This window comes from Indicator indicator, chromosome 11 (genome assembly GCF_027791375.1).
Source record: "Indicator indicator isolate 239-I01 chromosome 11, UM_Iind_1.1, whole genome shotgun sequence".
In the NCBI taxonomy this organism is placed as follows: domain Eukaryota; kingdom Metazoa; phylum Chordata; class Aves; order Piciformes; family Indicatoridae; genus Indicator; species Indicator indicator.
In genome coordinates this window covers 23,688,393-23,760,481 of record NC_072020.1, presented here as the reverse complement: position 1 = coordinate 23,760,481, position 72,089 = coordinate 23,688,393, and the positions used below count along the sequence as shown (strand labels likewise).

The following is a 72,089-nucleotide window of genomic DNA, read 5'->3' as shown; positions in this document are numbered from 1 at the left end:
ATTATGCTCTCATTACACTAAACACAAAGAAGGACTCTGAAGATCTGGCCCTACCTAGCATCTGACAAGACCTAGATATCAGAATATATCTGTGATATTGAGAGTCTGACACAGGTAGTGACTTCAAAGTACAGTCATTCTGGGTGTAGGACCTCAAGAAAAATGTGTCATACAAAAAACCTTAAAAGAAAGACCCATATGAGAAAACCCTTTCTGGCAAAGATCATGTTGGTATTTCTGGTAAATCAGACTGTTAAAAAAAAAAAAAGGCAGTAAAATCTTAATGAATGCTTCTGCCTTTGGCATAAGGCCAATGAAAGTTGCTGTGCCACTGCTTTTCAGAGAAAGTGAAGTTAATATTCACCTCATGGGTGTGGGATAATTATTATGCGCTTCTTTGAAGCAAAACTTTTTCAAAGGCAATTTAAAGCATCAGGTAAATTGCATGTGCTTTAAAAATAAAATTCCTCTTTTATTGACAATACACACATTTGGCCAGGAGGAAATATATAAAAGGAACAGGAAGAAGGGACAGGAATGTTTTCTAAAAATTAGGACTCTAAAATGCCTTTTTTTTTTTTTTTTTTGGTGACTCTTATACATCTATTCCAGTAAGCTGATTTCAGTGGGAATTTGGTTCCTATGACTACATGTGTGTATGCATATGTGTGTTTATGTACAGATAAAACTGCCTGATTCCCCTACGAGTCCAGACCTTGGGGAGTGTTAGTTCTCAGCTTCATTCCCTTCACAGGGACCTCTCTGCTCATATTTTATTTTATTTTCTGTAGTAGTAAAATCTTCTCTTGGATAGGTAGTCTAAAGGATGTAATCACAACAGCTAATATGAGGGCTTACACTGAGCATATGTCCCAGGCAAGCCCCTCCTCACAGCTCTCTTGAGTTTTTGAGTCACAGACCAAACAGTTTGTAAAACTGTGCAGAACTGTCCACAGAATTTTTGGCCCGGTTAGCAAGCTTGTCTTTGGACCATTACCTCAGCTGCAAACAGAAAAAACTCTTCAGAATGAGAAACAGAAGATAAGAGGGGAGCAGTTATGGCAGAGTTTCTACTGGACAAGTGGATGCATCCCCTATGAAAAATATCCAGCACTGTTCCAGCTAGCTGATGCTACCCAGATACATGTACAGCATATGCCTCTGGGATCACAATCAGATTTTAAAGTCTTTCCTTAAAAAATATCCCTTCAAAAATGCTCTTCCTCTCTCACCAGGCCATCTGGAGGAAGAAGAATTAACATAGAAAACTTGAGCTGAGCGCCAGCAGCTCCAGCAGAGCTGAAGTGCTGTGCTCGCTGTTTCTGGCTTTTGTGCCTGCCAAAGGCAGGCAGGACCGATCACTGTAACACCCAGTGGTGCTGGCGAGCAGCCTGCACCCTGTCACTGTGAAAGCTTTCTGGTGGACTTTCTTATCCCCTGTCACAGAGAGGGGAACAGGCAAGATGCCACCACCAGCAGCAAATGGATGATTCTCAAGGTCTTTTGCTCACAGAACACTTACAAGCAGGATGCAACCTAGCTGAACGTGTTGGATAATCGATTAGAATGGTTTTACACTAAAGGCCAAGCACCAGAGGCCAGAACTGATGTGCTATCATGAGGTCACATTTGGACAAAAGCACTGCATTTTCTTTAGTGAGATAAGACTGGCAGATTTTTGTGCACAGAAGTCACTTCTGCGTTCCAGATGCTTTTGTAATATGATTAGATTTTTTCAGTTTTAGAAAGATTTATCAGTACAACATTAACCAGTTATGGGCACAAAAGGACTACGACCTGGTGACAGATTAGAAAGGTAAGAAGTTATTAAACACAGTTTTTTCCCTCCTAATTTCCAGGACTGTGAGAAGGTGGATAATTCAAAGGGTTTGTCTGTTAACATGCTAAACAAATCTATGTGCTGATCATGTCAGAATGTAAAGGGGATGTAACTCTGTACTGATTTTTTCTCCTCCTAAGTGTTCCTCACCAAGGTGAGGATGCCCCAGTGGGGCAGTGATTCATATGCCTGGCACAGGTATCAATCTGTTCTGGCCCACCAGCTGCTGCTGTACAAGGTTGTGAGATTGCTCATGCAGATGCTTTGTGTAGCCTATAGCTAAAATGGCACTAGTTGCCTGTGTTTAGGTCCCTGACTATCTTCCACTGTGACATTCACTGCTGTGGATAGGAATTTGAACTTGCAAGTTCAGCATTTCCAGATTTATTTGTGCAGCCACTAGCTACATACACCCCGAGTAATTAAATGGCTGACGTGATCTTAGACCTTAGTCATGCTCTTGATATTCTGTAAAATACACAAGAAAGGAAGCTCTAGCATTACATTTGGTAACAGATCCTTTCCTTTGCAGCAGAGAAGTATTTCAAATAGTCTTCATTCCACAGAGTTAAGCGGGAAATGGATGATGACATTATTGCTGAGAGAGAAGGAAAAGATGCATACCAGTAAGACTGGGTCAGTAAACTGCTAACACAGCAGAGGTTTCAATGTCTCAGTGAAGGGCAGGGATTACATTCTTTGAAACTACACAGATGCTGAGGAAGGGCTGAGTGGCTGAGGTGAAAAACAGAATGAAGGAAAACCACAAAATCTTATTTCTCCAGCTGCAGAAAAGATAATCTTCAAAAGGTGTATTGAAAATAAAGTTCAAAATTCTCTCTGTTGCCTCAATCTCTTCCAATAGTATAGGCAGGAAAAATACCTAACAAGCAAGGAGTTCTAGGACTGAAACATGGAAAGAGCCCTGAGTGTTCGAAAGTCATGTTTTCTATCTTCTCTGCTTTGGTGCCAAACGATTGTAGCATAGATCAGAAAACTAAAGTTAAATCTCACCTCCCTCGAGTTAGTGTTTTCCAAGCTTGATCCATACTAATTTTTAAAATGGGCTTTCCTCTGTTTTGCATGAAAGGATAGGAGACCAAGAGATGGAAGTCAGAGCCAGAGACTGCCAGAGCTGTTTTGGGTGCATGCAGACTACAGTTGTTTTCACAAATGTGGTCTGTATTTTTCTAGATGGATAAGCAGAAGCGATCTCTTTCCCGAGGCTTATAGTTTTTAAGTAAGGTAGGCCACTTCTAAACTCACTTGTCAGCTTTAAACAAGCTGATTTCCTTACTTTGTAGACTGAACTAAATCCACTGTGACTGGGCCTCCAGGTGAGGGAGAACAGCCAGGGTACAGACACCAGCAGGATTGGAGGGGAAGGTAGAGGACCAGTGGGTAATTCTATACCTATCTTTTGGTTTTCCCAATGGCCTAAAGGTCTCCACAAAACATTGCTAGAAATATTTAGAAGTAGCAAATAAAGGACTTACTTACATGTAATTTTTATGAAGAATTACAGATAACTTATGCTGCAGTTTGTCAAATTCCATGACCTAGAACAATATAACGAGGAAGGAAGATATATGTTCAGCTGCTATGAGAGCATCTTGATGATAGCCTGCTGCAGGCTGAGCTATGACACACAAAGGCTGCCAGATAGGGAGGAAATACACTCCCTTCCCAATGTTTCTGGATGGATTTTTGAAATGTTTGGGTGAGCCAGTTCCAAATGTTTGGTATGATTTTCAAAAATATATGAAACCAAAAAGAAAAAAATCTGGCAGGCAACTATGAGCCGTTTAAAAAACGCACAGGCAAGCATCCATTCCTGGTCTGTGCACACATGTTTTTCCCATAGAATGGAAGGCCCCAGTCATGGACCAAGCAGATTAATGAATAAAAGATGGGAAAAATCCATTAAGTTATATAGATTGTTCCCAGAGTATAACCTAGCTCAGTCTAGGTCTGAGAGCCCTATGCCATGGCACCTCCAGCTAAGTCTCCAGAGGACCATCACTGGGTCTCCTATTATTCCCCCAACCTTCCTTAATATTTTGGTCTTTCTTTCACAATTTTATCCAACAGCTCCCTGAGGCATCGTCTTCTGTCAGAACAGTTATCCCTTTCCTTTTTATCTTTATTGCTTGGGAAATGCAGACTGTCACCTCTTTTCAAGAATCAAGAATCAAGAAGGTTGGAAGAGACCTCAAAGATCATCGAGTCCAACCTGTCACCCTAAACCTCATGACTATCTAAACCATGGCACCAAGTGCCACGTCCAATCCCCTCTTGAACACCTCCAGGGATGGTGACTCCACCACCTCCCTGGGCAGCACATTCCAATGGCCAACCACTCTCTCTGGGAAGAACTTTATCCTCACCTCCAGCCTAAACCTCCCCTGGTGCAGCTTGAGACTGTGTCCTCTTGTTCTGGTGCTGGTTGCCTGGGAGAAGAGACCAAACCCCTCCTGGCTACAACCTCCCTTCAGGTAGTTGTAGACAGCAATGAGGTCTCCCCTGAGCCTTCTCTTCTCCAGGCTAAACAGTCCCAGCTCCCTCAGCCTCTCCTCATAGGGCTTGTGCTCAAGGCCTCTCACCAGCCTCGTTGCCCTTCTCTGGACATGCTCCAGCAATTCAACATCTTTCCTAAACTGAGGGGCCCAGAACTGGACACAGGACTCAAGGTGTGGCCTAACCAGTGCTGTGTACAGGGGTACAATGACCTCCCTGCTCCTGCTGGCCAAACTATGCCTGATGCAGGCCAGGATGCCATTGGCTCTCTTGGCCACCTGGGCACACTGCTGGCTCATGTTCAGGTGCCTGTCAACCAGTACCCCCAGGTCCCTTTCCACCTGGCTGCTCTCCAGCCACTCTGACCCCAGCCTGTAGCTCTGCATGGGGTTGTTGTGGCCAAAGTGCAGCACCTGGCACTTGGATTTGTTGAATGCCATCCTGTTGGACTCTGCCCATCTGTCCAGCCTGTCAAGGTCCCTCTGCAGAGCCCTTCTACCTTCTAACAGATCAACACCTGCTCCCAGCTTGGTGTCATCTGCAAATTTACTGATGATGGACTCAATCCCCTCATCCAGATCATCAATAAAGATATTGAACAGGATGGGGCCCAGCACTGATCCCTGGGGGACACCACTAGTGACAGGCTGAAGTACAACGAAAACAAAGAATTCTTAGTGATGGAGAGACACTGGATAGGATATTTGACGTGAGTTTGCAAAACAATTTTCAGCAAAACCCCAGCAATCCAAATCTGGCATGCACTAGGAATTTCCACATATAAAAAAAAAGTGGCAAGATATTTTCCCATGTCTCTATGTCACTAATATGATGGACAATTGATGCAACTAATGTCTATTTATCCAGCACATAACAGACTGTACTCAGTTTCAGAAAAACACCTAGAACTCCTCCAAATCCCAGCTTGCTAAAATGAAAGCATTTTGGAAACACAATGATAAAAATGGGCTTGTGTACCACAGGAAAAGATTAAGGATTTTTTTCTTAAGAACTTGCTTTCTTTTCAAGACAAAATAGTAGCTGGTCACCCACCACTTCTGCTGGATTGGTCTATTTCTCTTACCTTGTCTCTTCAAACCAACTGATTCATTGCGTGTTGTATGGAAAGGCTAGTCCTGAATAAACACTGCTCAACTACAAAATGACCAAGGGTAGTAGTCAAGAAGTATTTTGCTATGTGGCTCTTTGGGAGGCAGAATCTCAAGATACCTACACAAAGAGACTAGCAGGAAGAAATAGAGATCAGGAAAAGATAGGATGACTGAATGGAAATATTTCTCCCCAGGACAGCTTGCACAGGCTGGACTCTGCAGTGAACAGGATTTACCATGGATTTACCATGGATACCCAGAATCAGACAAGAGGAAGCTATTATACATCAATGAGGAATTCTGTTCTGCTGGTGAAAGGAGAGAGGTGGTGTAAAAGGTCTTTGCATCATTCTGTTATTCACTAGTAGGATTTGTATTTACTGATGCAATTGATTAATCAGGTGATGTACTTATATTAAAGGCTTTGCTATGAAATAGCAATTCTGAAAGTTCCTGACTGATAAACAGAAATCAAACAGCCTGATCACAAGCTACAGAAAGCCCACAGACATAGCTTGCTTATGCAGCTCCCCAGGAAACACTCCAGCAGAAGGATGACAAGACTTTACATGAGCAGGGTAATGAGCACCGTATAGCTGCAATTCACAACACTTGACTATTTTTAGCTTTTAGTGTCCCTAAAAAGCAGGCTTTGAGATCTTAAGAATCAGAAAAATCAGAGCAGGATATAATTTATTCTCCAATGTCAAAAATGTTAGCTGAAAGATCTCTTTAATGGGATCTTAATGGTATTCATCTGATATGAATGACTTTATTTAGGCAGAGTAACAACAAAAAAATATTTTAAAAGCCACAGAACCTGCACTGTGGTTACAAATTAGCATGATCCCAGGAGCAGATAAGTAGCTGATTTGCTCCCAGATGTGCAGGATCTCAAAATACATTCACAGTGGGTGAGACTTTTTAAATCTTCAGCCAAGAGTCACTATTTTTTTCTCCTTCTGCTACTAGGCAAAATGTGGCTGGACATTTTACGGTGTGTCATAAATTAAAGAGCACCAAAGGGACCTTTCCTCTTTATTATAGCAATCTACACCAAACCACAGTCTGATTTTATATTGTAAACAAAACAACATATCTGGCTTCTAATTCCAGCAAGATGAGCAGCTAGTTGTTAATGTGGCTCTGAAAAAGCATTTCACGCATAATTTAAGAGGCTGAGTGTAGATAATTGTATCTGAAATTATACTACAAAAAATATAGCATGGTAAATGAAAGGTCAAATGCTGGCTCTTGAGGGACAGAAGGAGGTCCTTCATCACTTGCTGTATGCTATTTTTAAAGCAGTGTTTCTCAAATTTTGGGTTAAACCCAGGAAGTTAGAAAAAGCTTGAAAGAGGTAATGGGTGGAAGAAGTATGTACAAGTTCTATTCCTCCAGTGTGGGGAGTGACATGGGAATGTGAGTGGGCTGTAATACCTGGCTGGGTATGTTTATCTTAGCCAGGGAATTGTTACCTACCTTTCATTGCTGGCAGATTCCTCCTGGGCAGGAGAATTGAGTCAGGGCTGCGTGAAGGCCCACAGGCCAAAAAAAAAAAAAAGTTGAGAAAGACAGCTTTGAGGGAAGACATGACTCAGAAGGGACTGGCAAAGAGAGTGCAGAACTAATTGCCTTGAGTCGGTGCTGGGCGAGGTCCCTGTTCCCAGCATGCAGAGGAGGAACAGTGATGACAAGGGACAGACCCAAGACAGGTATTCTACTTGTCAGCTCTGCTGCAAGACTGGAGGCCTAGGCCTAGAAAAAAAAAAAGTCAATCATTCTCTCCACTAGGGGTGAATACACATATCACAGGCAACTTAGCAGCTGTTCAAATTGGGTTGTGTTACCAAACAGGTTTTATCAGCTGAGGGCTGCTACTTAAACTGATATTGCAAAGTGGACAAGAGTTGACCCAGCAGTTGCCACATCAGAGAAAAAGAGACTCTAAAATAGTTTGGTATTTGCTTTAGGAATCAGGTGTTATAAATCATCCTGTTTAGCCAACTTGTTGGAATTTTCTTCCCATCCTGCCTTTAAATAACTGCTATGTGATCTGTCTTTGCAAGAAGAGAAGTTACTCATTTTCAGCATCAAGTAATTCAGATCAGCTATTCCAAGTTCTCGGGTGGGAGCTCAGCTGGTGTGTTTGTTTTGATGGTCTACATTTGAATGCAGTCCTTTTGCTGCCCGTCAAGCCCTGGCCAAAGGTTTGTACTAGAACCATGAGGCTGTTGCACAAAAGGCAGTCACCAGTTTTTCCACAGTTGCCTCAGACAAGTCTGGTCTAGGAGCTTACAGTCAGCTCTGGGTCCTGTAAGTACTTGGCAATATGTGTCTCTCCACACTGCCTACAAAGGAGTTAAAAGCCTCAGCAGCAGTTCTGAGCCATTTATCCCTTTAATGTCCTGCTAGGGACTTCAGCTACTTTGCAGTATTGTGACAGGAGCGTAGCTACCTTGCTCTGAGGAAATGGGAAACTGCTGCAGCCACAAAGCAACTGTTCTTGCTACACGGACTCCCACAGCATATCTAAACTCCTTGTCTGCCTTCGCCATCTGGGAGCTACTTGCCAAAATGATTTGAAGAGATTTTCATACTATACTTTGGCCCTTTCTGCAGAATCTACACAGCTGTATTTATTAGAAGCCACAGAAGCTACAAAAACATTGATAGCATCTAACTGAAAAGCTTCACTTGGCTTTATTTTGCTAGCATTTATCGGAGCAGGTTCTATGCAAGGTTTATATGACTCCTGAGAGTAGGTAGGCAAGTGTGTCCATTAACACACAAATACATCTTCTATAAATAAATAAATGCAATGAAAATGTTCCAGTGGAGCATCCACTTGGATCTGAGTCTTTTGGCATGTTTCACTTTCCAAATGTCCAAATTTTATCACTAGAGAACAAATGGCATGCTGATTTCAAAGCACCTTGAACTTCTGTAAGTCTTGAAGTCACAGCTGAATCAGAAAATCTGTGTCTTTCTCACCTGGAGGAACAATCATTTAAATGGTGGGTCTAGATGTCTATAAAACAAGGGAATGGAACAAACTTGATGAATGTGACTCCACACTGTATTTGAAGGGAAAAATTTAGAAGCATGTTAATGAAGTTTATCTAAATTATTTTAACTGATCGTTTCCATATTTCTGATGCTTGAAAATAATATTCTAGGCCTTAAGTTTCTGCCATTGTTTTGCCTAGCAACACAGAAGTTGAAGCAAATGTTAGCAAAACTTCTCTTTGTCTGAGTATTTCCTTGTATGTATTTTATTAAGAACTATTGAGAGAGTGAAAGCAGACTTGGGACATAACTAAGTGCACAAAAGTTTGTGCTGATTGTAAATCACAAAATCACAAAATATTAGGGGCTGGAAGGGACCTTGATCATCTAGTCAAACGTCCCTGCCAGAGCAGGATCACCTAGAGCAGGTCACACAGGAACACATCCAGGTGGGTTTTGAACACCTTCAGACAGGTAGACTCCACAACCCCCCTGGGCAGCTTGTTCCAGTGTTCTGTCCCCCTGACAGTGAAAAATTTTTTCCTCATGTTTCCATGGAACTTCCTATGCCTCAACTTCCACCCATTGCCCCTTGCCCTGTCATTGGGCATCACTGAGAAGAGCCTGACTCCATCCTCTTGGCACTCACCCTCGACATATTTATAAACATGAATGAAGTCACCCCTTAGTCTCCTCTCCTCCCAGCTACAGAGACCCAGCTGCCTTCTCCTCATAAGGGAGAAGTCTAGGTCTGAAGTTTAAAGCAGATCCTTCTTTATACTGAATGAGGTGTCACAGGCTCACATTAGCTTTCCACAGTTTGATTAGATGTCAGTGTGATTAAAACATAAACACATGCCTTCGTGATTACAAGCTACTCTGAGTGTGCATGTTACACAGCAATGCTACCATCAGCCTCTAGGGACTCACAAATGCTGTGCCCCCTTGTTCAGTAGTTTTAGAGACTTCTGCAATCAAAGGCCTGCTCTATTTTTTATACTGACCGGCAGTACTGTGAAGCCCTGGTCAGCTGTTCGCATTATACTTAAACCTCTACTGGTCGAAAGTCATTCTCCTGGCTTATAACTTGAAGAGCAATTTGCAGCTTCTGTATAAACAGGCCTCTGAGACCATGACAATTATAATATTGACAAGAACTCAAAAAACCCCCACCCATGCACTTTAAAACAATGGCAGCATGTACAGCAAAAACCCAAGGGAATAACCTTGCCGATAAGACCACCTATAGCATATTTCATCTACAGAGATCCTTCATCTACTACAGCTGAAAATCCAAGTATAAAGGTCAGGCTGGGGTTTTTTTGTTTTGTTTAGAGGTTTTTACATTTAAATCTCCACCCAAAACTTATGACACTTTTCCCCTCAAGAGAATGAAAAAGATGCTGGTGAAGAGCAGAATGAGTGTCCTAATTGTTGGGCCTCAGTGCCTGGGCACCTACCGTCTCCTATTGAAGAATCCAGTTGTCCCAAGTGCATGTCCTAGATCCTAGACTAATGGATATATCCCTTGCTCAGTTATGTATGAAACAAATTGTTCCACTTAGAGCAAATAAGAGGAAAGTATGTTCCATTTTAGAATATCTTATAAGCCACTTTAGAGACTTTGATTGCATTGACATCCTAAGAAGGTAGAGGATAGAGCTAGCTTGTGTCTTTTGCTTGCATCTATGCAGCATCTACACAGAAATCTGTTCCTGCCTCAGCACTACTCAGCTGTGAATCCATTGTCACTTAGCAATGAATATAGAAGCCTTCCAACTGCTAATTGTGGCTTACTATTTACAAAGTTTATTTATAAACTCATTTTCATGCATGTATAAAATACTAATTCCAGGGACAAATACACATTTGTTCACCACTCTAAATTATATACATTGTATTTTCATCTAATATTCAGAGAAGTGCAAAGTCCACAGTGACGTCAATAACAACAGTTTTGTAAACTATCCAAGGACGAGCTCTCAGAAGGTATTAGTAACTGCACGACAACCTTTTTTTCTTTGTATACTGCTGAAATCAAACACTTTTGCAGTAAAAGAACATACATTTCAGCTACATTCAAGTGATTATTTTATTACCATATGTCTTACAAACTTTACTGGAGATGAGCAAGAACTCTACAAAACCATACCTCAATGCAAGAGGTGTACTGCATGGTATGTGCAGGCATAGCAAGGGAGAGCTAAGAACCGGAAAGAAAAACGAGCTAAGAAAACTTATACAAAAATGGACAGTAATACTGACTAACACTGGGTTATAATCTTATAACAGACCTGAAGGGCTAACAGAGATCCAGTTCAGAAACATCTGTGCACTGTAGGTACAGTTTGGTGCAGATCAAGAGTGCACTAATACAGTCAACGTTGTACGCATAAGGTAATGCACAAAATACGCTGATATGCATATAAACAACTAACTTGTCTACAGTAAGTAGGGCAGCACAGCTGTTGTACTGCATCCTTGGCACTTAGTGATAGGACAACATGTATTTGGTTCAACTAAATTCAGAAACAGGATATACACTGGTTTGTAAGATGCAAAACACACATTATCCCTTTGAACCTTCCGGGTTGACAGCATTTTTCGAATTTTCAAGTTCAAATGCAAGCATGATACACTAGCTAGATATGGAAGACGTTTCAGATATTGGCTTGAAACAAGACCCTCAATAAGGATTGACAGACTCAGAAATTAATTCAAATTATATTAATTACATCTGTAAATGACGCCTTATGCCGAAAACAAAATCTGAAACGTTTCTTTTTTTTTTTTTTGTGTTAAATAAAAAAGCAAGCTTGTAATACACCCACAATGTCTTGATGGGCTTTTCCTGAATTGTAATTGCTTCCTTAATATCCCTTTCTTATATGGTAATTTCACTTAAGAGATCTGCTGAAGCTATTAATCCGAAAAGTTGTAACTGAATTAGAGGTTTGGCCTCGTATATCATATCATCACATCACACAGAATGGAAGAAAATATGCTCTTCAAAGAAAGTATGTTTCATCTGCAAAAGGATTCCAATTTTAAGTGACTGTCTTTTTACTAAATAATATTAACAACCAGCTGGAGGGAGCCAATTTACTTTTTCCTATTTTAAGTGAACTGGCTAACTTGCCGTGTTACATCGTATATAACAAATGCACTAAAATTGTTCTTAACATATAATGCTGTAACACTTTAAAATTAATTGGTTTAAAATATTTTACAAAGACATTTTATTCTATATGAACTATACAACACACGAGAGTAGGAAATATTTGGAACATATACACATTTCTGTATTTTTCACATAGATTATTATTTTGCACCAAACATTGGTGTCTGCAATTCTAACAATCCTCTCAGATAAAAACAAAACAAAACCCCAGAATATTTTCATTGATGTGTTTGTTGGATTGGTTGGTTTGTTTTGTTTTTTCTTGGGATTTTTTTTCCTGAAAAGAAAACCTACTACATTGGGAATTTCTCTAATGACTTTTTTCATTTCCCAATTTCATGTTTTGCACAAAGCTTTTCAAATGGATCAACACACATGGAAAGAATAACGCCTCTTTACTTCGCAGTGCAACTTGCTAGGGATAAAGTTTAAACCAAAACTGACCCCTTCCCCTCTACAAATATTGAAAACTGCAGCCAAAGTAAATGTCAATCCCAACTGCTGTTTAGACTCCTTTCCCCTTTATTTAAAATTCAATTCTTTTTAATATCCATTTTAATGAAAATATTTGCATAGAGCAGCCTTGTATTACTTCTAAAGAACATTAGGAGCGTTTTAACACAAGATAAGGCACATGTTTTTCAGCATTAATAATCTAAAACTAATCCTGAGGATCTGCTCCTCCCTCTCAGCAAACTCTGCTTTTTTAATATACCCTGTATTACCTGAAGAAAGCAGAAAAGCAGTACAGAATGAACCAAAACTCTTTAGCTGAACTAAATTCAGAATATTAGTAACTCCTGATAATAGTGTAAGAAATCCACAGATAAAGAATTAAGTCATTCTCTGAAAAAAAAATCTTTAGGGGGGAAAGAAAAGAAAAAAAAAAGAAAAAAATACAGCCAGTAGCACTGTAGATGTTAGATAAAAGTTCACATAATATGGATGACCTTTATAGTGAGTTAAGCTCCCACCAGAAACAAGGTAGCTAAATTGTGAGGCACTTAAGGTTGACAAGAAAAGGAGGAATGCAAGGGGTCTGTTTCATAGAAAACCTGAAGTTGCATATCATATCCTTGTATTAAGCCTTCTATTAAAGTGCTAGAAATGGAGACTTAAAACAAAAAAGATTTAAATATAAAATAAGTGATTAAAGAGCTTACTATGCATTAAAATTAAGTGCTTTAGATTCTCATGAATTCAGAGCCAGAGCTTTTTAATAGTTCTTAAAAAATAAAGTCTGGAAATAATCCACATGTGAAAATCATCTTCCTTGTGCCATTGATGCTATTTGTAAAGTGCCCAATTATTTTCTAAACAACAAAACCATTTGCCTTATCTTATGTTGTGTAGCATGATGCAGTCTTTAGTATGTATGTAATCCATACTGCAATGACACAGTCTGATGGAAAACAGCACATGCATACTTTTAGTCAGAAGCTTTGATTCCACCTGTCACACTAAAAAAGCCAGGTCCTGGATTACATATCCACCAGCATATAGTGCAACCAACCTCCTAGTCTCAACGTGTAATTTAGCTGTTCAAGTCCAACGCTCAAAGATAGATTTGTCAAGCTTTTCCTCCAAGCAGCCCGACGCCCAGACAAAATCACAGATGGAGCTCTAGATCTGAATCACATAAATCCACTAGATGCCAAATCTGAGAAGGATCTGGGTTCTGTCGGATGATGAAGAGGCTGAAGATGTGTGGCAGTCTGTGCATTACTGATCACATCTAACTGAGAGGGATATGCTTCATTTACATTTCCTCCATTGAAACCGTTTTGGAACTGGCAGGAAAAAAGATAATATAAATGGTGAGTATAGAAAACCAATTCATTTGTAAGTTTCTGAGAATGCTCCTAAAGACACAGATTGGATGAAACCTTAAAATACAATGCATACTTTCTTTATTTATGCTTATATATTCATATTTATATCCCATATTTATTTATTTTTAAATATTGAATTATGATAATTAAATTTGCATTAAAGCAGGGTCTGAATCATCATTTGTAGAAAGTACAGTCTGACTGAGCACTCCAAATTCCCACTGCCAGCTGTTACATCTTAAAAGCAACCTATTTACATATTTTCATGTCTGAGATAGGATCCAGACTACAGTTCTTCCGGGAACACAGATGTAGTCCTATCAGCAAGCTGAAGTGTACTGCAGTCAACCCACAGGCTGAGCTGTCGCAGGGTGGGCTTCTTTTGACAAACAGTCTTCACATTGACAATGCCATGAATGGCTTTCATCAGTCTTGACATAATTGTTCATAGGATTATTTTAATCATCTGATATAATGCTTCCTGTCATGCTATGGAAAAGTCACTTATCTGCAGAATGCTCCATTCAGTCATGCAAAGAAAATACAGCAAAGTATTTGAAACATTTCCATCATGTCTTTGGGAGTAGCTTACATCCTAAGTACTCCCTTCATTCAAGGGTTATCCTTAAGAGCATACATCCCACATTCATTCATCTATCAAAACATGCTGCATTTTGCAAACTTTTTTTTTCCTCCTATGTAAACACTGAAATTTGACTAACTGTGCACATATCTAAGTTATTTACAAGACTACAGCCATACAAATTACATTTTTAATTAAAGTTGCCATACTTTTAAAGACAGCTACAATAACATAAGCTAGGATTACTTCTGAAAGAAGATTATTTCAATATTCTTCATTAACAAGATGAGCACACTCATTAAAATTTCTAAGAAAGTTCTTAATAGATAGTCTAGTACTTAGCAAGGTTTCTCCTGCTCAACAAAGGAATACTGACCTTAAACAAGCTATCAAATTTCTAAGGCCTGAAAGTGTTTTTAAAAGACTGCATTGGCTGTGATCCTTCCACAATTATAAATTAGACAGAAGGTCAAGGCAGATGACCACAATCGACCCTGCTGGCTTTCTAATCCCCTGGTCTTTTCATGCAGAAATCGATAGGAGTTAGAAGGCTGAGGAAAGGATAGCAGCCATGGCTTGTGTAGTAACGTCTGTCCTCTCTGCAGACTCCAGCAGACTCCAGCAGCTGATAGGGGCATCAGTGTGCTAAATCCAGCCACAAAGACTGCCCTACTTTGGTTTGGCTCCGTGAACATAGGCTCAGACATATATATCCTATCTGCTTAGTCATATCTTTCCTGGTTACCAATTAGTAAGGAAATCAAACCCTGAGTTTATTATCGTAAGCAGAGAGACATTCTCCCTATTTACAGCAAGGAAATGTCTATCAGTTGTCATCATGGCTTTGGCATAGGTGATAGTGTACAAGCTTACTTCAAGTGCAACAGCTGTGCTTCTAACTTACTAGTTCCTACAGGTTCACGTTTTGAAGTTCTTGACTTCTCTGATACAAGACTAAATACTAAATAAAGACTAAACCTTTCATATAAGCATATATACATGTCAGGTTGCCTTTCTCTGGAGTAATGACATTTGTAAGTAAAAATTGTTTCTGCATTAAAACACTTCTCAACATAACAACTTGGGTTAACAGAGAGCCTTACTTTGCTCTCAATCAATAATTGGCAGGTGTCACTAGAGGTCAAAACTAAACACAATCTGATACAAGAGATGTTGGCTCTTTTTTCATGTGAAGAGTACACAGCAGCATGGGCTGCAAAAGTCAATGCTATTTGGTTTTAGGAATATGTAGGCACTTCCCACCTGCCACTGCACCCGGTTGGCAACCTGTAGGGTTGGAAACATAATCCTTCCTTATCTCATCAAGAAGTGTGCTCCTCTTTTAAGCTCATTTGGACAAATGTTCAGCAGTTCTCTTCAGAGGTAAACAGGCACCAGCGTGCACAAGGGTAACATCAGTTCTGCACCAGGCTTCTACTGATGCAATGCTATCCACATGCACACAGCACTGATGTGCTATAGCAAGAGGGGCTGGACTTTCCTCTGAACAACTTAAGGCTAATTTTTCACAAAGTGGCCTTTGTTCATTTTCTTTGACAAACAAGCAAAAGGCAGCACTACCACAGCAGCACAGCATTTCCATAAATATGAAGCAATAAACATTCATTTATTGCATTCAGAGATGCACCCTTTGTTGTTAATCATAGTTTAATGCTGCTTTACAGACAGATGACAAAAAGAGTAAGCAGAAGAATAACAAAAAAAGGGTGTAACAAAAATGATTAAGGCAGCATAGCAACACAATAATCCACAAAATAAATGTAATTGAAATCAACCATTAAAAAGAAATAAACGGAATGGAGTCTCCTTCTCTGGAGACATTCAAAATCCACTTGGACACATTCCTCTGTGACCTACTCTAGGTGATCTTGCTCTGCCAGGGGGGTTGGACTAGGTGATCGTTTGAGCTCCCTTCCAACACCTAACATTCTGTGATTCTGTATGAATTGCTTACACACCGACTGTTCAGGTACCGATGTACCACACCAGTATACCTTTGTGAAAAGCAAATTCTATACTATTATAGGGATGAACTTGGATGACCCTGGAACTGCTCTGCAACCCTATTATTAAGCACTATGAAGGACAAATAACACTGACCACAGCCAGACAACATAGAGACAAACACTGTGCAAGCTTGTACACCGTGGTTTGCCAGGCACTTCGTGCTATTTCAGCCCTCGGGCACTCTGGCAGAAGCTATTCATCTTGCTAAACTGCCCTAGATTTTAGCTAAATTTCTGCAATTCTGCAATTCTATTTTTTCCACTAGTGAAGCAGTTTTAGAAAGGATATATTTTGCACTTATATTAAGCATGCCAAAAATCTGGGTATGCTCTCCTTGCATTCCTCACCTCTGCCTTGAGTAGGTTAAATGTCAATTAATAGTTTTATTCCGTAAATGCTGATGCATGCAGGATCAGTACTTTAGTACATTAACTCATTGAGGTTAAATAAATAAATAAATGTGGCTCTGTACTTGAGCAGCATTAGCAGAAAGAAATGCTACAATTTACAGTACTTCAACAAAGTCTATTCAGAATCAGGAACCACCTTAGTAATTGATTTAAAAAAAAAATTTCTATTTTAATTTTACCTATGAAGAACTGTGCTTAACACTGTAGTCTGTGCTACGTTCAGGCTCCCCTCTTTTATGGCTTTTACTGGGTATTCTGCTTTGCACAAAATGAAAAATGTCCACCTTATCTACTATGAGTATCCTCTTTTTCCTGCTCTTTTGTCTTCAGCAGACCACTTAGCAACTTGAGGAACAAGCTGACTTTCACTTACAGCAAAATAATAGTTTTTGCAGTATTATGTCTGTAGAAATGCAATAGTTTATCATGCTTCATGCTATTTATGTGATGTTAGAATGTGATACTTTAAATAATCCTAAAATCAAAGAATCTGGGCAGCTAGGGGACGCTAACATTTTAAAAACAAGATTTTCTTTTTGGATCTTTGCAATGTATTTCATGAAAACAAATGTGCCAGACAACATTACTGACATCGTTTCATGCCTCAGAAAAAGATATCTAAGGAAATCCCAAGCTTTTGACCAGTCTGCTTTTTCTTTGCTCCCACGGGAAAAATGACTGGTAGGTATAACAGAACAAGTTCACTCAGTTTTGCTACCAGGCTGTGGATGTATGTACATAAAAACTTGACCAAATGCAACTCTATTCAATCTAGCATGGACTCTCACACACTGCTGACCCATCTGTTTCAAACTCAGTGACTCAGTTATGACCATCTCTGCATTCCAGTAGCCACCCTTACCAGTTAAGAACACAATTCCAAATGCAAGCAGCGCAGCAACGCTGTTTACCTTACCTTGCTGGACAATGTCTGTTGACTTGCCATCATAGGATCATACTGCATTTGATCCAAACAGCTGGGCTGTGCTTCTTGTGTGCACTGGTACATGGAAACAGCACCTGCATAGCATGTTTGAGGAGTCAGCGTGATTGACTCAGAGTTCATCCCACACTCACGATTGTCAGGGACTTGCTGCAAACAACTGAGAAAATCCTCCAAGCTGGAAGAATTAGAATAACTCGATCTGTCAAAACCTGCTACAGGGAAATCCATTTGAGCAAAATTAGAGAGCTGTGGCACCATTGCTGTGGGTTGCTTGTAAGGTGTAAATTCCTGCCTACATGAGTAAGGGGAAGTATTGACTTCTGCTTTGTAAGAGAACTCAGATGGAGTGGCATGCATACCAGGGAATACATATTGCTGGGGTTGCTGCTGAGAGCAGCCAAGAGGCATGGTGGTGTCAGAGCTCCAGTTTGTGAACATCCCATTGACTTGCATATGTTTCATCTTTTGACAGAGCTGCTGCTGTTGCTGCTGCTGCTGCTCCATGAGCTGTTTCTGGTGCTGATGAAGTTGATGTGGGTCTAACTCTTGCTGTAACAAGCAACTTTCATTCTGAACCAAGGGTTGCTGCTGGTTACAGCCTGAATATAAGAAGTCTGACTTATTTAAGGAATCCTGAACATAAGTCAGGATTTCATCTGTTATGTCGATGTCCCCAATATCGTCCACACCAGATAACTCAGTTTTAAAAAACTCCTCATCCTGCTGAATACACTTCAGATCTTCAAAGTCAATACCCAGACTTTTCATAATGCTGTACAAATCACTGCTTTTGTTATCTTGAAAGAGTGCTGCGCTGTCTTCAGGAAGCGGCATAGTACTGTCCTGGGAACACTCCATTAGCTCCCGTTTGAGAACACTGTGATTTCCAGAAGGTAGGAGATTATCCGTCCAGCTGCTGCCAACAACAGTGCCCAGCTCATCCCTGCTGTCTGCAAAGAAGTTCCGCTCAAAGGAAAGTTTGTGTGATGCTGGAGGACAGAGATAGACAGATTCATCTTGCCTTAGCATGGCACCGAGGAGGGAGTTTGGATCCACGGAATCATTGTGTGGTGTTGATTTGGCTCCTTTTCCTGTCACGCTTTTATTCTTCATCTGAGAGGGATCCATGAGGCTCGACATAGGGAAAGATACCTCATACAACACAGCCTCACCAGTGGCAAACATGAAGGGCAACTTCATGTTACGCTTCCGTAGATGTTCTGCCCCTTCTTCATCTCTGAAAATAAACCAGATACATAGCATAACACTGCAGTACTGAACAGTTCCTGTAATCCTTTTGTCCCCCAGAATTCATATGTTAAAAATGAACGATTTTATTTGTAGGCATTTTTCAAATTCCTAGCTATACCAGCTCAACTTGTCTGACTTAAACCAAGAGGCAGATTACGAAATAAGGAGCTTATGACTGTAAAACCACCTTTACATATTACATTTGCAATTAAATCTAGGTAGCATACACCATTTTCTGTGTATTATGATCTGTAATGAAAATAGGTGGGCTTTGTTCCATGTATTATGTTTTTCTTGGCATAGTGAGTAAATGATACTTTAATACCAGGGGAATGAATACTTTAGTATGGGGGGGTACTTTAGTACAGGGGGATGATCAACTCCCTGGCCAGTAGGAACAGGGAGGTGATCGTCCCCCTGTACTCAGCACTTGTGGGGCCACACCTCGAGTATTGTGTTCAGTTCTGGGCCCCTCACTATAGGAAGGATAATGAGGTGCTGGAGCATGTCCAGAGAAGGGTAACAAGGCTCTTGAAGGGCCTGGAGCACATGGCCTACAAAGAGAATCTGAGGGAGCTGAGGTTGTTCAGTCTGGAGAAGAAGAGGCTGAGGGAAGACCTCGTCACTTTTTACAGCTACCTGAAGGAAGGCTGAGGCGAGGAGGGGCCAGCCTCTTCTCCTTGATGACAAGTCACAGGAATAGAGGAAATGGTTACAAGCTGTGCCAAGAGAGGTTCAGGCTGGGTATTAGGAAATATTTCTTCACTGAAAGGGTTATCAAACATTAGAATAGTCTGCCCAGGACAGTGATGGAGTCACCATTCCTGGGGGTGTTCAAGAGTGTGTGGACCTGGTGCTTAGGGACATGGTTTACTGTTGATTCTTCAGTGCTGGGTCGAAGGTTGGACTGGATGATCTTTGAGGTCTCCTTCAACCAGATATATTCTGTGATTCTGACTCTGTAATACTGAAATATCTCTTTTTCTCCATTTTACAGACTCCTTAGGAGAACTGTTTAACCTGTATAACAATGCTGAATTCCATATTAGGTAGAATTCAGTTCAACATCATAAAGGATTTAATTGCTTTAGGTTATCCATTGTTTCTTCTACATAGCTGCAGACGAATTTCTTAATTTTTATTAGCAGAGACACTGACTTAAAAATTGGTTGAATAGAATATCTTGGTGCTTGTAATGCTGTTCTTATTTTTATATCAAATCAAAATATCTTAAGTTTTACACATAAAAGACTATACAACTTAAGTACTGAATTACCTGAATTCTTTTCAATGTTTGTTGAAGTACTGAAAGAAGTTCTCAGAGTTCAGGGTTTAAAGGGGACTTACGCAAAAATAAAGAATTCCTTTCTGAATATAAACAAGCTCAAGATTTGTCTTCTTCTGCAGTATGCTGCTTCATGCAGTGATGACTTACGTCAGAGGTCTCTGTGTGGCAATGATGTAATCTGGCCTTCCGTTTTTGTAGACGAGACGTGCATTTGCCTGTACCCAGGCCCATCGATTTTCTTTGGTTAGAAGCCTAAATACAGTCATTCCACTCTCACCAGTCTTCATCACTAGGGTTAAAGAGTAAGCATACCATTTATTGACCAAAGAACAAAGAGAGGGAAGTCTTGAAAGTAATCCCATCCATAGAGCAATTTTACAAATCTCATCCCCAGCCAACCACTTCTGTGCGGCTCTCGTGCTCCTACTGAAACAGGATGATCAATCACCTGAAGATGTCTACTTTACTGGTAAGATAAAAGCCAAAACTTCAAGCAATTGCAAGAAAACCACTACAGATTGGCAACATCCTATGTGGAGCTTCATCTAGTACTTCTGTAATAGCAGAAATTAATACATACTAGATGAGAAAAGCCTAAGCCTCTTTCACATATGAAAAGTGACTGTTACTTAGCTCAGAATCCCGTTCTTTCACATTTTGACTGGTTAATGCAGACCTGCCTCAAAACCTATTATTTTTTCACTCCCACTCTCACTTCAGAAACAGTGCATTTTTGTTGTACACTGCTGGAAACGTTCCAATTTCAGGATTGAATGAATGAATGAATAAATGAATAAATGAATAAATAAATAAATAAATAAATAAAATAAAATCTTAGCACCAGAAGTGGAGCAAAAGCATTTTAAGACAGTTTCAACCCAAAATTTCTAACCAAAGTTTCATCTCTTTTTTAATGCAAATATTTTATTTCTTATTCCATATCAAACAAACAAACCCACTGATATGCAACAGTGACTGAGCTATACCTAAAACACAAAGCCTGCTTAATATAGGATAAGAACTAACATAATTAAGGGGTGCTATTTAACAGTTTACAAGGGGGCAAAAGAAAAAAGTTTTTCAAGAGCAGTCGGTAGAAAAGTAGCAGCAACAAAATATCCTGAAGATGTTCCTGTAACCTCCAACTACAGCTAATACACAAAAAAAAAACCACAACAAAAAAAAAAGAAAAAAAAAGAAAGCCACTATCAGCTGATACCTTAGCTTGAAACATTACAGTTCTTTCCTTATTTATTACCTAAAATTAATCAAGGTGCCAAGAATCAAATCAAAAAATGTAAAGGATACTTGCATGCTAAATCAGAGATTAATTTCTGCTTTAAATCTTACACTGATATCAAAGGAAAATGCTTTATTTAACTTCCTAACAGGAAATCTATCTTTGAAATAGTCCCTTTGTCCAAAGGAAGTTGTTGAAATAGCAGAAGTTGGGTTGAACAGAGAAGGAAGTGGAAGAGCAAGATGTGACAGAAACTGGAATAGATAACTTAAAAGGGTTATGAAACGAATAGAGTTGTTTTTGCTAATGACCACTTTTATAAAACTATACAAAACCTGAAATTAAGAAATCACAGTATTTTTTTCAACAGGGGTATAATCCATGCTTTGATTTTTCAGCCTTTCTTACAGAATGAAACTTACTTCGGACATGATTTTCAGCACAATAAAGCATATCGGCTGCATGAACAAACTGGTATCCTGTTCCTCTCATACACAGCTCTGCTTCAGTGTATCCCAGGACAATCTTTCCTCTGAAAGGTGAAAACAAAACAATTGCAACACTGCTGATGAACCAACTCTGAGGACGAATGACAAGCACGTTAATCACAGCTAGAACATTTCAGACGTAAGTGCTAACTCTGTTTTGCTGCAATATCGATTGTATGTGGAAACATGACAGTTCTAATAAAAGATGCAGTTAAATCATAGACTTTTAACTAGTTCCTCAGGTTGCCTTCAATGACTAGGAATGGGTTCACAAAATCGTTAGATATTAAAAAAAACAATTATATTTACAGTTCATCTGGACTCTTAATTTCAAATTTTTGATCATATTCACTTAGAGCAGGCAGTTCCCATTTGCTGCAAAAAAAGACAGTTTAGCTCTGTTTCATACCATTTAACCTCGAGGTGCTAGCATGTAGAATGAAATAGGAACTTAACTATCGTTATCTAAGACTACTTGCCCAAATCAATATTTTTAATAGCTTAAAATTCAAAACAAGGCCTATCTTAGAACCACATCCCTCTTGCTATTGAGTGGTTTGGGACCCCTACATTCGCATTTAAACTTTCTAAGATATGCCTCGGAGGAATACTGGCACCTAGAGCCATGTTTGATCCTGGTAGCTAAAATTAGAGAACCTTACTGTAGATAAAGAGAAAAAACTTAGCATTTGGATGAGCACTACGGAATACATGGTAGAATGAAATAGTTAAAAAGAGACTGATAGAGAATTTCAAACAAAGAAATAGAGACTGAAAAACAGAGGGTGAAAAATAAAAAAGAAAAAAGTAGCAATTTGGAACAATATATGTGCAAATGTAAAATACGACAAAGTTTTCAAGTGAAATGTTATGAAAACAATCATAACAGAGGAAAGAGAAGCTTGTGCTAACATTTTGTTAACTTTTACTTCTATCAGTATTTAGAACTCAAGAAAAATAATTTGGTTTATCAGCAGAGTATCAAGTACTTTGACCCTACATTCTCCTGTAAGTACTCACTCAAACCTATATGAGAGATTGCACTGAAAATGAGTTTGAAAGCACAATCAGTCAAAAACAGAGGGGAGAAGGAAGGAATTCAGAGGCTTATCTTTCAATAAAGAAGCATCTTATTGGGCTTCTTGCCACACTGATGCATAGTAACATTATATTGATCCAGTGCAGTAGGGTCTCCTTGTTTTTTTACAGGGAATAGTATGGAAATGGGTTAAAGTCATAGTATTAAAAAAAAGAGAGAACATAATTTGTTTATTTAGAATTAAATAACATTTCCATTGTATTTTACATATATTCCCCTTCAGATCAATTTTATGTTTGTAGAACAAAAGAAAACACCTCCTATCACTTCAAAAATGACATTTTAGTCAGATTTAAACATACAACTTTCCTTTTTCCCTAATTAATTGATATTCTATGGCAATCCCATTTCCCTTTACTTTCTTTTTACTTACTCAGAGGGCTGAAAAGAAAAATCCTAACCATTCCTGATGACTGTTTAACTGTCAGGTTTAAGTAATCAGGTTTAAGATTTCAAGTATGTATTTGAAATATATCTCATCAGCAAATTATTAGAGTATTATGCAAAATAATTTAGACCTACTTTGCATCACAGCCAGTAGGTGTGAAATCCAGTTTATGTTTAGTTCTGAAGATGAAGTTTTTGGTTCGTATCTCAAGGATAGATGGTGGCTGCAGGGGAGTAGCTACTGCAAACAGAGCAAGCTGAGGAGACAGTGTAGCACCATCCTTCCCTTTCTTGTTTTGTCCATGGAGAAACTTTAATCGTCCTTGAAAATTCATAGCCTTAGGATAAGGAAAAAAAAATAATTGCTACACGTTGGAGATATCTAAGAGTGAGATATTTCTGGTAGGCAAAACAGAGATTTGTTGATTTTAAGACCCATCAGATTCAAGCTATGAAGCACGGCACATACACAGGTCAGCTAATGAGTACAGAATAGTATTAGATCCCTGAGCATGGCACTTCAAGATCTACTGATAAACTCACTGGAAAAAGAACTGATGAGAAGGTTGCTCTGTAAAAAAACCCCAAAAGCTCAAACATGTAGTAGCAAACTGGATCTTCTGATGATATTCTAATGAACGTGATACTATACATACATACAATTCACTATTTATTTTGCATTTCTGTCAGTCATTAAAGTATGTAAATGTGTGCATCTGCAAAATGCTACATAAACAGTTCTATTTGTAATAAGTCACCAAGAGGGTAGTAAAACCCTATATTTTTTTAAATCTGCAGGACTGACAAACAAGCATAGGACTGACAAGCAAGCATAAACTATCCCATGTAAGGGAAAACTATGGTTCTGTATGGTTCTGTTTAAGATACCCATCAGAAAATAATCTTCATAATGGTTTTATATCCACAAACACACAGTACTTTACAAAAGCAGATGTTTATTTGTATTTCACTGCGGAAACAGCCATGAGAAGCAAGAACTTGCAGCTGGCTGAAAGGGACAGACACATTCAGTGTTACTAACTGACACACAGTAGTTTGAGCACCTCAGCTATCTATGGATACTTAACAAATGAAGTTATGTTGCTGTCCATATTGTAAAGATAATACTGATTTCCAACTTGCAAGCATATGTGTAAGTTTTTACATAACTCCATACTCACCAGGAACCCAGATGAATTATCTAGCAGGCACCGCAACCTGCAGATGAAATTCCTTTCCATAAAGGAAGAATTCTCTGGAGGAAGTTGGTCTGGGTTATAATAGGTTGCTGGCTGTGAAAAGCCATTATCTCCTACAGGAAAAGATTATTTATAAAGATTATTTTTAGAAGAACACCTATGGAAGGCTATCTATAACAAATCATCTTCCGTCTCATAAACAAAGCATTAGGTCATGACCTGAGCAAGAACAATGTAAACTGGAAACGTCCTCAGAACCCATACTCATCATTCTTGTGATGAGATTGTGTTTTACAGGCTACAGTATTGGAAAACCACAATGCAATTTATTTTTTAAATGGTGGGGTTTGGTGTTTTGTTTGCATGGGTTTTTAATTTACTCATTACGTTTGTCAACAATTTATGTTCTGGATCCCCAGCAAAGAGCACACCCACATTTCTGCAAGGGCGGGACCTGCAAAAGGCATGCTATGAATCTGTGAAACTTACTTTCCATCCTTTCCATACAGATGAAAGCTGTAGCAATTAATAAAAAAGCATCTTTAGGGACCCACCACAATAAATTAATGTACTTTCTCTAATGGATGCAACAACCCACTACTAAACAGTGAAAATATTTCTGGGCTGTGCTGATGGAGAAAGCACCAGTTACCTCTCCAGGGGAACCTGTAGCACTTATGTTTTGTGATTTTTACTGCTTGCTTTTAGAAGACAAAAAAAAAAAGGCAGGAAAAAAAAAAGATTGAATCCCATGATTAACAACTAGGATAACAACATGATATTCTTCTGCCACTTCAGGTCAAGCATTTTATGCTAAGTGGCATTAGAATCATAGAATCATAGAATCAGTCAGGGTTGGAAGGGACCACAAGGATCATCTAGTGCCAACCCCCCTGCCATGGGCAGGGACACCTCACACTACATCAGGCTGGCCAGAGCATCATCCAGCCTGGCCTTAAACACCTCCAGGGATGGGGCCTCAACCACCTCCCTGGACAACCCATTCCAGGCTCTCACCACTCTCTTGGTGAAGAACTTCTTCCTCACTTCCAGCCTGAATCTCCCCACTTCCAGATTTATTCCATTCCCCCTAGTCCTATCACTATCTGATATCCTAAAAAGTCCCTCCCCAGCTTTCTTGTAGGCCCCCTTCAGATATTGAAAGGCCACAATAAGGTCACCTCAGAGCCTTCTCTTCTCCAGACTGAACAGCCAACTCTTTCAGTCTGTACTCATAGGAGAGGTGCTCCAGCCCTCTGATCATCCTGCTAGCCCTTCTCTGGACATGTTCCAGCATGTCCATATCCCTCTTGTAATAGGGGCTCCAGAACTGGACACAGTACTCCAGGTGGGGTCTCACCAGAGCTGAGTAGAGGGGGAGAATCACCTCCCTTGACCTGCTGGCCACACTTCTCTTGATGCAGCCCAGGCTGTGGTTGGCTTTCTGAGCTGCAAGTGCACATTGACAGCTCATGTTGAGCTTCTCGTCCACCAGCACCCCCAAGTCCCTCTCCTCAGGGCTGCTCTCCAGCCAGTCACTGCCCAGCCTGGATTGGTGCTTGGGATTGCCCCGACGCAGATGCAGGACCTTGCACTTGGTCTTGTTGAACCTCATGAGGTTGGCTTGTGCCCACCTCTCCAGCCTGTCAAGGTCCCTCTGGATGGCATCCCTTCCCTCCAGCGTGTCTGCTGCACCACACAGCTTGGTGTCATCAGCAAACTTGCTGAGGGTGCACTCAATTCAGATAACGGACTTAAACATTTGGGATATAAAGTAAAACCAGAAGGTAAATCAGTAAAGGTCTGATAGAATACATATGTTCTGCACAAGACTACACATACAGAGATACCAGAGCATGCCTACTGAGTGAATTTAGCAAAGTGATCTTGTTTGCAATATGTAAAAAAAAACCACAAATGGGTCATAGCCTAGGAATTCATACACACAGAAAACAAAGCTGTAAAATTCTATTTTAGAGCTTTAAATTATCTGCAATTTAAAAAACAATGCACTTTGAGAGAACTGATTGCCATATACAGACAGAAGAAGAAATTCTAAGAAGGACACCATGCTGACCTCCCAGACTTGAGGATAAAGTCAGGGAGAGCATATCACTTAATCACACACCACATTATGTTCTCTGGAACATTATTTTGTCTCGGAGAGCTAAAAAACCCCTTACAGATAGGCTAAGTGGTTTGTACAATTGCAAATCAAACCCAAAGGAAAACAAATCATGAACAAAAGCCAGTTCAATTTAATCTCCTATTAATTCAAGGGACTGCACTGGAGTCAAATGAGATTACTGATGGTTCACCAAGAGGCCTTGCAACCTAAAGCCGTATAAATCCAAGAATGCTGAGTTATCCAGCTTTTCAGATATAACCAAGAAATCCCTTTTTTATTTTTTAACCTAAATGAACTGCTATGCATGATCATTTTTTGCTGAATAAACTTCAAGCTATAGAGGAAAAAAAAAAAAGCCCTAGTTGACAGTGTGTATGAAAACACTCAATGTGAAATTACAGCCATCTGCAGGACTGTGTATTGGCCAGAGCCACCATTTCGAGCTGATCCCACTGGTATGGAAGCTCAGATACTTGTAGCCCATGATAGTAACGACCTAACTTTTGATACTAGAAAAAACAAATTCCCACACTTGTCATATGGATGATTCTCAGGAGACAAAAGCAAACTTACTTCCTACTGCTGCAGATTATCTTTTTCAATTACCTAATTGCTGGTGAGTATTTTCAATGCTTCTGAGGCAATCTTTTCCAAGAGGTGCTGAAATGGGTTACGTTTGCTAAAGAAGCAATGAATATAACAAAAAGGCATTGAAGAAACAGCTTTCAAATCCCATCTTATCTTTCAAAAACTCCAACTCTGACATCCTTGATGACAACTGCATATACATTACTTGAGGAATCCTGAAAATGGTCAATACACTGAATATATCAGCCTTTGTGTTTCACAAGTACCATCACCAAGGAAGCCAGCAAACTACTTTTCCTGTTTAGTTTCTTGTTAATTTCTCCAAAGTAATTCCATTATTTGTATTCCTTTTCTACTTTCATAACTTTATTCCTACAAGACCAGTTTCTGAGAAAGGTGCCAGCTAATGAGGACAAAAGAAAATTGGTATCAACTGATGGCTACTGTCAGAAGAGCTGACTGGAAGTACTCCTGGCCAGGCAGGACCATACACTGATAGCACTGAGTGGTTTAGGGTGCCTTCAAAGCCCCAGGTGTATTTGTTTACTTGATTTTTTCATGGAGATTAATGGAAGTATGGGCAACTTCTTGGAGCAGATGTAAGGAAAACCATTAATCATCAGTAGCGGCTTCCTTGAAATGCTCTGATTAAGACCTCCAACTCAGATAAATCTTCTGGCTGAGAAGTGCCTAAGGAGTGGAAGTCCAGTATCCAAAAAGCAAGGCTTCTTGATGGCCTTCTTGGCACTGGTAGGCATTCTTTCCACAAGAGCAAGTCAGTGTTATTCTTTTGGTAAATATAGACCTGGGATTTGAATGCAGGTCTCTTACGTGGGTTCTCTCAAGTTTCTCTCAATTTCCTTAGTAAAATGGGCAGTTCCCAAGAGTCAACAAGGCTTTGGTGGAAGAAGTCACACAGTTTGTAGCTCACAAAAAGAAGGGGAATAGAACTCAAAACACAAGAGAATGGGCTTTGAGCCCAAGCCTCCTACATTTGTGAAAGGAATATTACTGCACTTTCCCAGGCAGACAGGAGGCAGGGAGGTTTTAGTGCCAACATCTCAGAGAAGTGACTCACTGCAAGAAGATAAAGAGTCTTATAGAATGCCTGCAATGCCTGGAGTAAAATTACTGGTTAGCACTACAGAGGATAGGGGTTAGAATGCTTATATCCCTCATGCAGCCCACACTGGATTTCATCAATATCACAGAGTGCTGTGCATAACTTGCTGTGCATTAAGTCTTGTTTTTAAGCTCAAGACAACGCATGGTTGTGTAGAAAACAAACTTCCTAAGATAATCCATATTTAAGGCTCTGAGGCAAGTATTTAGGATTGAAAAAATTAGAATTTTGTAAACTTCTCTGCAAAAATGACAGGACTGGGAGGAGTGTCTGGGAAGCATATTAACAGTTGAAGAAACCAGTGGTCTAGGGGCATTCCAGAGTACTGAGTGGGAAACAACCAACCCTGGCTAACTGAAGCAGAATTAGTTCCCAGGCTCAGTCTAGAATCTGTGCTTCAGCCTGAGAGCAATTATTTATGTCTATAAATATCTACATAATGCTAGCTGACTGCATTTAAAAGTAAATGGATTAGATTAGCAAAAATGAAGGGGATCCTTACGACCACGAAATCATCCTTTGTTATAAATCCCAACCCAGTTTTAAAATCCTAAACTTCCAAATGTTTTATGCTACTTGAGGCACGAAAACAATTAGCAGCTTTTAGTAAGCTAGGACCACAAGGTACAAAACAAACAATTGTTTGTAATCCTGCTCAGCATTTCCTGCAATTCAGTCAAATCTGATGCCAAGTCAACGTGACATTGCACTTTTCAAACACAACCTTTTGTAAATTCATCTACACTTGCTTACACACTATAAAATACTCTACACCCAACACATATAAAAACTGAGTTTCTGAGGAACAGCAATTGTTTGCTACGACAAATTGCAGTATTAAGTAGTTGTGTGGCATGTTTTCAAGTGGACTGTGTAAATTGATCCATAAGTGACAGAACAATGTTGATCACTAGATGAAAAACTGAAATATATCGAGCTGTGAGTAAATGCCATTTGCCACTTCATATTTTTATCAAATCATAGCATTTCCGTACTCTAAAATATTAAATATTAAATAGTTAGTTTTAAATCAAGTTAATCTATGATTGGTAGATGTAGTCAAAAATAACATAGACTTATTCTGGTTTAAAAAAAATAAATCTGTAATCAAGTAACTTAAGAGTAACGGAGAGTTTTACCTATATATTTAAATACTGTGGTGCAAAGTGGAGTATTACACTTGTTTCAATGGTTCTGTCGTCACTATGAGACAGGCATATGCGTCCCATATTACATATAACTATCTGTACCTACAAATCAATGTTCTAATGTATTTATCAATGTGTTTCTCCTTCATTGTTTGTCAATATAGCAGGTCACTTATGCATCAGTCAGGAACATGACAACCTGATGCCCTAACAGCCACAATATTCTTTTATTCCTCTTCCCTTTTTATTCTCAAGAGAAGTGCTGCATAGAGCAGTGACAGATATGGAAGAGCAAAACTCTTTCATGACCAGGAGTGCTCTGTTCCACGTATTTAGGATGTAACTAACACATTCTTAGTCATGGAATGGATCTACCAGCCTAAAGAGCTTAAAGAAGCTGTTATACCCAACTGTCTGCTGGCCTTCCTAAGCTAATAAATTTGGTGCTGTGATGTAACCAGGAGTAGCAGATGTAAAAGAGAGATCATTACTCCAGGGAAATCACTTTCTTATTCAAAGTGATTAAAGAGAAGTTGTATAACTGAGGGCGAAGACAAACAAAAAAAAAATAAAATCAAACTTTCTAGCTTCCTATGTCACCCAAAAAACCTGTGCACTTCTGACTGCCCTCTTTGCAGCACAGACATGCAGTATCACCTGCCCCGCTTGTTACCACAGCATTACTGATCAGACATGCTCACAATTAAAGTCTTCCAATGTAAAGCATAATTAGCATTAGTTATGAACAGCAGTGCATAACATATTTAAAGTGCAATAAAATATTAATCCTCACTGTTGGCTAAACATATCCATACAATTCAAGTAAGTTTAAAAGATGTTATTTCTTGCTTTGTTCATATAAAAAAATCTAAACACATAAATTTAAAACCAAAACAAAACAAAAAAAAACTACAAACAATCAAATAGGCAAACACAGTAAGATGGCTGCATTCATACCTTGTACACTTGGTCCAGAATCTGCAGACTGGGCAGGGTTTAATGCCCAATGCAGCTGTCGTTGAAACTCAGGTCTGTCTTCTGTGTGAATCAATTCAAACACACTCTGGTGTATAATATCAGACTATGTGAAAAAAAGGAAAAAGATGAGAGAGAAAGATAATAAGAAACTTACATGACAGTATGATGAAAGTTGTCTAACTGACAACACTGCTATGGATATAGCAAATCATACATTTACATGCACATGGCAAAGTTTTAGCAGCACACTCATGACTGTAAATATGACAACTAATAATCAAGTATTTCTCTACCTGTTTTTATCTAAGCAAGCCTGGGAATTGTTATGCACAAGTTTTGTTGAAATCATTTAGTTTTACATACTGGTAAATAAAGTACTTGCCAGCTGGTACTTGGATCTCAGACACTGTAGGTGCTACAGAAACATGACATCCTGAACCAAACAACTTCTGAAACTAACCCAAATAGATTATGAACATTGGTTTTGTTTGCCTGGCAGTTTTTCCACTCCATAAGGATTTGTTAAAATCTTTATTAAATTCTCATATCACCACTTATTACATGGCCAGGAATGTGATCTAAATGACAAAGCCACAACATCTAGGATCTGTGGATGAATGAAATTAAGGGAGAAAAATCCACCCAATATATTCAAGAAAAGCTTTGTCAAATGAAAGGAGTTAAATTGCCTGTTTTCTGCATGGATCAACCCCCCAACCATTATATAAACAGAAAGCATTTAAAATAAAACATAGATCTAAAGAAATAAAGATGAGCTGGCAAAAGCAGAGGCCTAGCTGAATTTTTTCTTTGATTAATTTCATAAAAGAATTAGTATTTTCCAGAATAAATTGCCAGAAATGTTAATTTCTGTAACTTTAAGACTTCACTTCTATAGTTTGGACTTGATTTATTGGCATTATTTACACAAATTTTATGCCCAATTTGTTTTCCAAGCTTTTTGATTCATTCCCCAACACTGAAAGAATCTGTAACCCCAGGAATAATAACGTTTTGTTTGGAATATTTTCTTTTACACAAACATTCCTCCATCTATTATCAGTTAGCCAAAACTGCAGTGCAAGCAGAGTTTCTCCCTGAGGCAGCAACTGAATCTATTAACATCCAAGTACCTAAAGATGCAAATTGCTAACCATAACTAAGTTTCTATTATCTTAATATAAACTAATCCCAGGAATTCTCTAAGGAAAGTCATATGCTCACTAGGTCTTGTCTTTACTGGAGCCCCTATTACAGGAAAGATATGGAGATGCTGGAGCATGTCCAAAGAAGGGCTACAAGGATGATCAGAGGGCTGGAGCACCTCTCCTGTGAGGAAAGACTGAGAGAGTTGGGGCTGTTCAGTCTGGAGAGGAGAAGGCTTATTGTGAACTTCCAGTACCTCAAGGGGACCTACAACAAAGCGGGGGAGGGACTTTTTAGGATGTCTGGTAGTGATAGGACTAGGGGGAATGGAGCAAAACCAGAAGTGGGTAGATTCAGATTGAATGTTAGGAAGTTCTTCACCAAGACCATGGTGAGACACTGAACAGGTTGCCCAGGGAGGTGGTTGAGGCCCCATCCCCGGAGGTGTTTAAGGCCAGGCTGGATGAGGCTCTGGCCAGCCTGATGTAGTGTGAGGTGTCCCTGCCCATGGCAGGGGGTTGGAACTGGATGATCCTTGAGGTCCCTTCCAGCCCTGACAATTCTGTGATTCTATCATTTTACTACTTTGGTACCTAGCTTGCAAGCCCAAGGAAGTTATCCATATGTGATCTGCCCTGTGACCTGTAAATAAATGCTTCTTTTGAAATAAGTAAATACGAGTGAGAGAACACTAAAATTCTAAAAATAATACAACAATTCAGTTGATACATAAAACCTCAAGACATATGGAGTTAATTTTGTATGAAAGGTTTCTATTAAAATAATTACCTTCCCATTGAATTATGTCTCACTCAGCATCATAAACTGGGTAACACCACAGTATAAATTTCAAACAGTTGTTCCAGTAAAGACTAATTAAGTGTGAAAATATTTTATCTTGCCTAACTCAACTTTGGAAATTATATTCCTGTTGTGCTTGGCCTGAGGTCCCATTTCAGCTATGCAAGCTGACAGAAAAGAAACATGGTTTCAAAGCACTCCAGCCCAAAGTACCTAAGAGATTTTTATCTGCTATACAGATATATACAAACTATCAGGCCCTAAATATGAACACTGATGACCTCTGAAATTAAGCAAAACCTCTGTTAAAGAAATAGAGGAAAAAATAAACTTACTTGTTGGAAACCCAAGTAGTCTTGGATAGTAGAAGAGACATAAAAAACCAGAGCATCGGCCGTGACAACTAATACAAAACCATTTAATGCCTGGGGAGGAAACACACCCATCTGTCAGCTTCAGAGACAAAGTTCCAGGTAACTATTCAGGCTGTAAGTCTACCTATATCCTGGTCTCCCAATAAAATGTGAAACATGCAAAACCATACTGTTTTCTAACAGCACAAACAGAAGAATTCTTCATGGAATCTCTCTGCAGTATAAAAACATTGAAAATTCAGGAAAGAGGCCAAATCCTGTTGACGACTTTTAATTAAATCTTGATTGTAGGGAGATGAGGTGCAGCAGCACGAAAAACTGTAAGTTTATCTTTTATCAACCACAGCTCACCATGCCTGTGTGGCTCAAGTCTTTGGTAGACCCAGCTGCCCAAACAGGAACCATGTCACAAAACCATTCCCAAAGCGTGTTCTATTCATAGCACAGACAGGCCTAACTGGACAGGAAATCAAGTGATCAAGATCCTCTATATAGCCCAAGAAAACATTTTATAGCTTACTTAAAATAGAAAACCTCTGCAGAAGTGGGCTGTTGCAAGTAAACAATGTTTATGAAGAGATTTCCCCCTTCATGAAGCAGCAGACTAAGTGGCTCCTTACTCAAAGTCACGCGAAGGGCATTTATCTGAGCTCCCAATCAATAGGGTTCATGGCAATTGTCGTGATAGCAAACAGTATGTTTGGGACTTGGCAGCTCATCTGAAAGGTGCTGATTTAATTCTATGGATTTCAGTCCAGATTTCATAAAAGGCTGTCTCAAGGGACTGGATTAAGTATATTGTGCCACTTAATTTCCTCAGCTGCATTCAAAGTGAAATTTGGCCAGCATACTCAAAACACATTTTTAGAATGCTTTATTATGCAAAATTATTTTACCACACAGAACATAAAGTATGTGAAGGATATCCTATATCCTACCAAACCAGCATAATCATACAGTTTTGTTGTACACTAGTATCACTCTTCCACAAAAATTAACTCCCACAGCCTCACACTATGGTAACCACCATAACTGCTCTTCGATATTCAGCAGAAATATGGTTTTACTATTTCTTGTTCTTTTATTAATACAGCCTAATTAAGTCAAGTATCTGATTAAATGATTGGTCTTTAAATGCTGTGAACCATTCCTATTTAATGTGCAGACATTTTTTTACTTCTTTTCATAAACAGTTGTGAGCTCTATAAAAATTCCTTATATATGTTTCATAAGCTTTACCTGAATATAGTAAGAGTTACAAAGATAACACAACAAACATTATAATAATTTGAAATTAAATAGCATAGCCAATTCAAGGAATCTCGAGTAGTTACATAGAATTCTTGGGTCTGATGTTAAAAGCAATTCCAAAGGAGCAGAATGCCTCAACGACAGGAGCTTTGTCCTCCACTGACCTATTCTGCAGGGCATTTCACCTCAAGTAGTTGGCATAAAAAGTCTGCAAGCTGCACAGGATCTAATTCTGGCCCACATGTTAAAACTGGTTCTTTTGCTCTGTTTCACACAAAGCTAAGTAAAGCTCCTGTACCTGGAATTCAATCACAGTTTACAGTGGCTCTGGTACGTAGTTCATCTTGAAACCAGATTGTTAATGCAGGAATCATCTGATTTCTGTAAGCCAAAAACTCTGTAAAATGCAAGCTGTTTGTCCAAAAATCTAATGAAACAAAGTATGGGAAGTTCCTTAAAACATGCTGGTATCAATATATGGGTGACTGATTCAAATGGAGATTTTGGCAAATTGCAATCCTAAAACAAATTGTCTTAAAAGGCAAAATCAGGTCCCTCAATGACTTTATTATTCTGAAGCACTGGAGATAGTATTTGTACTTCTACAAAAATACTCTCAATACTCCTAATACAAAAGCAGTTACAACGAACTTATTACTGGTGAGAATTAAGGTCTATTAAAAATTTCTTAGAAATTGCCATTTGACTTGCACTTCTTATAATAACCCAGTAAACCTGAGGTTATTTATGAGGAACTGGGGGATTTTAGACAATTAGTCACCAAATTTACAGTAGATGACTAAACTATACGACCATTGTGAAGAATATATTATTATCTGCATTAACAATAGATGCAAATAGATGGGAAGAAACTAGCTCTTAAGAAATGAGTCAGAGTGAAGTAGAGTCTGTAGTCTAACATGCTCTCTAAAGCCACCACCACCCCCAGAGAAGTTCAAGAGCTGCATAATATTAACCTCAAGAAAAGGATGAAAGATCCTGACAATAAGGAATCTTCCTTTTTCAATCTCATTGATGAATTATTGTTAAATGTAACACAATTTTTTAATTATTAACTATTATTGTTAAAAAAGTAAATTGTTGTATAATACATCCACTGAAAAACAAACCTGCAGTAAGAGTTCTCCTTCCAGGATCTGCATGCCTTCTCCACATTTTGCTGTTCTACAGTTTTCCTGAATGCCATTTCTTTCTGGTCTTGTAGAGTTAGAAGATTTTAATGCAACTGGGAAAACAAAAAGAAAGAAAAATATTAAGTGATCTTTGAAAGGCTCACTAAAATTTATGTGATGATGCGCTGTTTTGTATGAGGAAAAAATGAATGTTTATGAAGTCGGCCTACCTGTTCCACTGTCAAGCTTTTTCCTTACCTTTAGAAGAAACTACCAAATTTGTCATCCATCTCCTTTCTAAACTATAACACTTTCACAACAGATTATTGAAATCAAATCAAATCAAACCTCATTATTTTATTCCATTTCCCCCCTCCTCTCTTTACAGTAAGGTTAACTTTCAGTTTGTCACTCTTCTTGTTATAAATACGCTAACCAAAAAAATGTCTTTTAAATAAAGGACATTTTCCCCATTCGACAACCTCCAATAACCTGATAACAGCTCTGATTTAATGTGTAGCAACACACATGTCATATCTGATTTCTGACATCTGACTATGGTATCTCAGATATAAGCCTGCTCTAGATCTAAAGTTCCCTTGAGAGAAAGGAAAGAAAGAAACAGGAACCCTAAAAGCATATTACACATTGAAGTAAGCAAACCTCATACAAAAAATGCTTTTTTTTTTTTCTGCCATAGTTAAATTTTAATCATTTAAACAGTTAAGCAAACTTTCCAATTTCAGATAAAATACTATAACCATGAACTGTCATTATTCAGTTTATACGTACAATCAACTGAAAGAAAAAAAAGAAATTACTCAATGAATAAGGAATGAAGAATCAGATCAAACTGCTACAAAGTATCTGAAAGACGAACTACTTCCCATCCCTGCATTGTGTTTAATAAATAAGATTCTGTCAAGTGAAACTAGATACTCAAAGACTGTCCACAATTCAGAATTTACCAACTTTCCACATAGCTCTGAAAAAAAATAATTTTCCAAATCTGAAATTAGTCTGAGTGGAGACTGTAGCATCTGAAAAACTTAGAATTACTTGAGTAATTGTACTTTAAGTTTTTGCCATAAAACTAAACACCACCATCACTCCAATCCCAAAATTTCTAAGCTACAAAGCAAGGGAAATTCAGAAAAGCAACTGCACTTCTGTAAAGCATCAATGATTTCTCCCATAAGAATGACATATTCACCCTAAATTCTAATTTTTCAACCTGCTGAAAACTTTTCTCTTTCAGATGATCAGAGCTTTGGTCAAGAAACCTGAAGAACTCCTATTCACTCACTTTTCAACTAGATTAAGTGATATTTTATACTAAGTGTATTAACTCAAAGATATCCTCCCCACAGCTGCAACACAGAGCAACTGCTGTCCTCTTCCTCCAGGCTGTCACTCCTGTTCTCAGTGAGAAGCTTTGCCACAATAGCCTCCCTTGGCAGCCAGCTGCTTTGAAGTCCCATCTCCACTATTTTACCCAGCTCAATCTCTAAAATCACAGGATCATTGTGGTTGAAAACGACCTTTAAGATCATCAAGTCCAACCATTAGCTAACTCCAACAGGGCCACTACTACACCATATACTTAAATCAATGACCATTTCTCTACTGAAACATGGACATTCCCACATCAGATGTTCCTTCTTAATATTAAAGGAGAAGAAATGTATGATTAAGCAGACTTTCCATTTCAAAATTTGCCTAAACCAGCCACATGCTATGAGAGTGCTGAATACAAACTGAAAAGCTTCATGAAACCCATACCAAAATACTTTGCAGTTAAACCCTTTTATCTTTTCTGCCTTTCCTCCTGGAAAGAAAAAGCACAGCAAAAAGATTTTGAGGAGCAAGGGTAGCTCACTGCAGAGAGGTATAGAGAAAGGAATATCAAGAGGTCAAATTTTAACTGGGTCATTTCAAATCATATTGAGGTGCAACAAATTACTTAAACCAGGCTGGAGATAATTTTTGTTTTCAGGTGAATGATCTGTTCAAGCCTAAAAGTGTATTGAAGTAACAATTGCCTAATATCACATGCATATTGCTAGCACATCAGTCCCAAAGTCCTGGAATTTAATCTTAAAGAGTTTCCCAAAACTGCTTTATACCAGATTTTGGCACAATTCCCACAATTTGGCCAAACAGGTCAAAGTTTGCACTCTGAGCTGATTTAGATTGTACCATAACCTTTGCAGTAGAATTGTAAATTCAACTACTCTGTCCTAGATTATTTTTAAAAACAACAGTTCTCACGTGGGGGGTGGTCCTACTTGCTTCAGCAACAACAAATCCTAACCTCCAACACAAAGTTCACCAGCCAAAACAAGTAGGGCAATACTGAGAAAACAGAATTAACTTTAACTCCTGCCCAAATCATTAACATATGCAAAACTGTTTATAGGGGGAAAAGATCAATTCTAAGTGGGAGAAATTTAAGTATTTTCATCTATCTATATGCACCCTTAGCTATGTCCATTAGTTAAGATTACATGAAACATTTTGCACCTGCTATCTCTGTGACTATAAATGGAAAATGTTTATGAACGTTAAGTAACACAAAGAAAAAAAATAAAAGCAATGTTTCATGTTGTGGGGGGTTTGTGGGTTGTTTTTTTGTTTTATTTTGTTTTTGAAAGATAAGCCAAGTGCAAGATCCTACACTTGGGTCAGGGAAATCCTTTGTATCAATACATGTGAGTGAGAGCAGCCCTGCACTTGGGGGTACTGGTGGATGAAAAACTGAGTGTGAGCTGGTAATTTGCACTTGCGGTCCCAAAGCAACAGCCAATAGCATCCTGTGCTATGTCAAGAGAAGTGGGATAAGCAGGTTGAAGGAGGTGACTATCTCCATCTACTCAGCTCTTCTGAGACCCCATCAGGAGTGTTGTGTCCAGTTCTGGACCCCCCAACACAACCTGTTTGAGAAGGTCCAGAGAAAGGCCATGAAGATGATCAAGGATCTGGAGCACCTCTCCTACAAGAAGATGACAAGGCTCCACAGTGTTATAAGCAGTGTTCCAGCACTGAAAGGGGGTCTACAGGAGAGGGACTCTGTCAGAGAGTGCAGTGATAGGATGAGGGGTAATGGTTTCAAACTGAAGGAGGGTAGATTTAGATTAGATATTAGGAAGAAATTCTTTACCGAGAGGGTGAGGAGGCATTGGAACAGTCTGTTTAGAGAGTCAGATGTCCCATCCCTCTAAGTGTTCAAGGCTAGGCTGGATGGGGCTTGATCCACTAGAAGGTATCCCTGCTCATGGCATAGATGGTCTTCAAGGTCCCTTCCAAAACAAATCATTTTATGACTCTAAAATAAATACAATTCAGAATTATCATAACCATCCCTAAAGTTCTAGTTGTGTTACAGAAAGAGGTAAGACAGACTTCTGTGTAGACTGCATGTACAAGTAAACACATGTGGGGAAAGAAGTTTTCATTGTATCTTACATTTTGCAATTCCTATTCCTTCATTTATGAATTCTGCATCATTTTCATGATAGCTCTAAATTGGTTATTTATATCCTATTAAAAGCTGAGCAAGTATTTATAGTGAAATAAAAACAATAAAAAACAAGGCAATGTATGGTAGACATTTTTATTTTTCATACTGTCAAGTTTTTAATATTGAAGAGTTCCATACTGTCACTTTCTAATTCAAATATCTTGGTCTCAAATTATTCCACCATCATATTAACAATTAAATCTGAAAGTGGGGATGTGCATCAGCCTTTTTCTTTCTTACATGTCTGAGGAGGAAACAATTTCAGGGCAGTCCTCCTTGCAAGAGATATTACAATTCACAATACAGCTTGTAAATTAGAGTGAATTGTGGATGGATGGATGGATGGATGGATGGATGGATGGATGGATGGATGGATAACAACATGCATTTTACATTACTATCAAAACACCAAATACTTTAATAAAAATGCAAATAAATCTACTATTCAGACACAAGAGCAATATATGCAGAAAACAATTTACAAGACTAGTTAAGTGGACATGTCCACTTAGGAAAAGCAATTGAACAGATCTGTGGGCCATGAGAGACAGATTTTTTTTCATTTGGCCTCAAACTATTCATGGTTCAAGAGAGAAAAAACCGTGAAGCAGCTATGACAAACCATACCACCATGACTTCCTTCAAAATGTTAGTAGATTATGGCTGGTGAATGAAGAAAAGAGACTGAGGGGGAATAACACTTTTATCAGAATAAGCTTTAACAAGAAAGAGAGGGGAGGGAGGGGTAACCTGAAAAAATATTTCTACTAATTAAAAAAATAAAGAGAACAAGGGTAAAAAATGGTCAGGTTCTGGGAATTTTCTTGACGTCTGAAAGTCGATTAATTGCTGTGCAGATATGAATCACCTACAATGTGTAGAAATCTCTAGAAATAAAGAATTTTCAGGCATGTCTTGTTTGCACTGCAGATTTTGCACCAGTAACTCAAATCAGACCCCTATGGCTCCACAGATCTGCACTGAACATGATGCAAGTTCTGCGCATGTGCACTCCTCAATTTCCAGCCATCCAGTACTTTTTTATTTTAACACAAATTAAAACCACAAAAATGCAAGCTCATCAGCTGTACAATCAGACAAAGCACAAGTCTAGCTGTGAGGATGTTCAAGTACACAAGACATTTTCTTCAAGGAAGAAAAAATGTAGGATTTGCACCAAAATACTTAAGCTACACAGAAAAAGAAAATTTTTATCTCTGAAAGTTGATGGCTCTGATGATTAAAAGTGCCTTACTATAAAAAGTTTCAATAGGAACTATCAGTAACCTTTAAGGGTTGCCACCAAAGCAACTGCTACAAGAAAACTGTATTTGTTTGCTACACTAGAGAGATCTGCTTATGCTTTTGGTATAATCAAGATAAAGAACTTCCAATATAAAGGTTCTATTAAGAATCATCCTTGAACGTTTCACAGGCCATGGATGAGAACAACAAAAATAAACCAGTAAATATTTTGCCAGCATTGGAGTGAAATTATTCAAGGTACAGCTCTAGAACTTCCCAAGGGCCTGCTGTACTTACACTTCAGACATGTCTTCATGCATATTTTACACTCAACAACATAAAAGCACAGAAGTGGTACACATTACCTGAACTGCTTCAAGAGTCTAAAATACTCTCTTCACTGCAATCAATATATAACAAATAAACATGAAGAATAAAACCAGTACCTAATATATTTCTCAGTGCCAAATGCCATGGTTTTGTGATTGTGTGATCTTTCAGATTTACCAACAAAAGTCATCTAATTTTAAAATGACCATGGGATTCTCCCACTATACAAAAAAAGGTCTCAAGTGCAAAACATTATTTTCCGTTTATCTGCAATCAAATACTTTAATAATACTTCAATAATTTAGCACAAAAGCTATTTTTGGCACAAGGAAGTCTGTTGCTTGCCCTTTGAAAACTGACATTTCTGTGAGCTCAGACCAGTGATACTTGGTTTCCAGGTCTATGGCAAGGACACATTTCCAGTGTTCAGAGTTATAAATCATAAGATGGACAAAAATTTGGCAGGAGTATCATCTTTTTTTTTTTTTCCTTTTCTTTTCACAAACTTCAATCAGATTTCACTGGCCAAGACTCAAAAGGAGCCAAAAATTTCCCAGAAATTATATTTCTGGATCACAAGACTGTTTATGAGACAGTAAGTGAGTTTACTGTTCTACTGATAAAAGAAAGAAAAAAAAAAATTATGCTTGAAAAAATTTACCAACAAAACCAAACAAAAGCAGGAAAAATCTTCTAAAAACTTTGAAAACTTTTTGAATGCATTCTGTTGATAAAGCACCTTGTCCTGGAAGGCTGTAACCTAACATGTTAATTACCTTTACTTTAGGCTCATTTTTGTCTGTTATGTTTGAATGCAGTATGTATTTGACTATGTACCTTATGTTATGTTTAAATGCAGCATGTATTTGAATACGTATCTTCTACAGAAAAAGATTTATGTTTAAATCTGTCTTTTTTTTTTCATTTAAATAATTGTATGGCATCTCTACAGAAATGCTTATCAGCAATCTTTTAAAATGTCTTAAAGTTACAGATGGTGAAATAATATGTCAGTACCTTATCTGCATTTTATAGCATGTGAAGTTATGTGTTTATTGAATCACAATTTCAATCATAAAAGTAATTTATAATAAAACTATGAAATATATTTTAATAGGTTGTTGTACTGACAAGCCATTGTTCAGCTAAGTGTGTAACTACATGGGTAGATACTAAATGGGAGGAAGAAAACTATAAACCCCTTGTTTCTAGCACCTGAAATACGGGAAAGCCTCTACTAAAAAGCTGCAGTTCTCCCAGGTATTATTTTATGCCAGCAGAAAGCCTCTTATAAGAAATGAACCTTAACCTTGCTCTCTTACAGAACACTGAATAGGTAACGGCAGGTAACCAGGACAGGAATTAGATCTTACCTAATGAGTTTATTTGTGATGGGCTAAATGAATAGCAAATTCCTGAGCCAGACTCTGGGTTTCCACTACTATTTTGGAGATGTATCACAAGCCTCAATGGCTAAATATCCTAAAAGAATTATGTTTTAACTGCAACAGTTTCCAAAATGTGACAGCCAGCTTTCCTGTGGTTTCAGTCATGGCAGTGTTTCAAGGCAGCAAAAGTGCATAAATATTAAAAAATATCTTAGATACACTGAGTAATAACACATCCTTGCTACTGAATAACTCATTTACTAGTCTTTCAGAAAAATAACCACTCAATTGAGCAAGAAGTGTATGAAGTCCAACACTAAAGAGGCTAATTTGACTAGTGTGTTACCAGGCAAATCTACCAGGTAGAGACCAGGTATTTAGCCTTAAACGTATTTTAATATGTGCTTTTAAGATTTAGAATTTAATCTAGAGTTCTAGTTATTATTTAAATAATCACTTAAGGATCTACTTGCAATAATTCTAACCACAGAAATGAAACACCCCTTTCATAGCACAAGCTTTTCAGTAAACCAAAAAACCACATAAAAAATTTTGAGTCTTTTTTTTTTATACTTCCATTGTATTGTCAATAAACTGCCTCAGATATGAAGATCTCATATTACTCATCAGTAATCATTAAGCATGAACACTAAAGTCACCCACTGATATACATAAAGAAAGCTTCTGCCTTGAGAAGACTGCCCTGGAGGGCAATCACAGGAAGACAAAAGATGAGTGATAGTATCTCAGACTTCTAATGCAGGATTTCAGATTGTTGTTGCAATTTCACGCTTTAGATGAACTATGTGACTTGCGTGGACTTGCAGAATTTTTTCAGCTGGGGAGGTGTTGGGGGTTTTGAGGGCTTGGGAGATTTTGTTTGTTTTCTGCTTGTATTGTGGGTGGCCTTTTGTCTCTCTTCAAATTATTTAGAAAGAGACCTCCCCGTGAGAATCACATACAGGACCTTCTTGGGTTGACACTACTTGGCCATGGAGCTGGTAAGATACCCATGATGTGTTGTTGCAGTATCTTCTCTCTCTGGAGTTGACAATTCTACCACAATTTAAATACCACAATTTAAAAGGTAATTCTATCTGTTTCCACATAACTTTGTACCCCAGTTTTACAGAAAATACTGCTTTGCTAGATACACAGAAAGAACAACCCATTTAGCTGACTCTCATTTCACACACATTTCCTTATTGTTTGGGAATTCCATACATTCTTGTCTCTCAAGAAGCTTTGGCATTTAGAAGGCTGTACATGAGTAACTACCATTTCCTCTCAAAGTGCTTTATAAATCATACTCTGCCTTCACTTAAAATGACATTAAAAACCTAAACTGGAAGGTGCAATTTCTTAAAGGAGACAAAGCAACATTTTCAGTCAGTAAATGCTGCAAGAATTTAAGACTTGAAAAAAGGATGACATCCCCACAGTAAATATCATGCTAAAGCTGAAAAACACTTAGTCCCACCTTTTCCTTTTTTTTTCTTCTGAAGCTCTATCAAGGCTTATTTTGCTAACAAAAACCTTTGAAACTCCAGTGCACATTTTTACCAAGTGAGAGGAGACTGTCCCTTCCTTCTTGACACCCAGCCCTCATATAGTGATATACATTCAAGGTCAGACTCAATGGGATTCTTGGCAACCTGATCTAATGGAGGATGTCCCTGCTCACTGCAGCAGGATTGGACTAGATGACCTTGGGAGGACCCTGCCAACCCAAACCATTCTATAATTTTAGTAGGTGAACAGCTATTGTCTGGCTCCCAGACTTCTGAAAGCAGTTACATAATAGGAAATGCCATTTGAAAAGGGACAATTGTAATACAGATTGATATGGCCATAGGCCAGAGGACTGTACAATTCAACTCCAGAAGGCCAGATTCATGTAAAAGACACAATACATGAAGTTTGGGATCCTCTACCAAATATACTATTTGGAAATGTCACAATCTAAATACCATACATCAGGTTCCTAAAGTCCCACTGCATATAGCTGCCATATCTCTCTCTGGATGGGAAAGAATGCCACAGGTGTTCTGATTCTCCTTCCTGTGGCATAAATCCAGGTTCTTCTGACAGATGACAGACACTGATTCTTTTATATGTCTGGAGAAAATGACACAGCCCTTTTTTACAGCATCAGGACATGCTATAAACCCAGGTTTCATTTCCAGCTCTGCTATGAGTGGTTCCCACTACTTTCTTCCACTGCAGTGAAAGTGGAGGTACAGGTAAGACCTACTCTTCCTATTTAAAATTTTCTACCATACAGCAAAGATTAAAAATGTTTCCAAAGCCTGAAAGTTAAAACCAGGAAGCAGACAACCAGCTGGAGCACTGACCACAAAGGACAAGATCAGTCCCCGACGTAGTCCCTGCTGAAAAGGTCATTCCACTCTTCTGGAATGGATGATGAATGGGAAATGCATAACCCAGTACAGAAAATTCAGTTTTCAAAGGACTTTATATGAAGTTAATTCAGAGAAATCAGAAGTCATCTATAACAAGGACCACACAATTAATTTTGACAGCACACTTCTTATGCTGTAAGTGTTTTTCATAGATAAGGCTACAACACAGCTAAGGTTATCTGCATACAAAATGGACACTGCACTGGAGAATTAGCATTCACTGATTTTGGCCTCCATATATAAAAGAAAAACAGAAACAAGCTCAGAGCCAAAATTTGATGGCAGCTTTATTTATAATGAAAGCAATAATGTGCATACATTTGCTTGTGAACACCTGCATGATATTAAACTTGTTTTTACAATCACATAGGTTGTTCAGGTTCTTACCAAGATAAATGCACTTTGGTTTCTTTGCTTCAAAATTTCAGTTAGAAGTTTGTTCCATGCCTTTATCAAGTATATTAAATTCATATTAGGGTAAGCACAAATCAACTCATATTTTAATGCTGCCATCTGTCCTATTTTTTTTGTAATCTTCTGCCATTGCAGCAGAAGATCAAATGAAATAAAAATTAAACATGAGGTTTCACTTACCCTGCCACAAGAAATAATGTTCAAGGTGGCAAAGACAGATCTGTTTGATAATTATGTATTTTCTGCTAAATTGTTCCATATGCTTAGAATATTTGGGATTTAGCCAGGAAGAAAAGCAAAAGCACTTCTGGTAGTTGAGCAGTTGCTCCCAGAAATGTGTGTCAAGTTCTCTTTGCACAACTGATTCTTAGGTTAAAAGATTCATACTAACAATTTCTATTATTATGGTCACCAGAAAACAAACCAAAACACCCAACAGTTTCAGAAATGTATGTATGTAGCTTAGAAGTTTAAAAAATGAGAGATTGTGCAAAACTTTGAAATACTATTGACAATTTTACTCAGTTGACTCCATCTGCTATGCTAGGCCTTTTGAATTAACAGCAACATTTATTCCTTTGACAGCTGTCATTAATGACAAGATATTTTTATATAAGACAATCCAGTATTCACCATCACTGTTTAATCTTCTAAGAGAAAATAAGCTTTACTCTCATATTCATGGCATTTGCTTTAGTTCTACTATGAATCCATCTCATTAAAGATTAGCTTAGATAAAACAGAATGAGAAACTATTTCTTTTTCCAAATATACTTTTGCTATGAAGTGTTTTGTAGAAATGAGTACCACCAATTGATAGCAGGCACAACTTCATACTATTGCCCTAACCTTACAGTACAAAAGAAGGAACAGCAACACCAGAATTTTGGGCAAAAACTATATGCATCTCTCTTACTGCCTTGCACATCACCATTTCTGTAACAAAACCCCCAAATATAATTTAAGCAAGTAATTTTACCTTTAAATTTAATACATGACAGAAATTTGTAAGAGGGAGAAGGAAGAACATTTCTACTTCTCCAACAGAGGTTATAAAATACTTCTTCGAAAAAAATTGATAGCACTTACATGCAAACAAACTTTGGATACAGTTTATTAATTCTGTTCAGTTTCAAGTATCTGCATTCCCAATGAGTAAAGTTGAATGGTCCTCTTTCTTATAGCAAAATACAAGTACTAAGATGGAAAAAAATGCAATGGTTTGAACAACAGAAGGGTGTTATTTGTCAAGGTAAGACAGCCATCAAAGACTATGCTTGGCTTGCTTTCCTACCTGAACATGGACACTGCTAGCTCTACAATTTGGATAGCTTTAGCAGGGGACATATTTATTTGCCTTTAAGCTATGATAGTTCACAGCATATGGTGCTCATGTAAAACAAACAACAGGACTTCCTTAATACAGCAGGCAGTAGACTGCTGCAACTCAACATTCAGAGTCACTCAGCTTCAGACATTGCTGTAGAGCTCAAGTGCTAATGAGTGCCAGAAGCCTCAAGAAGGTCTAATGGAATGTATTTAGTAACATCAGCTGCAACCTCCCAGTTTTGTAAGCCCACTTTGCAGATTAAATATTTGCAAATGTGATGGCCAAATATCAAACGTCACTGAATCCAACATTAATCAAATAGAGTAGAAGATGAGTATTACTAACTTTTCCCTACAAAAGTTAACGTTTCATAAACAGATCTTTTTCTGACCCAAACATATTTAATGAAAAAAAAAACCTAGGTTGTTCAAGACTCCTGGAAAAGTGATTGGTTTATGTTATGTTACCACTTTAAGAAAAGTGAAATGAGCCCAGTTTTGTGGCACATAAATTTATCAACTACTTGGAGAAGGTTAAAAAATAAAGTAAAAATAATTGAAAAAAAAAACCTCACTTCTAAAAGGGTAACTTCTGACTGGCCTCTTCAGGTGTGTCTAAACACAGAAGTTCAAATACAAAAAGGAATTAAAAGGGCATATTAATGGTGATGACCACACTAATATGTGAGCAGAGGAAGGTACTGAAACATACAAAGCTAAAACAGCAGGCAGGACAAACATGGTCTGTTGTGCTCAAACATATTCAGATCTTCATGGAGGCATGAAATTGCCCGGCATTCCTCCTCCTCCAGGACAGCCTGGCTTTTCGGGGAAGACAAAAATTTATCATACTGCTGTGAATTTTTGTAGCCTACTTCTAGCTTTGTCGATAAACTAAGTTACTTTAAAAGTAGTGTCTGTAGTATAAGATTTGTTTTCCTGCTCTTCATGAGCTCAGTGTTGTGAAAACTACCAATATGTGCCCCTCTCCTCAAACATAACTGGCATAATTTAATGGTGAATTATAAATAAACTAGACAGAGTTCAGTAATTTATCTCTTAAGAAAGGAACTACGGGTGTTTAGTCTAGTTGGTACTGCAGTAATTTACAACTTTCTGCTTTTATGTACCAAACGGCGTTTCCATCCTTAGATCCTAGTGCCAAGAAGTCTACTATTTCATTCCAAATATTTAACAGTATTATACCAACTATGCATACATAAATATATAGCTGCCAGCTTTGCAGAATAAATTCAAGTGACAAAATATTTGACATCCAACCTGTTCCCTGGAAGCAACTTACTCTACAAGCAAAGCTAAAAACTTCTGCTATATATAAGCAACTCATCCTGCACTTAAAACCAATTCAAACTTGGATGCATCACACCTTTCCCTGCTGCATGGCATACAAATACAAAAATCATCAGCTTTGATAAAATTATTTGCATCTCTTAGCTCCATTTCTGTTATGCATGTAACTTCCTTATACAGAGCCTTTAAGAGGTGCAACAATTCATCTTCAAATTGAATTCTAGAAACACGTAGTCCGTTAGCAAAGGAGACAGCATTATTTATTTTCAGAATACTACATAGAAAAGGTGATGGTGTTGTCAAGTTATATTTAAACTTACTATATCACCTAATAATTTACCAGGTTAATTTTTGAGTTACCAGAAATTACACAAGTATCATTGAAGTGTAAATCAGTTAAGGTTATTATCAGTATCTTCAGTGGAAGAGAGTTCAGTTTGTGGCCTTACTATACATCTAACTATAGTAAATACCTCAAAATTATTTTATTTCCAACATCATTTTTTGACAAAAAGTAGCATTTTAGTGACATGTTTTAGTAGTTTGGTTCCTACTGATTGTAATGATAAAATCACAAACAAAACTATAAAGCTGCTAAAATACAGAACTGATTCTCTAGACATCTCACAAATGCTGCCAAATGAGATACATCCTCTGTGAAGCATTAAGTTTCTAATTAAGGGAGATTAAATCCTCCATGTCGTATCATGGTGGCAACACTGAAAGCAATAATCTCTACTGTGCATCTCCCCAGAGGATCTTCCACATATCTATAGGTCTGAAGCATGCCTATGATCATTTGCTATTGATTTACATTTCAAGAGTCCCTTGAATGTGGCAATCAAATTTTTCATGCAAAGAAGGGTCCCAATAGCACCTACTGGGTTCTTCCACCAGAGGAAGCAAGAAAAAAGGAGAGAATCCAGTCATGACATACAAAATCAGCATACATCTATACAGAGACAGGAAAATTCCCACCAGGGAAAGATCATGGAGCCCAAGAAGGATGCCTGTAAGAATAACATAGCTGTACAGATATTGAATCATACAGCCCTGAGTTAGAACATCTGCAAATGTCTGAAATATAGCTATGTTCTTAGGGTCATTGGGAAAGAAACCCCAAACCAATAAAACAAGCCAAAAAAAATTAACCTCCCCCACAAAAACCATAGAGGCAGATTAAGGCAATTGCTCCAAAAGTCTCTTGTACTTTCCATTTTATTTAATGACTCTAATTTGAGATTGACTTTAATATGGCTGTGAGTATGGGGTTGACTAATACAGCCCAAGATTCTTCAGAATACTTGAAAGATACCTCAAGTACAAAAATATTTATATGCAATGTAAATTCCCATGTTTTACTTCCATCCTGAAAGGAATGTGACCCACTTCACAGAAGAGAACAACTGTAGGCTTGGGGGCCATTACCAAATCAGAAGGGAGATGAATCTTTTCCAGCACAATTTCTTGCAGATACGATCCCCTAAAGCTTCAAGCAGCACAAGACTTTGAACAGCACTAAAAGATTAAGCACAAGCCATTTTCTGTGAGACAGGCTCAAAGCAGAAGTGTTTTCTGAAGTCATAAAGATCTAGTAGTGTATCATTTGAATTTGCCTCTTTTCACTTGATACCACCTTCCCTCCCTGTTCATTTCCATTTATGTTCCTCAGTAAGACAAGTCTCTCCCAGAGATTATGAAGTTTACATATGTATTTCCTGGAAAAGAAGCAGCAAAAATGAACATTGCTATATTCCTTCCTAAGGCACATAGGAATTTAAATTGTGAAAATAAGGTGAAGTGCTAAAAATGAGGGAGAGTCCTAGCTGTTTGTCACCAAGTTAAACACTAAGTTAGGTAAGAGACCTCAGTCAGAGGAAGGCACAAAAAGGCATCAGATAATCTGTCCTCACTCTTGCCTTTCAGATACTGTCTCTCTCTCCATCGAGACAGAATGAAAACTATCTATAAAACAGCCCTCCTAAAACCATGTCTTTGAGACTTGAGCTATACTCTTCCAGAGGTGAGAAGAATTTCACAACATGAGCTGCATTTCACAATGTCAGCTGTTCCTCAGCACTGCTACCCGAACTGATGAATGGAAATGTAAGTAAATGGTAGCACCAGAAACATCTCCTCTGCACTAGACAAACATATACTGGAACTGGCATTGCAGGGGACACAAAATAACAGAAAAATAATTTGAAGTTGGGTGGTGTGAAGTAGAAACACTCACATGAGATTCCCTCTCAAAAACAGATATGTTTCCTGATTTTGTGCAAGTATTTTGGCACATTCTTTTGTGTTGGTCTAATTCAAAGAGGGTCAAATCCTGCAAGAAAAGAAGCTTGTAAGACTCCTCCAGTGTTCTTGCACACCTAACAGGTGTCATCTTAGTTTCCTTGCTCAGGCACTTTCTCTTCTGTCATTAGTACCTTTAATAATTCCTTCTCTTAACTCAGAAGATGCAGTGTAAGGCTTACTACATTTTTTTCCACATTATTAGTAATCAAACTCTTTGCCTGATTTTTTTCCCTGTGTAGCCCATAATAGTTACTCCAACATTCCACACCCCATCTTTTTCCAGGCTTCCTTGTTGCTTAACACATAATGCTCTCCTTTGGTAGTCTAACCATGCTTTTACACAAAGATTTTATAGCTTTCTCCTTTACCAGGTGTCTGTCTCGTTTCATTCTCTGATCTAGCACCCTAATGATTTTGTAGAAGTGTCCTCTGTTTGTATCAAGTCTTGGCTCCAATTACCTTTTTATTTTTTTTCTTGTTATAGTGGGTGGGTGGGGGTGTGTGTGTGTGTCTCTATTTACTGGAAACCAATTTGCTGAAGACATCAAAAGTACAACTGATCCATTTCATCTTGAAATTTTGCCATGACTTCTGATACTGAACTAGCCCTAAAACATATTTTACAAGCAGGCAGCTCATATACACTCGGTGAAGGGTGATCTGCTTGCACATACAGGCCTACTCTCACAAATATTTTTTTTTCCTTTACCATCAAGGCCTTTCATTGTTTATAAAAGTTAACCTTTACTTGGCCTGTACAGCAAAACAAGATTGGAAATTTTCTAAGCCTGTTCCCACTACTGTAAGCACTTTCAATTAAGCAAGCAGAAGCTGTGTCTGAGAAGCAAACCACCTTGCACAACACAGTAATCAAAACCTCAGGCAATTAGCCACTTATTTTTTAAACACTTTCTCAGACAATGTTTCTTAAAACATCAACAGAAACACCATGCTTATAAACTGAAACTACCTAGTAACCTTCTGATATGGTTTGAGAGAAGAAACTGTCTGTTTTGCTCTTGAATTCTGAAGCAAGTTGAATATTTAAGTACTGGTTTTAAAATGTTTTCAAAATATACAAATCAGACTAAATGCTGGAAACCTTGTTGACAGTGTTCTGCTAAACTTTTCTAATTCAGCCCAAATACACTAATCTCATTACAGTAATAGTTTATGGAAAAAAAATTCTTGTCAGATATCTCTGAAAAAACAAAAAAAAAACACTCTAGTGCTATACCCACTAAAATGGAAAAGGTGAGCAGTTCAATGTGTGAGCTCTTACTGTTATCTCTACCCATCTCAAAAAAATCCACAAACTGTTGGCTAAATCCTGCTTCTGATTCATAGATGGTAGCAGCTAACAAACAGTAAAGTTTTATTAGCAACTACACAAAATGCATGACCAGAAGTAATGATTTGAGTTTTTTCCATATCCATTTTCAATACTTTGCATAATATTCTAGTCCTCCATGTACATAACAGAAGGGGGATAGCTTCCCAAGTTACTTATGTGGCAGATGATGTTAACCAGCCCAACTGGTGTGTACAAAAATGCCTGCTGCAGGCTTAGAGCAAAACGCTTTGCAAAACCTAAGTTTCAGAGTAATTGAATTTTTTGTCCTATAGCATTTCACTCATGTAGAGTCAGCATACAATAGGTATGGCAATCCTAAACATGGCTGAAGTCATGACATTGAAGAAACACATTTAGTGGTTTTAAAAGCACTTTATAGAAAAAAAGACATTAAGAGTTTTACTAGATTACCTAACATACATACCATAAAGTTATAATCCCCCGTGGTTTAAAACATTCACATAACCTAAGAACTTGAAGTTTAACCAGAGTGCGTATGAAATGTTCTTCAGTTTTCATGGGATGTTTTCTTTTGACCCATTCCCAAAATGAAGCTTAGGAAACCCTGAACTGTCTGTTGAAGCAGATTGATGTTTTTCTTAAGACTGTTAAAAGACTAACATAAATAAAATAAAAAGCTCCTGCTAAAGATGTGAAAAAACCACTGAATTTCTCAGAACACAGATTAAAGCCAACTCAGGCTCTGCTACTCAGGACAGGTGAACACAGGTTTTTTGTTTGTCCTTATCCTTTTAAATGTTGCTTTTTTAAAGAAAGCATTAATAAGCATGGACTGTTAAGTGTTTATGCAGTAATGTCCCTTAAATGGGGGACATATCTTCAGATGCCACAAAGTGGTACTTAACACAGATATGTTTTTTTTAAGTAGAAGGAAAAACCAACAGCCAAGCTGTGTAATTATTTTCCCTTTAAGTGACTAAGTGATGCTGAATGTAGTTCACAGCATGCTAATTAATCACTCCAGAAACACCACACTAAGTCAACATGTGCCTACCTCCAAAAATGAGAGTTCAGTCAACACATGTGGAAGACTCAAGTCTTTGTTCATACAAACACTTGCACTACCTAAAGCAGATGTTCCCAAACTATGATATGCAAGACACTTCAAAGTTATTTTATGTGTGTGGCAGGCATTAGGGGCTACTGCTGCTAGGATGGTGAATGGGAAGAGAAACAACCAAAAGAGTCAGAAGCGGTTGCAACCACTCTGTAATCAAAGAGCATTCCCTTAAAAGCCTACAACCATTTGAGTGCTTCTTGCTGAGAATACCACCATCAGGGTCCCAGATTTGGAGAATGGAAAAGGGAGACACAGTGAGCTTTCTTAATAGATTTGAAAGGCAGGCTGCCAATTTTGAGAGTAAGAAGTAAGCAGAAAGTTAGTTACAGGACTGTGAAGTGTTAGGGTCAGGAATAAACTATCATGTCTTTGTTCAAGAGGGACAATGGTATCTATATGTTGTCTGGGAGTTTCTGAGCTTCTAATACATCAGTGGTAGTTTTCCTCAACATAAAGTAAATCCTGGGGTTGAAAAAAGAAAAACATAACAACCCTGACACAGCTCTAATGCAGAAGAGCAACTACTGTACAGTGCTTTTACAGGCAGCCAGTTGTATCTAGTCACCTGATGCCAGAATTTAAACTCAGATTTTTTATTTTTATTAAACGCATAAGAAAATACTTTTGGTTTTATCATTTACTTTAAAACATAAAAGCAAATCTCAGGAAATATGCAGTTGTTCAAATCTGTCAGCTCTCACTTGGGCTTTGAAGCATAACCACCATATACCAAACCATGTAGTGCTTGTAGTTTCAAGATTCAGAAGCAATGAACTCTTGTTCCATAACTATCACAGAGATGCCAGTCAAGTGCTGAGTCACCCAAACCATATCCTGGCACACCCACTTTTCTTCTGAGGTATTTCCCATTCAGTTGCATGACTGGGTACATCTTCCTTGTTTCTACATAAAAAGAAGGTAAGTGAGAGGTGCATACAACTTACCATCAGACCTAATGATACTGGATTTAGCCACAAAAAGGAGAGGAAAAAAAAGCTAGCTTAATCTTTTGAGGAGAGAGATGAAAAACCAAGGAGATTTACTTGCTTGTGGAATTAGATCTACAGGAAGGTGTGACTTGAAGAACTGAGCTACCTATGTATCATATTTTTGGGGGTTTTGACCTTTGGTTCCCAGAACAGTTTAAGTTAATTTCTCCATACATTAGAAAAATACTGCAAGTTTATATGCAAAAAGCTAACCAGACACTTCATACTGTTTAAAAGTCATCATCCATTTGCTCTTATTTTGATTTGTAGAAAAGACAGATTAAGACCAAGTACAAAGTGACAGTTAATAGCCTATATTTTGTTAGATCACTAATTCTGAAACAAATTATGAAACTTGGCTAAAAACAAAAAACATCCCACAAAGAAAACAAAACAAATCCAATCAAAAACACACACACAAAGCCACCAACCAACCAACGACAACAAAAATAACACAAACAAAAAACTTACTGAAATAACTATTTTCTCAGTTTTATAGATAAATAGTAATTTTTGTTATAAAGCACAGGAATCTAAAGTCGCTTTAAAATACTCTTTATAATTCAGTTATTTTCTTACCTGTGACTTTCACTAAGGAACTCATCTCACTCAAAACTTGGATCTGGTATTCAAAAATTAACTCAAATCTGTTTGGGTTTTTTTTCCTACTGAAACAAGGCCTTAACTTTGCCTTTACCCAACTGATGGATCATTGGAAAATTCAAAAACTTTTGCTTAAGGAAGTTCTCTAAGATTTTTATCTGGAAAAAAAAAATTAAAAAAAAGAACAGTTACATTCCATGTAAGAAACAGGACAGTTTATTTACTAGTAAAGTGCAATGTTTGATACTAGTACTAGACACCAAAAGGCAAAAATGAATTAACTGAAATGGAATTCTTCAGTAGAAAGAGCTTCTGTTGGCCCACAGGAATTGCACTGCTGAAGACATGACTATGGAGTTTGATGGGGGAGTCAGAATACTTGACCAGCCAGGCCATGGACTTGGTCCAACAAATTCCTGCTTTCTGCAATCAGTTAGCATTTGTCTTGAGGGGCCAAGTATGTATGTCTTTCAGCTTATTAGATGTTATATGATGCCACGCAGAAAGTGTGCAGTACTGAGCAGTTCAAAAGGCACATGGGTTGAATTTCAAAAGGCAATTATTCAGTGGAAAAGAAAGAGCACTTCTTTGTCCAATTAAAAACAGAGTTTAGCATGCATCACTGAGGGCGACTAATTCCTATCTGTGTGTCCCCTTTAATGTTCACAGCTGGCAAATAGCAAATCTACGTTTTCTTAAGGCAGTTCTCTAGAGTAGACAATCCTACGCTAGTTCTTACAGATTACTTCATTTCAGGTCCTAGAATAACTATGGTGAGTTTTATCATTAACATAATGCCTTGTTAAAATACACAGCTTGGACAGTCCATTGCTGAAGCGAGGTGCAGCAGCTCCTAGGAGGCTTTTCCTAGGAAGCATTTATCAATATATCAACTAAAATCTGAGAACTTTGGAAAGTGGTTATTTCTTCTACCTTTTTTGACATTCTCTTTAAAAAAAAAATATAGATTAATACATACATGAACTGAGCTCTGGTAACTAGAATTAGCTCCTAGTTATCTACCTAGTAGTCCAGAGCAATTCACAAAGCAATCATTCTTTAACTACCTAGCACCCTATCCAAGCATGTACAGAGCAGAAACTGGTTTTGTATGAAGCAATTGAAGTTTTTGTTTACTCAGGCAAAATAAACAGTGTTATAACTAGCTGGACCTGTAAACATTTACAGAGCTCAAGCATACAAGCAGGTCTAATTTCTTTATCAGAATACAGATAAAGTCAAACAGGAAAAAAGTTAGGGCATTCCTCCTACCAACAAGCACACACAGGAGGAAAACTACTGAGTCATAAACACACACAAAGCATTAAAAGCTATTCCAGTATGAACAGATTATTTGTGCAGATTTTTAAAGTGTATTGATACTGAAGTCTTAAATTACCAGGATGTATTTTTAAGGTGGCAGTACCAATTCAAATGGGTGAATCAAGAAGGCCATGGAAGAGAGATGTTGACAGCCTGATGCTACCTCTAATTATGCTTCTCTGCTCAATCTGACTTTGGAGGATGGATCAACAGTTACTGTGGTTTGTATAATGAAACAAAAAAACTCCAAATCTCATTATATTTAGGTGCTCCAGTATAGTAATTAAAACGTTAACAAAGATTACAAAATTTGGAATACAGTGTTAGATAAGCAACTGTACTTCCTGAGGTCAGGCTTTTTATCTTGCTACCTGTTCTGGGTTTGAATGCCACAGTAACTCTAACAACGTCAATCTCCAGAACACTTGTATGTTAGCAGAGCACAAATTACATTTTAAGCTCTGATCTTGCAAATGAGAGAATATTCACTGCAATAGGTACCCAGAGCAAAACCGAGAACAGAATGCTTAAAACTAATCCCACTGTTAAAAAAGACTATGGAGAAGAGAAATGCTCTGCATACTGGTAGTCATGAAATTCTGCAACAGCTGTGTGGAACGTAAGAGATACCTTCATATGAGGCATCCTTTCATACACCTTTGATTAAACAATACATACGGGGCAGACGAGATAAGCTTCAATCTCTATTCCTTCCAAAGGGAATTCTAACAATGATTAACATTAATCAGTGAAATGCTGCAGTGCCACAGGAAAAGAAAATCCACAGAATAAACAAACAGCATTTGAACCTGGTTTCTCCTCTTCAGTCTACAAATACATTGACAAACCAAGCTCTTAATTTGTGATATAAACAGAATTTTCAATTTTAGATGTTCTGTTTCAAACGTATTTTGATCATAAACCATATTAATCCATCAGGGTACAGGGCTGTCTAGCTGTATGATATGCCTAGTGACACAGCACTCCCAAAAAGAAAACGTTGCTGAGCAAGCTAAGATTGAGCATGTAATGATGAAAACACACATATCTTGAGATTTAAGGTGATGTCAGAACTCTCTAATCATCATTTCTAAGGATCAGATTTTAGGGCTTCAGAGCCTAAATCCCTACTTATGTTCTGTTACGTAAAATACAGGCTAAAATAGCCTGTAGCAGACAGCCACAAATGTTCAGCATGAATCTCAGGAGATGGGGGAAGTGGGGAAAGATGTTTAGAAAAAAAAAAAAAAAAGAAACCCAAAAAGTACAGCAGTGTGGAAGAACAAGCATGGATCAGGAAATACGTTGAATGGCATGATAGTCTGATACTGAAATAACCATACAATTCCAAGGTTCACGTTTTGTAATCATTTTGGATCGGGGCCAAGGGGGAAGAAAGTACAAAAGAAGCTATAGTTGGCTTGTTTAGTTTTTTTTTTTTCCAATTATTTTTTTTCCTCCAAGTCTCATTCAAAAATGTAAACATAAATAAAGAAATAATTCATATGCATGGTAGAAAGCTAAATAGAGAATGATATAATTTCCAACGGTGGAAACCAAGCAAATTTAAGTCTGAGTAATATTTTGACAATGCCTGAAGAATCACCAAGACAAGTGGTAGCATCTCCATTTAATTTCTTCACTTCAATATTGGATGGTATTCTACATAAACCACACAGTCTCTCTCAAACTACAGGGTGCTTTCTACCCTGCAAGTACAAAAAAATGGCTCATGACAGAGTCATGAATCAGTTAAGAGTAGTCAAGCCCACCAGAAGTTGCTGGCAACAGTAAATTACTATATGGCATCAACAAACACTTGAAAGCACTAAGTGCAGGCTGACTCCACTGCTCCACCCTGGAGAGCTTTAATATTTCCTGATGTGAGAGCCAGGAGTGTTCATGTATGCAGCAGGAGAAGGTAACATGAAAGGGAAAAAAATCACACTTTGAGGGGAAAAAAAAGAAAAAAATACATGAGGAAAGCTGCATTAGACAAACAAGGCATGCAATTATAGTAATAGCCTCATACAATGCAACCCAGGCTAGATCTGCTGTATTATTCTGGCCTCCACAGGATGAGTTTTACTCTGTTGTTTTTCACTTTCAGGTTTCTGTTTCAGAGTACCACCTCACACTTGGACAAAAGGCCATCTATCTGCTAGACTGTAGGTATGTTGCAGCCCTTCTCAATGTGACAGAAAAAATACATTGTCTCCCAGTTTACCCACCTTTCCCATCTGTACATTTTATCTTAAGCTATACTCTCCAAAGCAAGAACCAAGTACAACCTGTACACAGTGTGCTCCAACAGCAGGCATCACAGGAAAAATACATTCTATCGAAGAATATATTTTATGTGATGAAAATGGGTGCCTTGCAAATTTAAGCTATGTTATGCCAAGGAATGCGTGTTAATTATATTACAAAGTAAAATCAGGCAATGCAAACTTGCTGGAAAAAATTCTTAATTATTGCTGTGCTTGCCAGAATCACTTGCATACAACGTAAGAAACCAATTCTAAACTCAAGCAGAAACTTTCTTCTGTAATTGCAGAATACTGTTCAGTAAGCAAGAGGAGGGGAAAAAAAAGAAACAACAACAAAACCCAGCATATACTTTAAACCACAGGAATTCTTAGTGAAATAAATGAAAGGATAATTAAGAAGTGACATGTTAAATTTTGTTTCTGATGTATCGATACACAGAGCACAGCTGCTTCATTTTAGATTCTGCTAACCTCTCCCCTTAATTCTCAGTATACTTTTAAAAAGAAAAAACATGTCCCTGACAGTAGGGGGAAAAAAAAATAAATCAATAATACAAACTCTACTTTCATCCCTTTAACCACTTGACCAAAACTTGGAGAAGACTCTTTATAAATATTTTTCCTTACTGCAATGAAGTAGTTAAATGATTATCAATTCATCATATGATGACCAAAACTAGAGGCAAAAGAGCTTTTTCATTTAGTATGCAGGGGGAACACAGGCTACGTCTAAATGATCATCCAGTTGTGCTCCAGAGGCTGAACTCAAACTAACCTGCACCCACACAAAGAGCTGTTGTCCTACATTCCACTTCACCTTTTTTCACTGTTGAATGCACACATACCTGGACACTTCCCATCAAACCAGAGTGAAATAATACTAGGACAACATATAAAACCTTTCTTTACTGACTGTCAACAGACACTTGCCTGATTTATCCTAGTCTTAAAAAATAAAAAGCTTGTCTTAAGTCACTTTCAGAAAGTATCTTACATGCACAAATTAAATACTCCAGCAGTGACTCAAGCTAACCTGCCTGACTTTGAGGACTGCTAATCCACGTTAATACAGGCAGGTAGCACCAACGCACAACTGAGAAGCAACACTACCTTAAATCACTTCTTAGCTTGACTCACCACACAAGCACTTTGACTTTATAAAGACAAAGACTTGAGGCATTAAGCCACTACTGAAGTTTTCTTCTTGACTAAAGGTCAAATTTATATATGTAAGAGCATGCCAGAGTGCTTGATATGGGGATACAGAAAGCCTTCTGGCACCATGTGGATTTAAATCTAATCTGGCCACACAAAACTAGTGTATCTAAAGGGTACTGATATAGAAGGATCACTTAGCAGCACAGTAACTTCACTAAAACTACAACAATCAAAAGCAACTCCTTATCACAATACAATCACCAACAGAAGAGAGTAAGACGTTTTGAGGTTGTGGAAGAGGATGAAAAAAAAGGTACACCTAATTCCTACAACCTGAAATATGATGAGCATGCAGAAGGCTACCCCATTTCAGTCAACAGGATGGAAAAATTCATCCATCTAGCTCTGGATGGATTCTGCACCATCTTACTGACTGGAAGCAGAGGAAGATGCTTTCTGGCTTGGTTGGGGGTATTTTTATAAATACACACTTAGCTTTTAAAGTAACAACAACAAAAAACTTGTAGACGTCTAAGTGAGTTGTGTTCATTCAAATTGATGTCACTCCTTGAGATGCCTTTTACACAACAGCCTTTTTTTTCTCCCCCGCCAGACTTCCGCCTTCAGAAAACAGACGTTGACTCTGGATTATTTAAACTTGGAAAAATGCAAGTGTTTTCTTTGAAAAAAATATCTATTGTTACAGCAAAAAACTTGAGTTTCCTTTCAAGCAAGATCATATGATTACACGTTTATATTTTACTTTCCGCAGGAATTCACACACCCCCCATTTGTATCCTGTTATTCATTTAGCGTTTCCCTTTACTTCAGCATGCTGCGTTAATAAAGTGGACCTGTTGGCTCAGTCTAGGCACTCAAGGTGACAATCAGCACTTGCTCTTGCATTTGTCAGATTTATTCTATAGGGCTGTTTAACTACACTAAACATTCCTTCAAAAAAAACCAAAAAAACCCCACCAAACAGTTCTGTGAGGAGCACTGCATAGACAGATTGTGCAAGTCTAACCTAGGGGTTTTCAGGGTACTTTTATTAATTCTGTACTTCACAGCGCTAGCTTCTCTTTTGGAAGGTTAAGTTTCAACTGAAAGAGATTCCATGTTATTTAAGTACATAAAAACAGTGTAAAATATCTTGTTTTCCATACTGGATCCATCATAGTCATAGATTGGTTATTCCTGTTTATCTTCAGACACTGATGTTAGCCTTTAAACACCTGCAGATTACTGATTACTAACCTGATTTGTAGCCCTACATTTTCAACGGCCTGAAAAGAAGTAACAACAAGCATTTTTCTGCTAAAAAATCGTTAAGACAGCTTCTTCTGAAGCTATTCTGTTTGAAGGTATAAATTAAAACTTGCTTCATCATACCCTGTCTTGCACAAGATAACATCAACATTATTTATCTTCTCACACTTACCAGCCTTTTCTATTTATCCATCCCAAGTAAGACAAAAAACCTTGCAATCTTGTATATTTCAGAACACATAATTGTGGGGGTTTTAAGTTTTATTGGGACTAGAATGTCCTCTTCAATTGACCAAGACAACACACACAAGCCAAATCCTTTGTTTTATGGCAGTCAACCTGAGATAACCTCTCACAAAGACTCTGATGAAACTGATGTGCCAAGAGAACTCTTTCATTTCATGAAAGGAAATATTTTGCATTTGAAAAAACACTGAAGCATTTAACCAACTCTGGCCTTGAGTAGATTCCATACTAAGAATCATTCTAAACAAGCACAGAAACCATATTCTTTTGGCAATAAAACACAAGACATAGACTTATGAGCTTTACTAAATTGAAGCTACCAGACAATAAATAAAAACGTTCTGTATTCCTGCAGGAAAAAGTGGAAATATCTTAGCTAGTCAGATTTCTTCAGACCTTCCATCTATTGTATGGAGTCTTTATCAAGAGGCTGAAATACTAAAGCTTTAACTGATGAGGACAAGAGTTATTTTAATGTTCAAAAAACAACCTTACAATTTAATATCAACTCCATTGCAAGCAAGATTCCTTCACTACAGCTGATCAGACTATTTCTGGCATGAAGCCAGCTATTGCATCTCACTCTACAGAACAGCTCAAAGAGTGAAGGAGACTGGTAGGACACCTTGGCCAGCTCTGAGATTGCATAGGAGAACACATGCTTCTGGCCTAATTGCTACTTACAAGTGCTGCTGTATTACCCTTGCCAGAGCTGAGATCAGTGAAAACCTGCCCACACAACTGGAGAACCTTAGCTGTCATCTTAACACCACATGCTATGCATTAATCAGGGCTTGAACACAGGACAGACTTGGTCTCTTTCTTTACAAGTCACCTTTGCAATCAACTATAGGAAGTGGCACTAGGAAGGGGCACTAGAAATTACTTTGTATCAAAACAAAGACACTTTTGCTGCATCATTAAGCAAAACATACGGCTGATGGGAATTCATAGGACGCATTTTGTACAGACCGAGTTTTATGAAGGGCATTTTCAGAGGATTAAAAAAAAAAAAACCCAGCTTAAATAACTTTGAAAGTCTGAAGAAAAGAACTGTAAGACTCATTAAGGACAATATTACTTCCAAAGGCAAAGCTTTGAAAGGCTGTTATTTAAGTGAAATATAAGTAGTTACATTTAGTTTTCAAGAAACTGGAAAGGTTACTTTACACAGTTACATTGTATATACCTACATCACTGGAGGCTCCATTAAATATAGATACATTTGACAGCTGTAAGTACTTAAACACCTGAAATCAACACACAGCATGAACAGAACTTTTTAAGCAGTCCAAAACGAAATAAATTCCCAATCCTTACCGTCAAAAAAACTTTTGGCTCTCAGGTAACTGACACTAAGCCTAAGCACTGACAGCTTATCCAACTTGGCAATAACATCTTGAGGGAAAGGCAGCAGGCTAGCCAAGCGGTCCAACTCTGCATTCAAGCGGTCCCTGTGTCTCTTGGATGGATTGGACTTGACTCCTTCAGCTGGGGATGGCTTTACTCTGTGGGGGAAAAAAAAAGACAGACAAACACAGGTTACTTCCCAAAATGAAGGTAAATATTTGCCAAACTTAACCTTGCAGATCATGTTTTAAACTTTAACAAGCAAAATGTTTCTTCCCCCCAAGAGAATTCTTTTTCCCATTGGAAAACAAACAAACAAACAAAAACACCACACCACCAAACTAAGATGATTTTACAATCCTGGCCCCAACACACTGTTAAATGAAGCCGTTCAAGCTACAATGGCTATTCAAACATGCAACAAACATTTGAAAATTTTAAGATTCAGTGGGATTTTTATAAAAAGCTTCTCACACTTTCATTCATGTCACTTGAATTGTTCCAAATGTTCAGATTACAAATATTTCAATACATTTTAATAATATTTGTGTATAAATGTATTGGACTATACGCTTCCCCTTTAATTGCAACTTTATAATGAGGCATCCAAAACTGGCCAAGAAAACAAGAGATACACCTCAGTCAGCAGGTAAGATCTTTGTAGAACATTACTGAGCTCACCCTTTAAATCACCTCTCAGCTGAAGGCATTTAATTGGCATGACAAAGCTATGCCTTTGTACCTTGCCAAGTGCCATTTAAAAAGCTTTCATATGAATTACATACTGAAGTGCTTTAAACTTGCTGTTTTTCCTTCATACCCACCCTGAGCTCATACTCTAGATACCTGGATACTCCCACCTGCCCATGTATACATTACTCTAGGAACAGGTTTGAACCTCTACTCATTTGATTTATAATTGCTCATTACAAACCAATACTGAAACCAAATATTATCTGCACAAGCCACAGTAGATTTTATAACATTTATTAAACAGTTTTCTAATTAAAGAGTGATTCATTCTCACTTTTCCAGTATTGCAGTTCTATCCGAGATCTGCAGCAGTTATCAATTTGTGCTGCTCTGATAGAGGAATGCCGGTTCTACAAGATGTATCACTCATGAAAACACCAAGCATAAATACTCTCAGTAGTTAATTTATTCAGTATTTCATTTAGTTTCCTTCCAAGTTTTATTCTTATATCAGTTTTATGATGAAAAATAGTTATTCTTGCCACTGCTGAAAATAAAGCATACTTAAAAGTAATTTCATCCTGTATTTCCAGTCATATGAGTAGTGACAGAATAGACATCCCAATTTGTAGATTTTTTTACATTGTTTCAATAACACTTCTTGTTAGTTGAATTTCAAGTCCTTCTTTTCATGGGCAGTTTTTATTCAAGAGTCACTTATCAGACCCACTTGCACTTGGGTCTGGCAGCCTGTTCCCTAGCACCACAGCTGCCCTTTCGCATATTAAAGGAGACATGTTCCTTATGTGGAGTCTGGAAATTTTAAATTGCCATAATACAAAAATGTTGTTAACACAAATATTTTGTATTAGCAGCAACTACTTGCTCCCCAAATGGACAAAGTTAAGCTTTCTGCAGGATAAAATTGTCTAGGACCATCCTAGTGGAGCTTTATTCTAAAAACATTGAAAAAGTTTGAAAAACAGATAAATCAAGAAATGTGAAAATTCTCTCTCTTGGAAAAAAACAACAGATTCATCATCAAATGCAATGAATGACAAACTAAGTCTTTGGTTAGAAGTGTGCTTTTCTCCTAAGCTCTGCAGCTCACCATATCCTCAAGTCAATAATAAAAATAATTTAGTAAATCATTCTTTAACGTTTGCTTAATGTCCTAATACCTGGCAGAATATTCACTTGTACAACCCAATGATTAACACAATTTAAGTATAATTCTAACAAAATCAAGATCCAAATCACCAAATGTTACTAGTAAAAGTTAATTAAAGGGGTATTTTTAATGTATTAAATTACCAAAAACATGGAGACAGAGTAACAAATTCCAAACCTTACAGAGATAAGTTGTAAAACAATCAGTGAACAGCTCACTGCTATTGAATCAGAAGGGTCTACTTCTAAAAATGTTCAAAATATGCAATCTTTCCCAAATAAATGAGTACTAAATACTAAACTTGTCTATTTTCACAACTGTCCTCTGCTTGAAACATCTATAGGCAAGTTGACAAGTTAGTTGAAACTATATGCAACTATGCAGTCACCTCACCAAGCTGCTAGATCTTTACTTTCTAATGATACTTTCTTACTTCTAACTAGTGCAAAGCATAAGGATTTTTGAACTGTGGTATACAACATTTCCAAAGATTAAGTTACCACTATTTACAGCACAAATCCTATAATGTTCTCTTCTTTCGAATCAAGCACTGGTTTTCCCCAATTTTCCCCTTTGTTACCTAACTAAAATCCATTATATAAAAATGGATCATTCAGTGATGAAGGAAATAAGGGCAGAAATGCCAGGGGCATAAGTAGCAAGCTAAACCATTTTCCATCCACTTACATAAACCCTCGATGTTAAAAACAATCCTGGCTGCGTAGTACATAATTTTAATTTTCTGCATTGTCAAGATTAAATCCATGCATGTGTTTTATTTAAAAGGAGGGGGAGAAACATACTAGGGAAAGAAACGGATTTTAAGCTGATCTTTCAGTTCTTTTACCTTTCACATGAAATCTGAATTCAAAGGCCAGACAGAAGTCTCTGTACACTCAGTGCCACCAACCTGAGCTACAATCCTTATCAACCAACAGATGAATGACAAGCAAGCCCTCTTAATTCTTCCTTCAATAATTCTAAAGGATTTGCCATCATAACATTAGCTGACTACTATTTTCATGGGTCTGCTACAGACTACTAAATCAGAAGCTTTTATTATACATGCTTACCACTTGCACCTTCACAGACATCAACAACGCATTATTAAAAAGAAAGAGCACAAATACCTGAGTCTTAATTACTAAAGGACCTAAGTTTCACTATTTACATGCTAATTTATATTTTTAAAGGGATATTTAAGCAGTTCCTTGAGAAAATTAAAAAGAAAGCACACATCAATTTTCTTCATAATATGACAACACACACTTTGAAAAGGCTGCAAAAACCCCAATAACCAAGCACTAAAAATGATGCCTTATTAACAAGACTCAAGTGCAAAATGAAGTCAGGAAATAAAAGAATGTGTGAGAAGATCACTTAAGATACAGTGACACATTAAAAAATCCTAATTAGAAGTTCATCAGTACTGGTTTATTGCTTAGGGAAAACAGACATAAGGAAGAACATAAATGCTACTTAGCCAATGGATTTAATCTTTTCAGCTATGTATATTTTTAATCTAGTATTTAATAGTACATGCACTAATGTGTTATTCTTACGCATATTATTTAACTCAGTAGGTCAGTTAAATGAAATGCATGTTACCACTAAGCAAATATTACAATAGGTGAAATTCTCAAAAATTTTCAATTTATTTCATCAACTGAAGATTACTTCTAAGCAGTTACTCTTTATTTCCCAAACCAAATTTACGATTACTGATGATTCTTTCAGAAACAACAGACATGACAGACTATTACTCAATCAAAAGTTGTCAACACCTTATCTTGAAGGGCTAAGAGACCCTTCTAAGTAGTTCCTTCAGAAGGCAATGAAGGCCACAGGCCACTGAAGGGATAAAATTGTTTTTATTAGCCTCAATACACAGCATGCTGCTCCTCTGATGCTGGTACACAGAGCTTGAGTTTGCTCAGGTTGTTTTGGTGCATCAAAAACTCCATGAGATTGACAGGGACAGTCAGAACACCCACCAAGAATGAAAATTTTACATTCAGTAAACATTTCTTTACTGTTTAGGATGACAAACCACGGCTATTTGGAAAGAGAAAGAAAAATAAACACATGGCCCTATCTACTAACTATGTTATCTACATTTGTCTATGTCCATTTGCTGCAGATTCTCTTTTTAAAAGTACACTTTTGCAAGAAGACTGAAAACCAATCAACAAAAAAAAAACCCCACAGACCTTAAAACCAGTGAATTTTAAGTAGCAGTCTACATGCAACAAACAAGTACACCAAGATGGACAAGGTAATTATGTATGTATATTCTACATATGAGAAGGTTTATTGTGTCCATTTCAAATAAGAGGTGAAAACTGCTGTTTGTAGCAGATACTGCTTTACATGAAGGAATATTTTAATAATCATTTTTCTTTCTTAATAAACTTCAATTTTAAAAGCTTGTTCTGGTATTTCTTGTTTGTTTGCCTTGAAAGAATAAATAGTTTCAATGTATTTAAATATCTCTGCACTGCTGTCTGAAACTACATGATTAAGGATCGACCCATCCAACATTTTTATCTGGAGTACTTACAATCATAAATACATTTAAACTAACACAGAACAAAACTGATACACAATTTCTTATTTAGTCTGCTACAGAAACATTCCATTACACCTTTCACACCTGCGTAGCAGGAAAATGAAGGTCTCTCCACGTTGTTCACCGTCTGCTACATTTATCCAGCTATACAAAACTATTCTTATCTGGAGCTACATTTATACAATATCCTTCACCTAATGTTAAAATCTATCTACTGTAAACCCACTTCCATAAAATTTGCGTTTTATCTCTCATTAAACAAAGAGGAATCAAAGACTTTTTGGAAAAGGTGGGGGAAAAAAAAAAAAAAAAAATCAAGGACCTCCCACTGCTCCCCCAAGCTTGTGGGAAGGGAAACATCCCATGGATCTCTTGCCACCAGGGGGACTCGAAGCGTTCAAATATTAAACGAGGAAGACATTTAAAGGCTCCGAGGTTTTAAGTGATTTCTGTAGAGTATTACATGCAATTGGAGAGCACATGGTTTAGCAGGGCTTTTTTTTTTTTTTTTTTTAGATGACAAGATAACAAGATGAACTGCAGGAACAGTTGCCTATTAAGTTCGCCCATGATTGCTTTTCTTTTTCAGCTGTTACTGCAATTCCCTACTGAATCAAAAAAGCACATTTCAACACTCAGTGCTGTCAGGCAATTGCCTGAGATTCCCTCTTAGATTCTGTTCTGTACATTGCACACAACAGAAGCAAGGAGTTGCAGAGGGCAAGTCTCTTAAACTGGTTCTGAGTTACCACCATTGCTTTAATGAGTTATTTGCCTCTGTCGCAAGAAGTTTTTCTTCTACCTTATGTTTTTTCATGGCACTATGGCATCATATGAATTTCCATTTCTGGAAATTCTGGCTGCCTGTTGCCACCAGTTACCAATTCTCATGCTCCACACAGAGTTATATATGTAACAAATAAAATATTACAACTATCTACAGTAACAGTATCTTCTATAAAAGATACTCATCTCAAGAAAGTATCATCTTTTTTGCTTGTTTGTTTTTGTTTTGAAGAGCTGTGAATTCTGCTGGGAGGAGGAAATACCAATTTCAAACAAACTAAAATTACAGTAGTGTCAAACCTGTATTAACCAGCAGCAAGTACATCTTCTCTCCCCCACCAGTTACAGAAGCTTGTTGCCTTTCTCACTTTTTTCCAGCCTAAATTTATGGTCTGTAAATAGTTATGCCAGAAATCAGAGTCCTCTGACCCACTGGCAATGTTTTGTTAGATTGGTCTAACAGAAGCAGCAACCAAAGAGCATGGCCATTTTGAGGAGAAAACAAACAGAAGTGTTACATAAGTGTCTGACATAAAAATAATTTCCAGTAACCCAAGCAAGGTGGGTTAATAATCAGTCTCCAATTTATGGAGAAGCAAACTATTTTAACATGAATACTTTTAAGAAGAAACACTTTTCCCATTGGTCCTAAAGGACAAAGTCCCTTAATAGATAAATAGTTCCCACTAGTAATAAAAAAAGGTTTCAAGTTCAACTAATCCAAGCAGCTCAGCCAACTCAGGCAAAGAGGAGATACCTGGAAAAGGATTACTTATATAGGTACTAAAGTAACGTAGAAGAGCAGGTTTCACGTCCTCTAACTAAGGCTAACCAGGATTTAATAGCAAGTCAAACTTTAAGTAATCACAAGATCAGAAAACCTAGCCCTTTCCCATTCAGAATTTCTGAATTATTTGCCTTTAGCTACTAATAGCCTACAACAAACACATTTTTGTTTCTTCAAGAAAAACATTAATTTGGTTCTTAAAATCCAAATCTACAGTATGAATTTAATTAGGTAACTCTACACTTTTTTCCTTGGAAATGGTCAAACAAAGCAAACACCACTGTTTTCATAATGAAATATCTTTTACCAATGAATTTGTTTTGGAAAATGCATGTTTAGACTTCTTGTGTTCATCTGTAGGGTGAAACCCCAGCTATGTACATGCATTCATTCCAATAACTCCAAACATAAAGCAGCAAGCACTCAAGCTAATAGCCCTCCTCCCAAGACAGTTGTCTGCTACAAATCTAAAGACATATTTAATGAAATCTTATTGTGAATGATATTTGTCATTCTTTTAATGCTATTGTAGTCTTGGCAGCTATTATACTTCCACACGAGCACCCTACAGACATACCTGGGGATTTTTTGAGCTTTGCTTATTTCTCTTGCAACCCAGTAATTTAGCTCTGCTACTCTTTATGACCTACAGATTCTTGATTTTCAGCACAAGTTATTTCCTCTAGCCTGAAAAAAGCACTCTTATGAGAGCAGCTTTTTAGCAAAGCATGGAAAGCCTTGGACCCAAACCTACAGCAGGTGCATAACACGAGATTACTCAGGCACTAAGCTGTTCCTACAGTTTCAAAAAGATAAATTAATAAACAAAAAGACACCACGTAGCCGGACTACTTTTCTTTTTCTTCTTTTCTCTTTCGACCTGTGTGCAGCACCTCGGTTGTTGGAGCTGAACAAATGAAAACATCCAGTACTAAAACTGCTTCAACCCTCCCAGATATGTTAAAAATAAACGGTGAGAACAGGCCCAGCCTTTCCCGGCTCCGTCCCCGTGCTCCCCAAAGAGACACCTGAGCGCGCCGGCAGCCGCGGAGCGGAGCGGCCCAGGCGCGCCGCGGCGCGGGGCGGGGGCGGCGAGAGCGCGGCAGCCGCCCGGCACGGCACCCACCAGCGGGACCCGCTCCGGCGGGGTGAGAGCGGCCACCGCTCAGCAGCCGTCACCTCAGATGCCTCCCAATCTAGGTCAGCCGGCTGCGGCGCGCTGCCGGCACCGCTCCCTCCATCCACCGCCTCGACCCTCCGCCCCCCCTGTTTTTTTTTTTAAGAAAAAAAAAAGCTGCCAGAACCACAGGCAACACATCTCCCAGGCACCCCTGAACCTCACCACTGGCCGCCCCCGCCGGGCCTCCACGGTGCAGTACGCGGCAGGACCGCAGCCACCGGGAAGCCCGTCTGTCCCTCCCTGTCTCTCTCCCGCCCCGCGGGGTCGCTTACATTTTCTGCACAGGTTTCCGCCGCTTGCGACTGGCGTAGGTGACATTGGGATTCATCCTGCCAGAGCTCCAGCGCCCCGCGCCGCAGCCTCTACCGGCCGGGGACCGCCGCCCTCCTGCCCGCCTTGGCTCGGCTGCCGGGAGAGGGCGAGCCCCACCGGCGCAGCAGCCCCTAGCTTCGCTTCGCCCGCGGGCTTCGGCCCTACTGTTCCGCGGCCGCCCGGGAGCGCGCTCGCTCGCACCGGCGGTGGCGCCTTCTCCGGCCGAGCGAGGACGGGAGGCGGACGCGATACGGGGCGGGGATCCCAGGTGATCAGCGCAGGCTACACCCACTCGCCGCCCCCGGAGGGCACAGGTGTGCGGACGGCCGGGGTTTTCCGGCGCTGCTCACCCCACGTCTCCCGGCCGGCTCCCTCTGCGGCGACGGGAGGGTGCGCGGCGGCCGCCGTCTGCTGGCCAAGCGCCTGTCAGTGTGCGCCGAGCCGGGCCGCATAGCATCGCCCCGCCCGGCCCAGCCCCGCGCCCGCTCCTCCCGCCGCCGCCGCGCTCCCCCGTCTGGGTCCCGCCCCGCCCGGCTGACAGCCGCCACCGCCCCCTCTCCGAAGAGGCCCCTTGCGGCGGCGGGGCGGAGGGAGGAAGGGGCTCCCGTGCCGCCATGTTGGGAAGGTCACGCGAGGAGAGGGAGGACTGGAGCGGCGGCGGAGGGGGCGCCGCGGGGCGCGCCGGCCCAGGGATGGGGTCGAAGAGAGAAAACTCTGAAGCCTGGGGTGGCCAGGAAGGGGTGCGCGGGACTCTCCTGCCGCAAGTGAGAAGGAAGGTCAGGTCCAAGCGCCCAAGTAGCCCTCATAACGAAAAATAACCAGAGGGAGAAAAAAAAACAAACAGCAAAAAAACAGCAAAACAGCAGCTCTCATTTTTGAAAGAAAAAAAGTACACTACCTCAGTGGCACGGTGAGGTTTGTGTTTGTCACACACCCCTTTCCACCCCCATGTCTGCCACTATCCGCGCTTCCCTCCTCCCCCGGGCTGCAACCGCCTCGGCCGCAGATCGCCTAGCAGAGAAACCAGCAATAATTACCACCGCCCAAAACAAGAGTGGGGGGAAGCCCTGGGTAGGAGAACCCGCTGGAGAAGTGGGAAGGCACGGAGCCGCACCGCGGGCGAGGACAGGACACCTGGGGAAAGAAAGGAAAGTCACTGCGGGCAAGGTTGCCTCTCGCTGGACGAGGACGTAGTTCATCTCATTAGAGGCAGCCCCCTGGGTTATTACACTGATATTTGAAGGTAAACATTTTAAAGGAAATGAGCAGTGTCGCAAAAAGTAAGAGGTGATGCTAAACCGCTGACAAATACAACCATCCAAGAGCAGTCCCGGTGCCTTTCGGACCCGCCGCCACTCCCCCCGCCCATTTTCTCCCGTTTTCCTTTCGCAGAAGCAGTAGAGCTCTTCCCTCTGAATAACCGCAATAAATTTTGTCTCAACGCTAAACTTGGGAGCCTGGGAGTCGCCCAGTGTAAACACAGCTTGTACACGGTCACTGCTGAAACGAGAATCGAAAAGAGCTTCCTTGGAGTCGGGAGAGCGACACACAGACGGCCTCAGCCCCGCTCCCACGCAGCGTTCCCCCGCAGCCGTTCGTGCCCTGCTGCCGGGAGGCCACGGCAGTGTCCGTGGTGCTGGTGTCTGCCCGTCTACAGAAGCTGCCCGAGCTGTCAGCCCAGCACCAGCGGTGGGAGTACGCACAGAAGCCCCGGTTACGCAGGCGTTTCTGCTCCGCTCTGCTGGCGGAGGTGGTTAGCAGTGGCTCAGGTATTACCGTGCGGTAAAAGCCCGGTATTGCGCAAAGCTTGGCCCCAGACAGTCGGCAGGCTGAGCACGGTGCCCGCCCCGCAGCACGGCAGCTTCCCCTGTGGCCGGAGCACCACTGTGGCCGCCGCTGCCTCCCGTGGGACCGGGCGTTCGGCCACCTCCTCCTCAGGCTCTCGCATCTGGGATTAGGAAGCATAACGCGCGCTTGTTTACCAGCTTAATTGCTCGGGTTTAATTGCCTGGGAAGTTATCCCAGATGCAAAGTACGCTGAAGCCACAATATGCAGAGAAAATTAATTTGACTAAACCTTAACGATGCTAGAGTGATTTGTTAGTGCTCCTGGAGACGATCAAAAGATATTTGGAAAAATACATCTTCAACAAACAACATTTTTTAAAATATACAGTAAAAGAACCATCCTTCTCATGGGGTTATTGCCTTGCAGTCACATTCCTGCCACATTCCTGGGCAAACACCTTTGCAAAAGACATCAGCTATTCCCTAGGTTCTCCTCAGTCATTTTCCACCTCATTCTTTCTTCTCTTCACAGTATCTTAGCATTCTGCATAAAGGTAGGCACTACTGTACACCACGTCTTACTTTCTCTTCTCCATCACCCATGTTCTTTCAATTTTAAGGCCAAGCCTGAAAATTAATGCATTTTCTTCAATCCACTCCTATATTTGTGCCATCTCTTTAACAACAAATAGGGAATTTCAGATGTCCACCACACAGAGAATCACAGGATGCATGGAGAATGTCTTTATGTCTCACTGGGGTTTTTTTTAGACAAAGTTACATAAAAATTTCTCTATCACATTATCCACAGCTTTTACAAATCTGTGCTCACCTGGTTCTTACTGGATCTTTGCCTAACCCTTGATATTTTATTTTCTACTTGATGATTTCAAATAGAGATCTTCAAGTAAAGTAATTTCAAGCAGAGATCTTGCCTCATATTCAGTGTAAAAGAAGCAAAACCTATAGAATCATGATTTAGCAAATGTAGAGCCTTCTTTACAGCATAGCTTTTTGTTGTTGGGATTTTATTATTATTCTTTTTTTAAGTATTATTTTTTTCAAGTTTAACAACATGCTTGGTCTTGCAAAAGATCATGGTGGCTGATGTCATGTGGACTCCTGTGCAGATTATTTTCTTGTGTATTGTACGACTCAGATTAGTCTCTTCTCATTTTATCTCTAGGCTACTACCCAGGTGGCTTTCTTGGCCTAGACTAAAGATCACATCTTCCCTTAAAAATACTCTTAAACAGTTGATCACTTTTCTTCTCATTGCTCAAATCCAGCATTTTTGCCTTTATAGTCATGAATCATGATGCTATCCAATTATGAGATGTTAAAGAAAAATGTATTTGTGCATTTAGTGAACCACGCTTTCGCCTGTTCCTGAGGTGGCATATTAAGGAATGCATTCTTCTGTATCCATTATGCTTTGTGGTTATCAGTCTCGGAAGCTTCAAGAACTCTCACGTGTCAGTGGTCATATCTGACTCCAAAATGAGTGATACTCTCTTTCTCCATGCATCCATTCTGCCTTGTTTCTGCTTCTCCTGCCCTGCACCGTCTCCTCCTCAGCTCTGTCTGCTGGGCCCTCACTCATTTCATGAGGTGGGAGCTGTTTGGAAGAGGGAACTGTTACTAAACAGAAATTTCTGAGTGGGCTAGTGTTCCACAGGATTGCCACAAGACCAACAGTTGTGTTATTTGGGAGGAATTTATAAGAATTATAAACACTATTTTTTATCTTAGGGTCATCTCTGACTCATTTCTAGCCTCTCTGTGTCCATGGCCAAAATTTTACTTCCATCAGCTT

The 72,089-nt window shown here is 38.7% G+C and overlaps 1 protein-coding gene across 1 annotated transcript; it reads right to left on the bottom strand.

Moving 5' to 3' along the window:
- Positions 1 to 13,293: 13,293 nt before the first annotated feature.
- AHR (aryl hydrocarbon receptor) lies at positions 13,294 to 68,501 on the bottom strand. Its single transcript, XM_054384938.1, has 11 exons — positions 68,446 to 68,501; positions 60,958 to 61,145; positions 35,078 to 35,193; positions 32,658 to 32,747; positions 30,355 to 30,478; positions 24,393 to 24,523; positions 23,347 to 23,549; positions 21,660 to 21,769; positions 20,145 to 20,286; positions 17,429 to 18,695; positions 13,294 to 13,449 (listed from the first exon to the last, which is right to left on the bottom strand). The coding sequence occupies exons 1-11, from the start codon at positions 68,499 to 68,501 to the stop codon at positions 13,294 to 13,296; spliced, it is 2,583 nt and encodes an 860-aa protein (XP_054240913.1).
- Between the last annotated feature and the right edge of the window lie 3,588 nt (positions 68,502 to 72,089).

Excerpts from the sequence above, each read along its gene's own strand:
- AHR (XM_054384938.1), bottom strand. The coding sequence starts at position 68,501 with ATGAATCCCAATGTCACCTACGCCAGTCGCAAGCGGCGGAAACCTGTG. Across the intron at positions 30,479-32,657 it reads ACTACTTGGGTTTCCAACAA|TCTGATATTATACACCAGAG; the intron begins GTAAGTTTATTT and ends TTTTTCACATAG. Across the intron at positions 20,287-21,659 it reads TGCTGAAAATCATGTCCGAA|TGATGAAGACTGGTGAGAGT; the intron begins GTAAGTTTCATT and ends CTTTAACCCTAG.